The 63,868-nt window shown below is 39.8% G+C and overlaps 5 protein-coding genes across 8 annotated transcripts; 2 read left to right on the top strand and 3 right to left on the bottom strand.

Annotated features, from left to right (window-relative positions):
- On the bottom strand, positions 13,828–18,277 carry LOC8082268 (glucan endo-1,3-beta-glucosidase 14). 4 transcript variants are annotated; one of them, XM_021449651.1, is made up of 4 exons: positions 17,287–18,274; positions 15,981–17,020; positions 14,875–14,987; positions 13,828–14,507 (listed from the first exon to the last, which is right to left on the bottom strand). In XM_021449651.1, exons 1-3 carry the CDS (start codon positions 17,345–17,347, stop codon positions 14,910–14,912), a joined length of 1,179 nt encoding a protein of 392 aa, XP_021305326.1. In that variant the 5' UTR covers positions 17,348–18,274; the 3' UTR covers positions 13,828–14,507; positions 14,875–14,909. The 4 variants fall into 4 exon arrangements, with proteins under 4 accessions (XP_021305326.1, XP_021305327.1, XP_002437258.1 ...); XM_021449652.1 differs by having other exon boundaries at positions 13,828–14,310; XM_002437213.2 differs by lacking the exon at positions 13,828–14,507 and having other exon boundaries at positions 14,769–14,987; positions 17,287–18,277.
- Positions 23,245–29,455, bottom strand: LOC8065080. Its single transcript, XM_002437212.2, has 8 exons — positions 29,138–29,455; positions 28,109–28,155; positions 27,033–27,190; positions 26,187–26,364; positions 25,524–25,826; positions 25,312–25,383; positions 24,228–24,692; positions 23,245–23,861 (listed from the first exon to the last, which is right to left on the bottom strand). The coding sequence occupies exons 1-8, from the start codon at positions 29,355–29,357 to the stop codon at positions 23,439–23,441; spliced, it is 1,866 nt and encodes a 621-aa protein (XP_002437257.1). The 5' UTR covers positions 29,358–29,455; the 3' UTR covers positions 23,245–23,438.
- Positions 34,913–39,094, top strand: LOC8082267 (protein WVD2-like 5). The gene is made up of 9 exons (XM_021449434.1): positions 34,913–35,109; positions 35,189–35,331; positions 35,434–35,794; positions 35,891–36,082; positions 36,245–36,306; positions 37,096–37,252; positions 37,342–37,413; positions 37,515–37,625; positions 38,426–39,094. The coding sequence occupies exons 3-9, from the start codon at positions 35,570–35,572 to the stop codon at positions 38,765–38,767; spliced, it is 1,161 nt and encodes a 386-aa protein (XP_021305109.1). The 5' UTR covers positions 34,913–35,109; positions 35,189–35,331; positions 35,434–35,569; the 3' UTR covers positions 38,768–39,094.
- Positions 39,176–40,697, bottom strand: LOC8065079 (zinc finger protein AEBP2). Its single transcript, XM_002437211.2, has 2 exons — positions 39,787–40,697; positions 39,176–39,698 (listed from the first exon to the last, which is right to left on the bottom strand). Exons 1-2 carry the CDS (start codon positions 40,608–40,610, stop codon positions 39,560–39,562), a joined length of 963 nt encoding a protein of 320 aa, XP_002437256.1. The 5' UTR covers positions 40,611–40,697; the 3' UTR covers positions 39,176–39,559.
- LOC8082266 (CBL-interacting protein kinase 24) lies at positions 54,053–60,964 on the top strand. Its single transcript, XM_002438609.2, has 14 exons — positions 54,053–54,396; positions 55,445–55,507; positions 55,647–55,718; positions 56,376–56,483; positions 56,571–56,645; positions 56,723–56,776; positions 57,220–57,345; positions 57,468–57,557; positions 57,912–58,034; positions 58,184–58,303; positions 59,737–59,853; positions 59,937–59,993; positions 60,079–60,153; positions 60,370–60,964. Exons 1-14 carry the CDS (start codon positions 54,223–54,225, stop codon positions 60,463–60,465), a joined length of 1,350 nt encoding a protein of 449 aa, XP_002438654.1. The 5' UTR covers positions 54,053–54,222; the 3' UTR covers positions 60,466–60,964.

Below are 63,868 nucleotides of genomic sequence, written 5' to 3'. Positions count from 1 at the left end.
GTTAGCGAGATGGGGTGGCATCGTCCTTCGTGGCTCTGCATCCAAGGTATGAGAACATGATCCACGCTCCCGATTCCATGTTCAACATTCCAAATATCTATATTCCAGAAATATGAATGTTTCTGTTTTCATGTTATAGAATAATACCCTAAGTTCTCATTCTCGTTCCCTTCTGGAAACAGGATCCTAGCTGCTATGGTCGAGACATCGGGGAGGACATGAGACATGATGTTGTTGGATCTCACAGCTACTCGGTCCTCCCCGCTCTGCTCACGCGAGACAATATCCTTCCCGGCTCCACACCACCGTCCCACCGCCCAGCGGCACCCACACCTGCCTCCCATTGCTTCGCTGAAGACAAACCATGCACAGTAGTACACATCATCGAGTGGATTTCGCGGAGCGACGATGAGTTCCATTGGTTCATCGTAGAGTATGGGCGCTGCCTCTTTGGAGAACACGTACGGATGTGTCGGCATTGAGGACACCACGGAAGCATAAGGAGGTGTTCGGCGTCGACGTCACCGTGTGGGCCTGACCTGTCGAGGACGTAGATGTTGTTTGGGCCAACGCACCAGTGAAGGACCACATGCTTGAGGAATTCGAGTAGAAGGCCGTCAATGGTGACACCATAGACTCTAGAGCTCGTGCTTGGGGTGCTTGATGGAAAGGGTGTGTTGATGAGGATCTTGTAAGGGCATGGCCACGGCAACAGTGTGTAACATGCTGCAGATGAGGCTAATAGACACTTTGCATTCCAGTGAATTTATTTACGTACTTCAAATGGATTTTGATAGAGATGATGGAAAATATCTTTCTCCATATAAAGTTAGAAGTGTGTAATCCCTATACTCTTCACAAATAATAGATCCATAAGCACTCCATTTGCATATATTGTCTTCTTTTGTCACTCAAAAAACAAAAAAAAATCTTACGTAATAATAAAAACTATGTGAGAATTTACATATTTCCAATATTCATGTTGTGTTCATCTTATTTTAGATAAGCTCTATACTCCGCATATTGTTTATGTTTTCCACTTGCAAATTATAACGATGGAGTAGACACGGTGAAAGTATGGTATTTCTTAAATATTTTATGACAATAATCAGATTTTTACATAGCCAGTTAACTGCACACTTATTGTTTTTCAGGTTTTTTTCCCAACAGTGGATCTTTGTAGTAATATTTGTAGCTTCTCTTCAACGCATACGTATACTGAGTTCATAGTGGTGGAGTTCATAGAGGACACTATTATGTCTACCAAACATTCAAATATAGACTCAATACTACTCCTATTAAGACTTGTACCAAGCATTCAAATGCTTACATGCATGTCTACGTTCAAGAAACTAACAAAGAGAAAAAATTATTTGTGATTTGGACGATGAAGACAAATAATAACATCCACTCTCAGTTCCCTCTAATACATCAATTCACAGTCTCCCTCTCACATGAACATACATTGGTGGTTTTTGACGGAATGAATTTTTGTTCAAGGTGGCTGAATAGATGCAAAGTTCCATTTCGTCACATGTGCTGACACAAAAGGTATGAAACAAGAAAGAGACATGTACAAATCCCTGGAGACTCTATGGATCTATATAAGGAGCTCGAGCCCAAAAGTGAAATAGAGTTTTTACATTATGAATTGCATAACTCATGAATAATTTGGCCGATTAGGTTCACTATTAGTAAGGTGGATGCATACCATTTTCATGAAACATAGTGATGCTCTTAATTAAATATTTGCCTCATGTCATGTTCATGAAGACAAACGATTTAGTACACTGAGGACCACACAACTGCTCATGAAAAATCTGATGCTAAATTGCACTATTCATCATGAGCATTTCATGATCAATGCATCAAAATATTACCTTCAAACGATACACTCTACCTAATTTTACACCGTACCTTTTATTACGACCTGATATTTGTTGGATCTCATCTGATATCCGAGACCGGAAGTTCTAAGTTCTAAGTCCACATCTTATTGTTTGGTTGTCATTTGAAATTTATTTTCTATCTTTGTAGGAATCATACCAGTGTTCAAAAATAAAAAAATCTTTTAGTTATTAGTTCATCACATCTTGAAAGCAAAAGGAAAAAAGTGCTTTATTTACAACATCACATTCCACACGACAGCAATGGAGGCCATCCGGGACGCCTGCGAGGGATCTTGGGCAATTAACGGCGACTTCAATCTAATCTTGAATGAGGCGGACAAGAACAATGGGTGTACGTATAAACAGGGCTGAACCTCAGGAGGTTCAGGCGCACGGTGACCATGCACTCTGGAACTCCAAGACCTTCACCTGCACACGGCCGATGCTTCACTTGGAGCAACAAATGGGAACACCCTACGCTCGTCAGCTTAGACAGGGTGCTCGTCAGTTCCCCGGTCTAGGTTCTGATGCCTCGGATCACAAGATTCCACTTCGAGTTGTCTTGGCCTAGCTTCGACGACTACGATGACTCAGTCCAGCAAGGATGGGCTCGCCGGGTGTTGCAAATGGATCCCCTTATGCGGCTGGACTTCATGCTACGCCACCTTGTCCAAAGCTGGTCTGCTGCGAGAATTGGCGACATTAAAGCCCAACTCCTCGTGGCACAAGAACTGGTGCTACGCTTGGACGTCGCCCAGGAACACCGGCAACTCAGTGCAGTGGAGGCAAGGCAGCGTTCCAGAATCAGACAGCTCAGCGATCGGAGGATCCCCCAACACTCTCCATCGACCAACTACCCAGGAGGCAACTGCAGTAAAGAAAAACCTGAGCATCTTCGGTCAATCATCTGGACTGCACACAAACCTAGCTAAGTGTTCGGTGACACCTATATATCTTTGAGGCGAGGAAGCACTGCTAGATTTCATATCCATTCTCGACTGCAAGGTGCAGAACTTCTCGATCGTACCTGGGTCTCCCGCTAAGCACAAAGGCAATTTCTAAGATCAGGCTTTGGTTGAGTCAGTCGCAAATAGGGATGAAAATGGATTGAATACGAACGGAAATCACTGGTATCATATTTGTTTTCATATTTCTGGTCGGATTCGGATTCGAATACGGTAATGTTAATTATGTCGAATAAGATACGATTGGATGTCGATATCATAAATATACGATCTAAGTATTCAGATATGTATCAGATGTTGAATATTCGAACTCAGATACGGACAGATATGAACCCCTCTAAGGCCTCGTTCGGTTGTGGATCAATCCTGGCCTAGATTTATTCCGAATACGTGTTTAGTTAGCCTACGAAATCTGTACAATGGTTCTGTTTCACTGTACGGCCGCACCCTTGCATAGAAAATACAGTTGCACCATGTCAGGAATCAAACCACTACTCTAGAGTCGTGGAACGGATCCCTGCGGAGGCGAGTGCGACCGCTGCGACGCTACGTCCTCACGACACCATCAGCACGAGATCTTGCATGCCTGCGGATAGGAGGACTCGCGATGGCCATACATGGTCGGTCTTGCTGCACACTAACCCTTGGCTCAATCCCTTTGGATTGGTTCCACTGCAACCAAAACATGGTCAATGCATATTCGGTCTCGAATACAGTCGAAAAATATCCGTACCGTTTTCATCGCAAACAAGATGCCACCCAGCCATGGCACGCAGAAGCAAATTTTAAGCTCTTTTTTGGTCTGGAGTTTTTTTTTGTCTGGCTACTTAGGATGGAGAGATGGACGCGAGACAAAAAAGAAGAAAAAAATCCTCTCTCAAATTAGACTTCTTCAAATCAAACTCTATCAAAAATCAAAGACAAAATCTATACCTTAAAATTTTTACCGTTTCTTTTAGTTTCGTCCAGCCTAATCTATATTCCTTTATCATGTGTCCATGTCAAATTAGTTTCGGCTGTTTCTTATTCTACTAGCAAATATGTCGTGCGTTGCAACGGGAGAAAAACATCAAATGATCATAGAAAGTGATAACATAATGTTACATATCTATTTATATTTATCCTTTTTATAAAATTTAAAGTCCATAATTTATTTTATTGATATCCATGACATCTAGAAAATTTAAAGTCTATAATTTATTTTATTGATAACCATGACATCTATGGTATTAGATAGTTAATATTTACAATAATATATAGCTTGGAGACATATTTATTTAATAATAAAAATAGAAATTAGGCAAACTTTATCTTATTCTCATATTACCTCTTAATATACCTTAGACGAGCACCGGCGAGCGAAGCGCTTTGGGGATGGAGCACTGGCGGCCGCGTGCGGGAACGGGTCGGGGCCTAGGGAAGAGCAGCGCCGGCTCGATTCACGATGGATGGGGCAGAGTTTGCCGAAGGGAGCGTTCACACGGGCGAGGGAGGAGGGGAGGGGAGGCCGCGAGGTCACAGGGGCAGGCAGACGGGCGATCCGACGATTGTCGCACCAAAAATTATACACTCTTTACTCTTTAGTTGTGATGAAATAAATGTTATTATCCTATCATATAAATTTAGTCAAACTTAAAATGATTTAGCTCTTCAAAGTTCTTGGATGACTTATAATTTGGGATGGAGACGGTACATCACATAACCGTGTGATAGGTTTTGTGGGACATGTGGCTTCTGTCCAAGGTATATGGAGACATGATGAAGAGGGTCTGCATTCAATTTTAGCTATTTGGTTCAACTGTTTGGACGCCCTGACTCGCGTTAGCGAGATGGGGTGGCATTGTCCTTCGTGGCTCTGCATCCAAGGTATGAGAACATGATCCACGCTCCCGTTTCCATGTTCCACATTCCAAATATCTATATTCTAGAAATATGAATGTTTCTATTTTCATGTTATAGAATAATACCCTAAGTTCCCATTCTTGTTCCCTTCTGGAAACAGGAACCTAGCTGCTATGGTCGGGACATCGGGAGGACACGAGACATGATGTTGTTGGATCTCACAGCTACCCGGTCCTCCCCGCTCTGCTCACGCGAGACAATATCCTTCCCGGCTCCACACCACCGTCCCAACGCCCAGCGGCACCCACACCTGCCGCCCATTGCTTCGCTGAAGACAAACCATGCACAGTAGTACACATCAGCGAGTGGATTTCGCGGAGCGACGATGAGTTCCATTGGTTCATCATAGAGTATGGGTGCTGCCTCTTTGGAGAACACGTACGGATGTGTCGGCATTGAGGACACCACGGAAGCATAAGGAGGTGTTCGGCGTCGACGTCACCGTGTGGGCCTGACCTGTCGAGGACGTAGACGTTGTTTGGGCTAACGCACCAGTGAAGGACCGCATGCTTGAGGAATTCGAGTAGAAGGCCGTCAACGGTGACACCAAAGACTCTAGAGCTCGTGCTTGGGGTGCTTGATGGGAAGGGTGTGTTGATAAGCATCTTGTAAGGGCATGGCCACGGCAACAGTGTGTAACATGCTGCAGATGAGGCTAATAGACACTTTGCATTCTAATGGATTTATTTAAGTACTTCAAATGGATTTTGATAGAGATGATGGAAAATATCTTTCTCCATATACAGTTAGAAGTGTGTAACCCCTATACTCTTCACAAATAATAGATCCATAAGCACTCCATTTGCATATATTGTTTTCTTTTGTCACTCAAAAAACAAAAAAAAAATCTTACGTAATAATAAAAACTATGCGAGAATTTACATATTTCCAATATTCATGTTGTGTTCATCTTATTTTAGATAAGCTCTATACTCCGCATATTGTTTATGTTTTCCATTGTTTATGTTTTCCACTTGCAAATTATAACGATGGAGTAGACACGGTGAAAGTATGGTATTTCTTAAATATTTTATGACAATAATCAGATTTTTACATAGCCAGTTAACTGCACACTTATTGTTTTTCAGGTTTTTTTCCCAACAGTGGATCTTTGTAGTAATATTTGTAGCTTCTCTTCAACGCATATGTATACTGAGTTCATAGTGGTGGAGTTCATAGAGGACACTATTATGTCTACCAAACGTTCAAATATAGACTCAATACTACTCCTATTAAGACTTATACCAAGCATTCAAATGCTTACATGCATGTCTACGTTCAAGAAACTAACAAAGAGAAAAAAAATTATTTGTGATTTGGACGATGAGGACAAATAATAACATCCACTCTCAGTTCCCTCTAATACATCAATTCACAGTCTCCCTCTCACATGGACATACATTGGTGGTTTTTGACGGAATGAATTTTTGTTCAAGGTGGCTGAATAGATGCAAAGTTCCATTTCATCACATGTGCTGACACAAAAGGTATGAAACAAGAAAGAGACATGTACAAATCCCTCAAGACTCTATGGATCTATATAAGGAGCTCGAGCTCAAAAGTGAAAGAGTTTTTATATTATGAATTGCATAACTCATGAATAATTTGGCCGATTATGTTCACTATTAGTAAGATGGATGCATACCATTTTCATGAAACATAGTGACGCTCTTAATTAAATATTTGCCTCATGTCATGTTCATGAAGACAAACGATTTAGTACACTGAGGACCACACAACTGCTCATAAAAATCTGATGCTAAATTGCACTATTCATCATGAGCATTCCATGATCAATGCATCAAAATATTACCTTCAAACGATACACTACCTAATTTTCAACCGTACCTTTTATTACGACCTGATATTTATTGGATCTCATCTGATATCCGAGACTGGAAGTTCTAAGTTCTAACTCCACATCTTATTGTTTGGTTGTCATTTGAAATTTATTTTCTATCTTTGTAGGAATCATTCCAGTGTTCGAAAATAAAAAAAATCTTTTAGTATTAGTTCATCACATCTTGAAAGCAAAAGGAAAAAAAAAGTGCTTTATTTACAACATCACATTCCACACGACAGCAATGGAGGCCATCCGGGACGCCTGCGAGGGATCTTGAGCAATTAACAGCGACTTCAATCTAATCTTGAATGAGGCGGACAAGAACAATGGGCGTATAAACATGGCTGAACCTCGGGAGGTTCAGGCGCACGGTGACCATGCACTCTGGAACTCCTAGACCTTCACCTGCACATGGCCGATGCTTCACTTGGAGCAACAAACGGGAACACCCTACGCTCGTCAGGTTAGACAGGGTGCTCGTCAGTTCCCCGGTCTAGGTTCTGATGCCTCGGATCGCAAGATTCCACTTCGAGTTGTCTTGGCCCAGCTTCGACGACTACGATGACTCAGTCCAGCAAGGATGGGCATGGGCTCGCCGGGTGTTGCAAATGGATCCCCTTGTGAGGCTGGACTTGATGCTACGCCACCTTGTCCAAAGCTGGTCTGCGGCGAGAATTGGCGACATTAAAGCCCAACTCCTCGTGGCACAAGAACTGGTGCTACGCTTGGACGTCGCCTAGGAACACCGGCAACTCAGTGCAGTGGAGGCAAGGCAGCGTTCCAGAATCAGACAGCTCAGCGATCGGAGGAATAGTACATCCCCCAACACTCTCCATCGACCAACGGCCCAGGAGGCAACTGCAGTTAAGGAAAACCTGAGCATCTTCGGTCAATCATCTGGACTGCACACAAACCTAGCTAAGTGTTCGGTGACACCTACATATCTTTGAGGCGAGGAAGCACTGCTAGATTTCATATCCATTCTCGACTGTGCAGAACTTCTCGATCAAATACCTGGGTCTCCCGCTAAGCACAAAGGCAATTTCTAAGAGTATCGGGCTTTGGTTGAGTCAGTTGAGAAAATGGATAGATACGGACGGAAATCACCGGTATCACATTTGTTTTCATATTTCTGGTCAGATTCGGATTCAAATACGGATAATGTTAATTATGTCAAATAAGATACAATTGGATGTCGACATCATAAATATACTATCTAAGTATTCAGATAAAGATACGGTATCGGATGTTGAATATTTGAACTCAGATACGGACAGATCTGAACCCCTCTAAGGCCTCGTTCGGTTGTGGATCAATCCTGGGCTAGATTTATTCCGGTTCCTTCATAAAATACGTGTTTAGTTACCCTACGAAATCCGTACAATAGTTCTATTTCACTGTACGGCCACACCCTTATATAGAAAATACAGCTGCACCACGTCAGGAATCAAACCACTACTCACGACTCGTGGAACGGATCTCTGTGGAGGCGAGTGCGACCGCTGCGACGCTACGTCCTCACGACAGCATCAGCACGAGATCTTGCATGCCAACGGATAGGAGGACTCGCGATGGCCATACATGGCCGGTCTCGCTGCACACTAGCCCTTGGCTCAATCCCTTTGGATTGGTTCCACTGCAACCAAAACATGGTCAAAACAAATTCGGTTTCCGAAAAATAGCCGTACCGTTTTCATGGCAAACAAGATGCCACCTAGCCATGGCACGCAGAGGCAAAATTTTAGCCGTTTTTTGTTAGAGTTTTTTGGTCTAGCTACTTATAAGGATGGAGAGATGGATGCGAGACAAAAAAAAAAAGAAAAGAATCCTCTCAATTAGACTTCTCCAAATCAAACTCTATCAAAAATCAAAGAAAAAAATCTATACCTTAAAATTTTTACTGTTTCTTTTAGTTTCGTCCAGCCTAATCTATATTCCTTTATCATGTGTCCATGTCAAATTAGTTTCGGTTGTTTCTTATTCTATTCAATTTCTTTCATCTTCCTCCCTCCGTGTTGCTGCAATAGTAAGTGGAGGCAAGTCCAGATACAACTCATACACCGAATCAGATGTAATCGAATAGCCAATAAACTAATAAATACAAATATGAATCATGCAATTTTCAAATTATTGGAGTCCTTATCAAAGACTAGACCGAGGCGCAAAAGTATATAGAACCAAATAGATCCAGGCACGAAAGGACTAGAGGAGTAGATCAATGAACAAAAGCACTGGATCGAGGCCATCTTAGGAAATAAAAAAATGATTTTTCCACAGCCGATGTCGCTGTCGCTGCCAGTGTTGACGGCCTCCGGTGGGCAGGGCTGAGGGCTCCGAGCTGCTTGCAGGGCATCGGCGACGACCACCGGGAGCGCAGGGAAGACGCGCTTGCGAGATCCAAGAAGAGTCTTCTACCATGCTCACCAAGAGCGCAAGGACGACGGTGGAAGCAGATGGGGAGGCTGTGGTGAGGACTGAGGAGCTCGAGCTACAACTTCAGAGGGAAGAGCGGTGATGGGAGTGGAGGGCGACAACTTCAGAGATAGAAAAGCGATTACAGCCGGTGCTGGATTATTTTTGTATTTTGGAGGTAGAACCCACACTACAGCGCCGGCTTGGAACCACCAGACGAGGCCATGAAGGCTCTGGATCGTTCTTCCTTGCAAGAATTCAAGGCTTAAAAGATAATACCTGGGTGGACTGATCTGATCTTGTTTCTTGTTTGGTTTTTGATATTTTTTTGTTTTGAGTTTTTGTGCTTGTGAATTTTGTTTTCTGGCTCGTTGTTTGCTTCGCTGGGTTTTTATCTATCTTCTTCCACCTGTTATAACTCACTCTAGCGGTTTCAAAAAAATAAATAAACGTGAAGAACTAATAGTAGATACAACATTATGGGCCTTTAAACCTATTGACTAAAACAAAGATTTACACCATGTAGTTTTTTTTCTAAAAAAATATGATGTAGTTTTGATTAGAAACAAAACTTATTTTTATTAAAATATGGATTAGTCAATGGTCGAACTAATTATTCTGTGAACTGGAATCTTAGACAGATTAGTGTCTAATTAAGTCTAAACAAATGTATTTATGTAATTCAGCTGTCGAAAATCGAAAAAGGTCCTTGACACATCAATAAAAAGTTACGGAGGTTGTATGATACATCAAAAAAGCTACAAAGGTCGATATTGACTCGTACAAACACGTGGATAGTATGAAAAAAATAAAGTTATGATATATTTATATCTAAATATTTATATGCTTTGTAACGGACGAAAAAAATAGAAAATTTTATATCTTTTTTACTTAAAGATGAGTAATCTATTTATATTATGATTAGGATTAGGATTCCTAGCTATCAAGGTTACCCTATATAGTGTCAATATAAATCTAGAATCAAACTCTTAAATTAGAATTTCTATTTAGTTTACTCAAAAGATTAAAGTAATCTATTTATATTAGGATTAGAACTCTTCCTAGCTATCAATGTTACCATATATAAGGTCCTTGTCACATCAATAAAAAGTTACGGAGGTTGATATGATGCATCGAAAAAGCTACAAAGGTCGATATTGACTTGTACAAACACGTGGATAGTATGAAAAAATAAAGCTACAATATAATTATATCTAAATATTTATATGCTTTGTAACGGATGAAAAAATAGAAAATTTATTTGGATTACTTAAAGATGAGTAATCTATTTATATTAGGATTAGGATTAGGATTAGGATTCCTAGCTATCAAGGTTACCCTATATAGTGTTAATATAAATCAAGAATCAAACTCTTAAATTAGAATTCCTATTTAGTTTACTCAAAAGATTAAAGTAATCTATTAATATTAGGATTAGGACTCTTCCTAGCTATCAAAGCTACCATATATAATATAAGACCTATATAAAAATGAAATCGAACACCATATCATGAATTAGAATTTCTACTAGCAAAAATGCCCGTGCGTTGCAACGGGAGAAAAAAGTTATCAAATCTATATCTATATTTCTATTACATAATTATATATAATAACAAAGAGGCAAAATTTTAGGCTATTTTTTATCCATTTATTTTTTTGTTTGTCTCCCTCTAACTACCGGACAATGTAAAGTTTCTTTCGTCCAAAATTATATATAACCCGTGCTTACGCGAGTTAAAATAACTTTCCAGTTTTATATAGGTCCTATATATGGTAACCTTGATAGCTAGGAAAAATCCTAATCTTAATATAAATAGATTATTTTAATCTTTTGAGTAAGCTAAATATAAATTCTAATTCAAGAGTTTGATTTCATATTTATATTGATACTATATAGGGTAATCTTGATAGCTAGAAATCCTAATCCTAATCCTAATACAAATAGATTATTTAAGTAATCCAAATAAAAAAGATATAAATTTTTCTATTCTATTTGTTTATCTTTTTTTCTATTATTTTTTATCTGTCCTGTCTCGGACTACTACATTATCTGGTTAAATCTAGTTATAACCAAACTCAATAGCAAACCAATTCCATCTAGAACGAGTCCAAACGTAGTTCGAATCGAACCTAGCAACAAAGAGTTGGCGGACAGAATTTTCTGGTAAACTAAAAATTTTGACAATTATATATTGGAGAAAGAATAGATATAGATATAAATATAGATTAGGAACCTAGAGTTTCGGTTCAGACCTAATAAGTTTTGGAACCAAACTCTATATCACGCTAGACAAAAGCTATTCTAACTTGTCTAAGGCTGTCTCCAATAGGAGACCCATTTGAAACCAAAATCCAAAATGGGTCTCCAACACAATACCTATAGCCTCCAACAGAGTACCCACACAGAAAACCCATTTTAGGTATCATGAGAGGCATAACCCAAATTTGGGTATTCTCTCTCCTCGAGACCCATTTGCAGAGAGTGTTTTCTTTTAGGTCTCGTTGCTGGAGAAGACTAAATATAGGTATGGAACCTCTTAAATTAGAATTCCTATTTAGTTTACTCAAAATATTAGGATTAGGACTCTTCCTAGCTATCAAAGCTACCATATATAATATAAGACCTATATAAAAATGAAATCGAACACCATATCATGAATTAGAATTTCTATTTAGCTTAATCAAAAGATTGACGTAATCCATTTATATTAGGATTAGGACTCCTAACTATCAAGGTTACCATATATAGACCTATATAAAACTGGAATCAAACTCCATATCATGTTAGACAAGAGCTATTTTAACTCGTATAAGCACGAATTATATAAGTCTGGACAAAAAAAACTCTGTATTGTCTGGTAGTTAGAGGGAGCTGAACAAAAAATAGATGGACAAAAAAAGGCTGAAATTTTGCCTCTTTGTTATTATATATATATATATATATATATATATATATATATAAAATTAGGTAATAGAGATATAGATATAGATTTAATAGCTTTTTTTCCCATTGTAATGCACGGGCATTTTGCTAGTTTAGAAAAAATGGCAAATAAGTTTGCATAAATCAAACTATTTTATACTCATTATGTTTCGTGTGATTTTATTGTATAGAAGATATCAATTAAAGTATACAACATTATTTTTTTATCATATGTTTTATTATAAATATAGACTATTAAACTATACATTAAGTAAAAAATGCCTTTGTCTCAATATCTTTCATTCTTTTTTTATTTTGTCCAGTCTTCCTTCATCATTCACGACACACTAGGGGAGTGACCATAGGCTAAGACAGCGACGTGGGCTCTTGGCTTGAGGGCAACACCCCCAAGCCGAGCCAGTGGGGTGCTGCTCTCAAGCCAAACATAGAGCAAGGAGTCCCCCATCTTCTCCACCAAACATAAAGATGGAACCATTCCATCATAGGAAATTAGGATAGACCTAACCCATCCTAAAACCAAAAATACCCTTAGATAAGAAACCATATCTGCTGAAAACCGATATAAACGACATTTATTTGAATGGAGGATGTACTAGCATCTCCAACGGTTTGGCAAATGACTTCTCATCTATAATTTTTTTTTTTGTAAAATGAGAAAAAACACTCTCTAACAGTTTGGCATCTCAATTCCTCATCTTTTCTAACTTAGCATATCTCCCTGTCTAGCGCGTCAATATACGCACGGGCTCCGTACTTGGCATCTGTCTTTCTCCTCATGCTGAGCGGGGCTCTTCGTTCGTTTAGCGGGACTCTTCGTTCGCTTAGCGGGGCTCTTCGTTTCGTTTGCGGGTTTTTGGGTTATTAGAAACGGAATTTGTCAAACTGTTGGAGATGAGAATTTTTTCCTCTCCATATTGTTTTGGGAGTTGGCAAACAATAAGATTTGGAAAACTAATTTTGTCAAACGACTGGAGATGCACTTAAGAACAAAAAACCGGGTGCTTGAGGATCACTTACCTGCGTCCTTTTTGGTCTGTATTTCATTTGATCATTTTATTGCTTCTTTAGACACTTGTGGCACTTGATACTTCTGTGGCAATTGACCTTTGCCAACGCAAAGCAATGATTGTAAATTTCACCGGGCTGTAAATTTCAGTGAACACTGCACGTCTAAACTCCGAGGCATATCATTTTTTTTTTTGGAATTACGAGGCATATCATGTCGATGGCCAGTACAAGGGTAGAGAATCCCTGGCTAAAATAATCTGTTGCTAATCTTTAGTCACATGTCAGATGTCAATACAGTAGCATATATAGCATCCTATGCTCAGGTGCTCACTGACTGAGCATGTACCAAAGTATACCTCACGACTCACGAGCAATATAAAGCATTAGATATTGCATGGAACAAAGAAAATAATTGTTGTCTAAAGCAGGGGCTATAAAGACGATAGGAGGATATGCAAAAAAGTTTTACCTTTTCTCTTGATATACTCTTCTTTACACAAAAGATCAAAAGATTCGAGAAACAAAGGACGGGAGGGAATGAAAGGAGTGTGAGTGACCACTATATCACTAGACCGGGTTAAGAAAGAAATTTATGAGGATATGGTTAAGATATGATTACTTCAGTGGTAACCAATGCCCATCATGTGAACAAAGGACATGGCAATATGGCATGATGGGTGTGTTTCGTACAAGAAATAGTGATACATGGTCCTCTCGCTCCTCATTTTTTGCTTGATTTGTGAAATAAAATAGGTTGATCTCCAACCACCTTATTGCTCACAAGCTAATAATTAATACACACATGAGGAATTAAGTCATTCCATTAAAATCACGGAACAAACTCATCATGCGAGTTCCTCGGGGTTAGGATTGGGTGATTGCTCAAACCAAACACCCTTAAAACAATAACCATACATGTTTTGCATTAACTCCATTCTTTACAGAGAGAAACTCAGCCGGTGGGGGGAGACTATCCCCGCAGTTTTTACAGACTTGGTAACATAAAGTACCATATGATCATTAAAGAATAGTATCATTAAGCAATGGATGGGACCACTCAGCGAACTTTAACAATATGCTGGAGCTTTGATCAATCTATAGAACCACTCGGCAAACCAGGCAACAACATTACATATCTATCCTTCGATGCCTTTTGATATCTATATGTATATTCTCTGAGGTTCTGCACCTGTTGCTTTTTAATACCTTTGAACAGATCACAGGATAGGTGTGCATGCAAACCATCAAGGCTCCAAACCATCCACAAAACCAAATGCTATTCTTTCAGTCACCATCTGCTTTGAGTGTCTACTGGTAACTGATATGTCAAGATGCGATACTTAGTGCCTGTTTGGAACGCCGGAATTGCACAGGAATTTCATAGGAATCAGTTCGTTTTCACAAGAAAAACGCAGGGACAGGGAAATTCCAGCATTCCAAACAGAGCCAAAAACGAACAATGGTTTGTCAGGCTGTCTGCTTGATGCACATCATCCCAAATGAAAAATAATAAACATTTAAGGTATCCAAGCTCGAGCTATAACCTGATTGTTAGAAATGGAAAACAAATTGCTATGAGGCTAGAAGTTGCTATGATAGAGAACTGTCTTTCACATGGTTATTAGTTTGATATAGCATTTTGACTTGCTAAAATAAAATATGTATAGTGAATGCTGGGTGAGGGTTCATTTAGAAAAAGAAAAAACACAGAGTGAAATAGATAAACTGAGCATGGTTTTCAGCAGGTATGAATCATTTTTTAGAAAAAAAAAATATGGTTTTAAGCAGCAAAGCAGGACAGCATCTAGAGAAGAGATTATTGCAAGAAACGGAACTCATATGCATGATACTATTATTTGGATTTTCATTGTGAGCTTCCCGTTCCCAACATTCTAACTTGCTCAGTTGTACCTTTACTACGGATGTGTTATGCCGTCCTCAAGTCACTATGGCCCCAAAAGAATGAAAATACATAAAAGAACTGTAGCCCAATAGTGTAAAATCCAACCCCCAGCTCGAACCTTCTGCAAATAGAAATAACATGCTCAAGTCAGATTACCTTTGACTATTAGCATTCTGTGGCATCAGAATCAAATGTACACATGATATACATCACTGGAATTTAGGAAATATAAAATGATTACAAAACTAGGAAAATTACATCAGCTGGGATCATATTTATTAAATAATGACCCAAACTAAGCACGACTTCAATGGAGACCACACACCACAGACAATTGTTGTGTCACAATAAAGTGCATGAGACTGGTCGTTCCAAAAAAAAAAAAAAGCACAAGAGGCCAGAAATGAGATACCTACAGTTTTTTGTACTAAGTTTCAATCCCAGTGTCTTAATTATTGAGTTACTTGATGGGAAAGACTGGGGACTTGCTATACTTTTATAAAAAGAGAATAATAGGGTTAACTGCAGAGGTTATAAAAGCTATTTCTGATCATTATGTTTTATTGAGTATGAACGCTAATTGTTCACTTCATGTCATTTTTGTTTTATTAAAACAATGGAAATAAGGGTGGGTATGCACATGTCCAAATTATACAAGAACTGGGATTTCAGGAACCACACTAATGTCCAAACATGGATACCAATTAAGCTTCATGTCCCTCAGTCTTTACCAAAACCTTCTCTCTTGTACAATTTTCTAATATTCCAATACCGAACATGTTTGCACAACATCAAAAATCAAATTTATGGTCTAAAACCTAGGACATGCTGTCCTCAACATACAATTTTTCATATAACAGACCCAGCATACTAGTGGCAGCAACATGTTGCTTCCACAGTAGCAATAATATTATAGATACCGGAAACTATATGTTGTTCATTAACTACCATCTTAACACCACCATCCCAAATTCCCGGTATCAAAATATGGTTCAACAATCGGGCAGACTCATTTACATTTCAATCCAAGTCAACAGTCATCTAATGAGAATCAACAATAAATACATTACAGAATCAGTAGCATAACCTAAAAGGGCAAGAATCCATTGCTTACCTTAATGAACAGCATGGATGAGGATGCAGAAGAAGGTAGTAGACCTGAGACACCAATGTCATATGAAATCCTTCCATCAGGAAGGAACAGCCCATAATGCCTCTCAGAGCCAGCTCCAGGTTTCTGATTCTCATTAAACAAGGCAAATATATATGCTTTGACTGGTCTCTTTGGCTTCAGAGGAGTTCCCGTCCTCAGAAATAGCCGTTTACGAAGATTGAAATTATATGTCCTTGCATTCTCAGATGAAGCTCCTGCTTCATTTTGATCCCCACTAGAAGCCCAGCCAGTCTCTGCCACCCGAACCTCCATGTCATCATAACCAGCAGCATGTAGAGCAGCATAAGCTGCATCTATCTGAGCATCAAACATGTTGTCATAGTGCAGGCTAGTATTCGGGTCAACTATTCCCTTGTTGGGTTTAAAGAGAGCATAATTGATATCGATATGTTCTGGATCGCTTATGTAAGCCAAAAAGGGGTATGCGTTCACATAAAAAGGTGAGCCAATCATTGCAAAGAAGTCGAGGAGAGGTTTCATGTATGCCATGAGTTCTTCCTTGAACACACATGCGGAGGGTGGATAAGAAGTAGCAAAAACAGCTTCCGAATGAGGTGTGAAAAGCTCAATTTTACTCTCCAAGTGGAGCCTCTTGAGTCCATCATACACGTTCTTCACAGCATCAACAAGTGGCTGATACAAGCTTTGATCCTGGCCTCCCAGCACCTCATTTCCCACAGTGATCCCAACGATGCGAGTCTGAGGGAGATAAGGCTGCACATTTTGATTTAGCCAGTCCATCGAACGACTTGTGTTTGCAGCCATATCCTTGACAAGCTCATTGGGGATTGCAATGACCAGGTTGATCCCAGACCCTTTGAACGCATCGAGAACGCTGTGGTCGGCGTCATATATCTTAACATTCCTTATCTTTGCTCTCCTCAGGAGCTCCACCACTTTATCAGGGGAAGGGATGTTGTTTGCTATTCTCCCGTAGTTTATCCCATAACCCCCTACAAAAGCTTCAACGGCTAGCGGACCTAGTAACAACAAACACCACCAATCAAATTTCAGTATAACAAAAATAGGCACTTTCGTTACATAGTAACATCTATTGCAATTGCCGCCATTTGAACACAACAACGCTAAACACTGAGCTGAATATGTATCATAAAGGAAAATGTCAGTACCAGGTGGCGGGAACACCAGGAATAGTAACAACATCTATCGCAATTGCCGCCAATTGAACACTGACAACACTAAATCACTGAACTGAATATGTATTACAAAAGGAAAATGTCAGTACCAAGTGGCAAGAACGCCAGGAGGCAGCAGCAAAGGAGCAGCACCGTTCGCGGCACCATCATCGCAGTCCAGAAATCGATCAGCGAGGAGCAGGAATCAAACAGGAGACTGCCACAATGGACACCAGCAGCGTGAGAGGGGCAGGCAAGCAGCGCCTTGCTGAGCACTTCGGTTCCGGGCCGGGGCGTGGCACCGAGGCAGCAAGTTCCATAGACGGACTGGGCCCCTCCAAGGCCGGGCACGGCGGCTGCTCTCCCCACGCCGCCGCCGCTTGTGCTGTCGCACGGGAGAGAATCGGCAGCGATGGAAAAAGGAGAACAGAATCCACAAGAATCTCGGATCCCTCGCTTCACACACACCGCGACTCCAGGGCAGCCGCAATCACAAACAAAACCACTAACAACGGCAACAAGAAGGGCGAAGAAGGAATCTTGACTCCGGCGCCGCCTTCTTTAACACTCCGCACAACAGCAGCAAGCAGTCAAGCAGCAAAGCAAGGCGGTGGAAGCATGCCTGGTGGAAAAGCGGGGAACTTTCTCCTGGCTAATCTCGCACGAGGGAGAGGGGTTAAGATGGTTTGCTTAGCAAGAACGAGAGATCGATCGGGGGAAAAAGGGGTGGGCGGACGAAGTAGATTGGCGAACCAACGAAGCGGGGACGCCGGTCGGGAGTGAAGGGGACGGAGCGGAGGACCTTGCCGCCGGGCCCGCCTTGCGCTCCGGGCACGGAGCCGGCGGCGGGCGGCGAGAGCGACGGAGAGGGAAACCGCAACTGCTGCTCCGTCTCTCACACACACTCTCTCTCCTCTGGGCTATGGTGGAAGGGGTTTCGCCGTTCCGGCTGGGGTTTGATTTTTGAAAACGCAGAGGGGAGTGGGGGAGGGGGAGGGGGAGGGGGAGGGGGAGGATTGAGGAAGCAGCCGAGCCGGGTGGGCAGAGGAGTAGGACAGGGGTCACAGGGGCAGGCGCCGTGGCGGTGGTGTGGTGGTGTGGTGCTCTGTGCGTGCGTGTCGTGGACCGGCGATGGTGGGGACGAGCAGGGTGGCCTTTTTTTCCGTGGCCGTTTTGCGGATCACCCCTTCAAAGTGTATAGGTGTATCGTGTACGTTGCCAACCCTTGGATTTATTTTTATTTTATCTTTTGAAACCATGCCTCTTGGACTTCTTTATTCTTCTTTGTGGTTGCCTTTTGTTCTGTATTAGAGATGGGCGTTAATCTTCTCCATTTGCTTAAGCAAGTAGATGGAGTGGGTGAGTCTAAGTCTAATAATTGTCTAAGCTTCTCAAGGGTATACTTAGGTTTGGTTCGGTTTGAACTAAAAATCCAATTCTCGGTTAGCCCACTCCAAGACGTTTGGAGGGTGGTGGAGAAAATCACGTGGTGGCTGAACTACGGGTAGTTCATTTTATGTGGTGGGTGAATCGGCAATCCCCGACCGCGGCTACGTAAATGCGGCTCGATTATATGGACCCTATATCTAAATAGAGCATTAACAGCCTTTCACGGGAAGCATTCACGTGGAATAGGAATGTCATAGTGTAAGGATTGAAGGATAAATGTGAGTCGTGAGATGCATACAATAGAGTCAATATGAATAGCCTCTTGGTTAGGCACACGCCTTCTATGTTTGATAACTAGGTAGGGCCCATGTGTTGATGTGGAAGGAATAACAACTTGTTGGAGATGAACTGTAATGTGATCATGTTGATCTATGATTATCTTGATGTATATAAATATGATCGTCTGGATGTAGACTTAGGTTAAGGGTTTCCTTAGCCAAATAGATGTCTGGGAAAGTAGGGTTGGTTGTAAGTGGATGGTGACTTTGTTAAGCTAATGGAAAAATGGTAATGCAAGGGTAGGAATAGACAGAAGGATAATACACTCGACTTTGCTAGCTTTGGACATGTTAACGCATGAGATATGAGTGGGATGAAAAGAGGAATGCTACTTTGTATTTCATATGGAGGTCATGTTGGATATTTAATTTGTAGATCCCTATTTGTTCTTGTCATGGTCCAATGATATAGAGAAATTGGCTCTTCTGTGGTTTTAATTGCATTCCGCTTCTTTGAAAGAATCTTGTGTTATAATCTTTTATGTTTCGTAGTCCTACTAGGTGCTTGTTGGATAGGAAATGAATATATATAACATTTTTTCATGTTTTCATTTAGAGCTTCTGATTTAAGTGTTATTAGGATGAAAAAGTTCCACATAAAATGTCTGAATTTAATAAGAAACTTATGCAAATTTCAGAAATTTTATAAGCATAAAACAACAAAATTTAATGGCTAGTTTGGGTATTTAACACCGTTGGTAGATAACTATACATGTTCCTTGCGAATCTTGCCTTAAAATGAGCAATTCACACCTATAGATATCATAATGGGGGCCATGTCTCGAAATCATATGTGAAAATGAGTACCGACTTATTAGAGAATAAAATATAGTAATGTGAATCCATTGTTTTCTTGGTGTATATGAATATGATCATCCTGAAAAACAAAAGGGTGTGGTCGTGCATATATGAAGGATGTGGGTTCAAGAGTATCCTTAGCCAAAAAGGATATCCAAAAAGGTTGGATCAATTGTAAGTGGATGGGTGATTGGGCATGATAATTGCAGCGTGAGAACATATGGAAGGATGACACAACCCACTTTGCAACTTTTGGATTCTTGATCACACTAGAAATGATAGGAAAGAAAGGAGGAATGGTACTTTGTATTTCGTATGGATCTTTGTATATTCCTAGCTTGTTTGGCATGGCATCAGCATAAATTGCCTTTCTTTTGCGGTTTTGCAATCCCCCTCCTCCCCACCCTCCGAAAGCATTTGATGGTATACTCTTTTATGCATCCTATTTCTAGGTGCATGTTAGATGGGAAATGAATAACAAAACTGATATGTAGAGCTCTATCATATTTTTCCTATAGAGCTTGTAACCCCCCCCCCCCCCAAAAAAAAATAGAGCTTGTAATTTGAAATATGTTATTAGGAAAAAAATCCACATGAAATGCCTTGCTTGAATAGGAAAGCTATGTGATTTTAAGAAAATTGTTAGCTTAGATCAATACAATGAAAATGGCTAGTGTGCACATAAATAGGCTTGGAACCACATTTGCAAACCACTAGGCATGTTCCCTACAAATTTAATTAACCTCAAATTGGACAATTTGTACCTAGATATCATGACTTTCCAAGAAAGCGGTTATGTACAAAGTATTGCACAGCTTCTCTGACCACTCGTGAAAAGGTCTCCCTAAAATAAAATATAAAAGGATTTGCAGCAGAGTAATAAGAAATTCGGTGTTGGTATCCAGGACTAGAGTTGGTGGAGCGAAAGGTGAGATGATGTCGTTAGAAAACATATCAACCAACAAGGCAACAAAGTGGAATTACACACGCGTCTAGCCCTTTATGATATTTTTATTTCCTTCATAACAAGCCTTTATTGTTTGATTCCGGTGAACACCGTACCGTGTTAGTGGCCCTAAAAGCCAACTTCTGTTGTGCCTAAGCAGCATCGTCGCCATTTATATACGTTTTCCTTGGTGCTGACGGTGCAATACTAATACTAATTTAATATTCATTAGGTACCCAAAAGCTTTGCCATGCCAGGGTGATGTGGTGCTTTTAAGAGTGGTCATCACCACAGTAGGGCCTTTAGATGCATCCAAAAACCCAAAACTTTAAAAGATTTTCCATCACATCGAATCTTACGGCACATGCATGGAGCATTAAATATAGATAAAAATAAAAACTAATTACACAGTTTGTCTGTAAATCGCGAGACGAATCTTTTAAGCTTAGTTACTCTATGATTGGACAATGTTTGTCAAATAAAAACGAAAGTGCTACAGTGTCAAAATCCAAAAAAATTTTGGATCTAAACAAGCCCTGCTATGACATGACACTCACTACCACAAAGTTCTTTTTCCAAGATGCACTGCTGCTTTGCTAATGGCATCCGACTGAAGACCTCGCCATTGACTGACTGAAGAAAGTCTGGAAATGTAGAAACGAAACTACGAGAGAGTTTAGTTTTGCAAAGAAGTCCTCAAAGGATGTTTGGAGAAAAAAAACAGATGTAAACAAAATAAAAGAACTTAAAGAAAGGTGTTTGTAACGTAGCTGAGAAAAAGGCATAACCGTAGGCGTTGGAACGGAAAAGGCTGGCAAGCCATCGTGTCGTCGTCGTCCCGGCCAGGAGAGAGGCCGTGGTCGGCCAGCAGTTGCGAAACCCTAGTTGTCCGGCACTCCGGCCGGTTGCGTGACGGCGACCGTGCACCCGTATGGCATCGCGCGCGGAGCTTTTCTCCGGCCGGGCCGGCGGAGGGCCCGCGATGGCGTCACTGGATCGTGGGCCTTGTTTAGTTTTAAAAAAAAATTAGGGAAATCGACACGTAGCATTTTCGTTTGTATTTGACAAATATTGTCCAATCATAGACTAACTGGGCTCAAAAGATTCGTCTCGTCAATTTTGACCAAACTATGCAATTAGTTTCTATTTTTGTCTATGTTTAATACTTCATGCATATATTTAAAGATTCGATGTGACGAAGAATCTGAAAAAATTTACAAAATTTTTTTAGAACTAAACAAGACCCTGATATGATGATCCATGATTCCATGGCTGATGCATGGGGCACACCGGAATTTCGTGCCCGTCGTCAAGCCGGGGCCCGCCGGAGAAAGCGACGCTGGATCCTCTGAAGCTACGGGAGAGATACAGGGCATCATTAGGCGATAATGACGCGTCATTAGTGAATGACTACATTAATGACCGATCGGGTCGGGCTGGTCGGTCTTCCCGGCCAGACACCAGTCGAGTGATGCCCGTCAGGACACGCTCCTAGCTCGTACTGGCCTGCACTGCACTCGAGTGAACGTACTCTAGCTAGCTTGGCCCAGTCCTGGCCGAGTGATTATTAGTAGTACTACTACTACTAGTTGGTGAAACGTAGCTAGGCCTTGTTTAGTTCCCAAAAATTTTGCAAAATTTTTCAGATTCTCCGTCACATCGAATCTTTAGACGTATGCATGAAGTATTAAATATAAAAATAAAAACTAATTGCACAGTTTAGTCGGAATTGACGAGACGAATCTTTTGAGCCTAGTTAGTCCATGATTGAACAATATTTGTCAAATACAAACGAAATTGCTACAGTGCTCATTTTGCCAAAAAAAAATTGGAACTAAACAAGGCCCTAATCGGACGATCTGACGCTTCCTTCAGTGCTCAATTATAGTACCTTCAGTGCAGGGAAGAACAGAATAATGCACGGACTGACAGACTAGATTCTTTCCAACCTCTCTTCAGGCCGACCGACGCGTCTTGCTCGAGTCGTACCTGCTCGTCTACTTTTCCTTCCTGCATAGTGTCATCAAATTGTGTCTATTTACAATAGCAAGATTGAAATTTTGTCCAGCATCCAGTTTTGATGTGTGGAGCTTTCTTCAGGAAGCTACGAAATATAATCCCCAGATATGCACACGTACCCGGTTACGTGTATGGCACCATTATTTGGGCAAAATTTCGCCATGCTTTCGGTTCAGTGGCGACATCAATCAGTCCAGGCGACTCCAGCCTGTGTCTGTGTATGCGATGCAATCAGGCAACTGTTTCCGCATCAACACGTCGTTTTCATGACTCGGACTCCTGTCTTTAGAAACCAGGCCATCCTCGTGCCTTTTGGTTACCATCATAAACCGGCTGGTGCATTCATGCGTCAAAAATGCGCAGTTTCAAACGTGCTTTGCCAAGAAAGCAGCGCTTTTCAACGGATTATATCAGCATTCAGCAGTGACAGATCACATACCTTGGACCAAAAGGATGGTGGAACTCCATTCAGCTGTGAAAGCTTCAAAATTATAGAACAAAAGGACTAATGCCCAATGACACAGCCACGGGTGCAAATCACTGGGGAAATATCCTGCCAACGAAGAACGCCTAGAATATGTATAAAAAAAAGTTTGAATATACTGAATTACTGATAAATGAAACGAATGTCCTCATGTATAGTTCAAGTAGCGCATCCAACGGTCTTTCTAAAGACGTCTTTCAACAACACGCCAAAAATAGAAAGAGAGGTAGAATACAGATCCGCTGGCATGGCATCTATCAAAAACAAACTGCACCTTTGCCAACTATATCAAAACACAAGCTCTCGCTTATTATCAGATCCAAATTTGAAGGTTGGGTCTGTTCCCCCAGCACCAAGAGAACTGCTTGTGGAGTTGAAGGAGAAAACGAGTTTGTTGGCAGTACTGGGTGAGCCAAAAGTGAACTTGGGAATATCTTCATTAGTGATTGGCAGGGTCGGTGGTGGTGAAGCCATAGTTGGTGTAGGTGGCGGTTCAAGTAGAGAACTTGGAGCTTTAGGAATAGGAAATGTGAAGCTGAAACCTCTGCTAGTGTTTTTATTATTCAAGACCTCCGCAACTGAAGTGGGTGCTAAATTTGATTTCCGAGGCTGCTGAGAAGTGCCTGCTTCAGAAACATCTGAGTTAGCTCTGCTTCTCTGGACTTTTTCACTTGACTCTTCTGCAATAGGACTGCTTTGAGGTTGCTGAACCTACACAAGGTGAAACACAACCAACTGATTAGTGGAGTATCTATAGTTTGATGCTACCAGGGATCTGCTAAATTGATTAACTGATCCAATCTGCAGTGATCAACTGAAAATAGCAGTAGAGAACAAACTAAAGTAAATGATCAGGAGAAAATTTCTGTTTTGCATTGCAATACAACAATTAGAAGTGCATATAGCAATTTTTCAGTAATTCAGTAGTGCATGTATACAATTGATTTTATGTTCAAACAAGATTCAGAGTACCTATTGGCAAGATCACTAAAAATCTTTCATTGCCCTCATAACATGTACAATTAGTAAACAGTGGTACAGTAGATTGTGCTAGAAAATGCAAATCGGAGTATATACCTTCTTTCCATATGTAGTCTCCGAGTTAGCACTGCCACTCTCATTAATGCTGCTCTGTCTATTACCATTACCGATACTGAAATCAGGCCCATTGATCTGTCTGTTGGTGGCAACAGAAGAAGTATTTCTCTTGGCTAATGTCTGTCTCAGCCCTAGTGGCTTTGATGTAGGGGAAGGAATAGTTCTGTCAAGTTGCTTAAGTATTTTGAAAGCTGTTTCACTTGACTTGGGATGAACAGATACTGAAGCACCCCTGGAGATATTGTCTACACCTGAAACACGTCCAAAAGTTGCTCTACTTTCTGTCATGCTTTTGTCATCTGACCCTTGCAAGTTGAATGCAACATTCTTCATTGCGGCAGAACCTTCTCTTGGAATAGAATCAAAAAGATCTATCTGTCCCCTGGAAGATGAAGGCTGCACCATACCACCACTTATTGATGCATGTTTATCCTCTAGTATTGTCTATAAAGCAAATAAGAATATTATCAGACAAAAAGGTACAGATGTCCGTACAACATCTTTACATTAATTTTTTCCCCATGTGACGGCATTTTTATAAGGTCTAAACATAGCAAGCAAAGTTATAACTGATTTTCAGTTGTCGGTTGTTGTTCAAAGTTTTTGAGGATGTTGTACAATAATTGCAGTAGTCAAATACAATCAGGTTTGACAACCTTTCAAACGGAGAACAATATCACTCAATCACATACAAGGCAGAATAAAATTGATTAGTTATTACAAACATGCACAAATAGTTCCAACATATAGTACAATTATGTGGACTTAAATCTGTCCAAGTTTCTTATTTTCATGAAGCAAAAGAGACAAGTGTGTATCATGATAACAGTAAAATACATCAAATTTATCTTTACTTCTATAAAAAACAGTTGGTACAGGTGGTTGGTTTCTACACAAGGATCTACTATGCACTGATTTGTGAATACGTAGGTGTACAAATAATGCAACAGATGGTCTTCCACCTTGTATCTGTGTGGTTTCTTTATTATGGATAAACGATTAAACAAATTTCGAATACTTCATAATGAAAATCTGTTGCAATGGACGGGCAACTAGCTAGTACCTTACTTCCAGTAGAAAATGGAATGGAAAATTGTGTCTGTCCATTATTGTATGTATCACCATGCCTGCTGTTCTGTAGTTACAGAAGCATGAAACCTTTTAGCTTCCAAAGGTAATATTTGAATGCTAGTAAATAGTGATAGACACAGTTGATGACAAATAAGAGACATTGCATAGCTTAGAATACAAATAAATTGCAAAGTCAATAGCCACCTTAATATATCTTCGAAAAACTGATCTATTGTATGGTGTGCGAGAAAGAGGCTGAGGCAGGGTCCTTCCTTTATTACTTTGTGGTGTAAGATAATTGGGACAGCCTCGAACAACTGAACCAGGCAAGCATACAGAAGAATCAGTAGTTATTGTAGGGAAAACTTTTGATGTTGAATTGTCATCCTCAACTCCATGACTCAAAGCTCTGAATTTCCGTTTTTTGTACTCATGTACAGAAGCTGAGGTCTGTGCTTCCATATAAGCTTTTGCAATTTCAATCGGTGAAGAACCAATTTCATGCACCTACAATGACAATAAAGCACAAGATAAGAGAAAACAACAAATCAAGCGAAAAAACCCGTAGGATTATTTTTGTATTGCTTAAGCACTGTGCATATATAACTCTCCAGTCTCCAGCAGACCAGCACACCCTCTCGTGCTATCAGAGGGAGGGATATTAAAATGCTTGGATCAATTTTTTAAATTACACAGAGATCAGAAAACTATCACTCAGCTACAAGCATACTTGAACTTCAAAAGCATATAGGCAGGATTCACATCACATAGAAATAACAAAGGCACCAGGATCAGCAGGTATCCACCAATATGTCCTGTACAGATAAGTAATCATGAGTTGATATTGCACAGTTAAGTCATTCTTACATTGGATGATGGAACAACATCGGTCCTCCAAGATGGCTGATCCTCAATCAGTTTGGCAGGTGTTGAAAATGATGTTGTTTCAAAATATTTTGCAGTAGATACTGGAGGTCTCTGACCTTCAACACCAATATCAACAGTCCTTGACCGTATGATCTCTATAAGACGTAGTGTCTCATCCCTGTATAAGACCAAAGAGGGTCACAGGGATCTGAAGTTCCAAACCTAAATGCACAATAAACTCAAGAATACTAGGCAACCACAAATGTTGTCCAATATAGACATAAATCTTTCTCCACGTGATGTGTGATGACTCCAGTTATGGCAGTCAATCGAAAGAAGTAAAATAATATAAAAAAGCAATGTGCATGATATGACATTTGAATGTAACATCCTTTGATAACAACACCTGTGTCAACAATTTGTCATCAAAATCCAATTCCCACTCACCCATTGTGCCCTACAATTTCCCCCAGGGGTTTTACATTTTGGGGAAAGGTAAGTTTAGGGCACTGATTCGATCTCCAACAACACTTTGACTAGTGATTCTTCAGCATTATATTATTTCAAGTAAAAGAACTATAAATTGCAGAAGCCCTCTTAATCATGCATCTAGTAGTATCAATTTTATATTTTCAATCTACATAATTATTTTATATAATTTTACCAATACATATCATAAACTGATTTATAATTTCAATCAGAGTGTGTATTTGGATAACAAATTAAGCAATCAAGGGGAAATTAGAAAGTTCATTACTCTACCTTTCAAAAGATAGAAGCAACTTCAATGAACTAAAAATATATATAACATAACAGTCAAAACTCAGGAGGTACGGAAAAACCTGCCTAGAAAAATAGCTCTGGTTGATTATGTTCTCAATGTCAGCAAGCCCATTACCATGACTTGGATTCCTGTCACCTTCCAGAAGCAGATTGAATGTATTGCTAACAGATCTTGGTGGTAGGATGGCTGCAGCATTGATGTTTGGTTGTGTGGAGTGTCTCTACAGTTTATATTACCGAGTGAGAGATTAAAGACAACATTCACACACAGATATATCTTGACTGGGAAATAAATGGAGAAAACATAGAAAAACAAGGTAGAAACTGATAAAAAAATCTTGCAGTTCATAAGTAACACAAAAGGCAAAATAGAATATGGTTAGCAATCATTATCCTTCTAGATCCACCATTTATGAACTTGAAAGCATTGCTGTGATAAAATCAAAAGTGCAGGATATGCATAGGGAATATAGGAACCATTGCAACATCTGAGGCATGCTATTAAGCAGGCAGCCAATATAGATCGGCAGTATTTTTGAGGTCAACACCAGGGGGAAGTAAGATCTCCCCACCTGAATTTTCATTCCACAGATGCCGGGCAAAGCCAGGGGGTGGAAGGGCATGGAGCCAATCTGATTACAGTGAGGTTAAAGAGAGGATGAGGGACGGATTACATATTCAAGATCGAGCTCCAACAATCTATTAGCACAGTGTCCTTCCATGGTAGGCGGCAGCTCCAGAGCCTGACCGCTTCTCTGTGGGTGGCCACGAGTCGGTTTTGGTCAGGAGCCAAGCTCCGGAACACGACGTCGTGTCGGTGTTTCCAGAGCTCCCAGCAGCATAGGAGGATCAGGGAGCTCACCACTGAAGCTGGGACATGAGGTGGGGGTGTGGAATTCCACAGTTCAGACACTGATAGATCAGCAATATGATCTAGGTTTTGAACAGTAATAGACTAAGAGAAGGGAGTTTAATAGTACTAACAAAAGTTATCTGGTGTGATTACATTTTCTTCTGACAGCTGCAGCATTTTATTTGAAGTGACATAATACATATTAAAAATAGACTCCATAGACAGAAAAAATGTACTTCAATAAATCAAAAAAAAAAGCATTTCCAAGATAAGTAACTTTGCTTACTTCCTGAATAACTTCCAGTGATTCACGATGAACCTCTTGATCATTATCTGCATACATTCAAAACACCATTAAGTAATCCACATTGAAGACTCTGCATGATTGGAGGCTATATGTAAACTCGTCAAGTATGATCGATCTACATGATAACCAACAAATACATCACATGACCATAATTTAATAGATGCGTCAAAAAATATAACAACAATATATATGGGAGTGCTGCTAAGAAACTATTCCCCTAGAGCAAAGAACTGAAATAAATAATGAGGTCATATATAAATTAAAGAGTATATAACAGTTTATCACTAATACTACTCTTGTTACTCCTATGATCCTATAATACCAGTTGGACATCAGTAGGCCCTGTTTGGGTCCATAGGACTAACAACTAGTTGACTAATTTTTAGTCCCTAACGATCCAAATAGACAGAATAATTGTTCTCCTAGTCATGGACTAGTGTTAGTCTATTAGTCCACATATAGGAGCTGATGGGACTAGTTGTTAGTTCCAAACAGACCCTTACACTAACAACAAAAGGATCGGGAAACCCAAACTTGACCTCAAAGTTCACTAGACATCAACTAGTAGGCCCATTCCAAAGAGCATAACCAATAACTAAACGATCGCAAACCACAGCAATCCGAAGTCCAAAACAATAGTAATTGTCAGGAAGTAGCTTAACTAAATCCCATCAGTTGGTAGACTTTTGCCACGCTTGATCATGAATCCACTAGTGGATTCAGAAAACCAGGCACCAGATAACTTCACATCAAACCCTAGGTTGGAGATTGATGCAATGCAAAGAGTAAAATGGCATGAGCTGCACAGGCGCTTAACCCTAAACCCTAGATAGACTGGCGCTGATCTGAAACAAAACGCGAGCTACAGTGAACTCATCCACCAATGGCGACAAACTCGCTAACAGAATAGGTAAAACGTCGCATAGTTTCCCCATTTGATCCTCTTCCGAAAACGGGCACCAGCCGTCAGCAGACAAGCAAGACAACGAGGGCAGTGAGGGGAATCACCGGAGGCGGCGCGGTCGCGTGGCATGGTGGGGAATATCCTCGAAGCCACGGGGGGCTTGAGCAGCCGGCGGCGGAGGCCACCCCCGTAGGGCGACGCGCGGTGCAACCCGTGGCGCAGCGGCCGCCTGGACGGGCCCCCGACGCCGCCGGTGTCCTCCTCCGCGGCATCGGCGGCCGCAGGAGCGCCAGCCGGAGACTGCCACCGGCCCGACCCCATCATCCTCGCCTTCGCCTCCCGCTTAGCCGGCGGCCCGGCGCTCTGCGCTGCGCTGCTTGCTCCCCCGCTTTCTAGTCACGCTCTCACTTGGTTCATGCGCTGACGGCTGTTTGTGTGCGGCGGCGCGATTTGGGTTAGGAAAGACGACAGCCCAAAAGGCCCAATGGCAAACGTACTAGTCTACCTGTTCTTCCTCTTTTTTTCAAAAAAAAAAACCAATGTTTTAGTTTAAGAAAACCCATGTTTTTCCTCTTCTTTCTTCTTCTTATTATTAAACTAGCAAATATGTCCGTACGTTGCACCGGGAAAAAAACATCAAATGGCCATACAAAGTGATAACATAATGTTGTATATCTAGTTATATTTATCCTTTTTATAAAATTTAAAGCTCATAATTTATTTTATTGATAACCATGACATCTATGGTATTATGGTATTAGATAGTTAATATTTACAATAATATATAGCTTGGAGACATATTTATTTAATAATAAAAATAGAAATTAGTCAAAACTTATCTTACTCTAATATTACCTCTTAATATACCTTAGTATTATATTAAAACATGAGAAGTTCATTGCTAACTTTTTTTATTTAGATTAGAATTCCTATGAAATATGATATATCAGTTAAATGTATTTAGATTATAAACATGGGCTTATAAAGTGTTCATATAACATAACAACACATCGTGCAAAGGTAGTGGAAGCATCCTCAAGCATAAATTTAAGTAAATTAGTAAATCAGTGAGATATGCAGGAATGGTACTAAAACTTTTATCACAAATCAAGCATCACATATCACATTAAATAGGCTATCATAAAATTTTCATAATAATTGGAGCAAGATAACTATAATTTCAATTTTACACTAAAAAGCATAGCAAGCATCTCCAGCAAAAAAATATATTAAAATTTGTGATACTTTTTGTCTACTGCATGGATGTACATATGTAGAGCTAAACAAAATTTGTTTTGTAATTTTTTGTTTTTTCTATAAATTACTGATATTGTTTGTTTACTGTATGGATGTACATATGTAGAGCTGAACAAAATTTGTTTTGTATTTTTTTTATTTTTTTCTATAAATTACTGTGTATTTATCAATTTTCACCCGATTTAAAAAATAAAAGAAAAGTAAACTAATAAGACAAACACTTTGTATATAGGCTCTTATACTTTTTTTTATTCTCGACGTGGTCTATAGGAAATTTTGCATTGAAAACCTAGAAAAACTTCTATTTTTTACACTTCCATCAGCGTGCCCGTGCTATTCCGGACGAAGGCCGAGCGGCCAGCCTGCCGGGCGATTTCGGACGGAGGGTAGGGGACAGATTTACACTTAGGACCCTGTAATTTTTTTATTTTTAATGTGCTTTGATGTGTATAGAAAATTTTGTATTAGAAACTCTAGAAAAACTTTTATTCTGGACTGGCGAGGCAGAAAAGTTTTGGACAGACTGAAATTTTCTCTCTTTATAGATATGTATAGATACAAATAACAAATAGCGCTAATAAAAACATGTTAACACTGGATATGACATTCAAAAAGGTGTCCCGTGGATCAATTACAAGACATGTAGGCAGAGGCAGAAATTTTGGAATTTTAGTTTGGAGAAAAATCATCATCTAACTAGTTATTATATAGTTCAAATGAGAGTGTTATCTCTTTTCAGACTCATATCATTTTGTCATGGGTCCTATGCTTCTCCGTGTATACTTTACCCATACCTATATCATACATATGGTAGCCTCTCATGTCTCAGCATCACATCAGAAATCAAACCAATTCCCTCATTATTGTCTCATTTATCAATGTATGGAAGATGATTTAACTAAAAATAGAACCACTTCTTATTTATCAATTTGTGGTTGTTTGTGTTGTATGGTGCTAACTTGCGTAGCTTCGGACATTCTACAGACATACAGTAAACTATACTGATATTTAATAATTCTGATTAGGTTGTGTTTTCTCAATACTATATATGGTTGATCTATAAAAGGATATAAAGTGACACAAAGTTGTTGCTTGCAAGGCATCATGAGGTGGGTTTGTAGTTATAGATGTTGTGTATTCTTTGAGCTATGTTTTTTCTTTCGAAGGGTAACCTTCTATATATACTTGGTCTATGAAAATTATGCCCTACTAGATTTATAAACCACGCCACTTAAATCCACATTCACTCCCGTGTGGGCTTTTTGTAGTGACAATTTAAAACGGGATGGGTAAATCCAATGTCGATTTGTGGAAAAAAAACTATAACTACTCATATCTAGAAATCCACATTGGAGAGAGGAAATGGTTGACCCCATAAAATTTGAATAGTATGCTTATTATTGGGTTAGCAAACTTCTAGACTTTACTACGTACTCACTCTATTTCAAATAATAAGATATTTTGGCTTTTCAGTACATTGTTTTTATTATATATCTAGATATAGTGCAGATCTAAATACATAGCAAAAGATTTTAGAATTTAGAACAAAAGGAGTAATACTTTAATATATTTATTTATAATCTAAATAAATGTCAAAGAGAGCACGTTTCTCTTCTACTTAGAGCCAAATGACGTTGCTTAACCTCTAAATTGGGGCTCGTTTTGTGGTTGTTTTTTTCCTCCGGATGAAGTCATGCTTGTTGACGATGCCTATGCTCCTTAATTCAAAATCATTTTGACATCTTAAATAACTTAAATAATACTCCCTCCATACTGGTAAAAAATGACGTTAAAGACAGCATTTAGCAAACCAAGGAGTCATTAATTAGGGTAGAGTTTTCCTTGTCTACCCCTCATTAAATATGGCTGCTGCTAAATTCCATACAAGAAAGTTACACATGTTTACTGGCTACTACGGTGGGTTCGGAGGTGAGATGGTGCAGGTGCGGGTTTGATCCCCCGTGCCGTTGCGATTATTTTAGTTTTAGTGCGTTTTGGTTGCTCGCGGTGTGGTGGGCTGTGTAAATACATGGTGCGGGGATCGAAGAGGCAAGGGTATTTGCGTCCAAAATAGTGGCTGCGGTATCAGAACGACATGCTTTTCGCAAACGAGGGAACTGGCCAGGACGACGTTTTTTCCGATACAGAGGGAGTATGGGAAAATAAGAGAAATACATGAATCGATGTGTTAGTAGGATTTCTAGAGGCATATCAAAACAAATTCTACTAGCTAGCTCACACCTCTAGCTCAATACTCATCCACTCTATGCAAGTCATATATCATTGCCTTGGTTACTTCGCTGAGCCCACTTTTATCAAGTTCCTTGGACTGAGGGTGATCGATGTTTGTGACAACATTTTCAATAGGCTTTTTACAAGTGGAGTTGGTCTGATGTGTGGCATGAGTCAACTTCTTTATTAACGAACCACTTTCAACCATTAAAACAGCCTAAGAAAAGCACATATAAAAACAAAAAAATAAGAAAAAAACAACATTTCCATGTAAGCTCCCCAATCTATGTATTATGTTAGGCAATTGAGAGAAAATCCTTCAATATAGTTTAAACTTCAAGAGAACTCTTGAAATTTTAAAGCATAGTTCGATGTTCACGACACCCACCATGTCTCTTATAGAAAAGACTAGCATAACATTTTGTTCCAAATATATGACCCTAACATCAGTGGATAACAAAAAGCAACCAGAATGAAATAAGATCAAACAATTATGCGATTTGTTTGGTTTTGTTAAATAACGACTTCCGATTGCTAAGATAAGGGTTGTAAGGCCTCGTTTGGCACGACTTCTCCATCGGCTTTAAAAGTCATTTGCCAAATGGGTAAAATAAAATGGCTCCACCGATGAAGCCCGTAACAATGGGGTGCGAATGAGCCAAAAATAATAGTTTATCTTGGCTTCACCTCATCCTATGTACCGTTCTATGAAAGCATAATTTATAGAAGGAGTTGTTTTGCCAAACGATTTAACAAAACGGCTCCAACTCTATCGATAGAGCTGTTTATAAAGCTAAAGCCTCCAAAAACAGCTTCACTGGTGAAATGAAATTGTGCCAAATAGAACCTAACTGTACATGTCTCTATACTAACCTTGCGTAGGTGCATCACGTGTGGCCAAGCTCGACGGCTCTAATTGCCCACCGCTCTTGTCATTTATGAAGGTCTAGGAGCGATAACAAGCTTTATATGTTCTACCAAATTAGTAGAGTTCTCTTGGTGTTTTTAATTAATAATAAAATACTATTTATAGCACTAGAGAATCTTTACTAGAAGATATTTACTATGAAAAGTTTATACTAAATTTTGAATACTAAAACATTAAGGCCCTGTTTAGATTGGAGATGAAAATTTTTTGGGTGTCACATCGGATGTGTCGGAAGGATGTCGGGATAGGTTTTTAGAAACTAATAAAAAAACAAATTACATAGCTCGTCAGGAAACTGCAAGACAAATCTATTAAGCATAATTAATCTATCATTAGCACATGTGGGTTATTGTAGTACTTAAGGCTAATCATGGAGTAACTAGGCTTAAAAGATTCGTCTCGCGATTTTCAACCAAACTACGTAATTAGTTTATTTTTTATGTACATTTAATGTTCCATGCATGTGTCCAAAGATTCGATGGGATGGATGAAAAAATTTTGGATGAGAAACTAAACAGGGCCTAAAAGCAGCCCACATTACTAGGAGAAGTTGAAAATTTTGGTTGTGCATATTTGAACATGTGATACAATTTTTTTAGGCAAGGTGTGATACTCGATTAGGGTACTCTCAATGTTAGAAACTACAAATAATTTCTATACATATTAATTTTTTATAGACACTATGTATAGAAACTATGACCCCAATGGATAGTTTCTATACAATAATTTTTTATCCAATCACATTCATTCTCTCTCCATTCTCAACCAATCATATCACTTCATGTCTTGAATCTCGTGTAGACATGGTTTCTAACTTGGCCTTGTTTAGATACACTCAAAAAACAAAAAAACTTTACAAGATTCTCCATCACATCGAATCTTGCGACATATGCATGGAACATTAAATATAGATAAAAAAGATAACTAATAGCATAGTTTACCTGTAAATCACGAGACAAATCTTTTAAGCCTAGTTGCTCCATAATTGGATAATGTTTGTCAAATAAAAACGAAAGTGCTACAGTGTCAAAATTCAAAAAAATTTTGCATCTAAACAAGGCCTTAGATTCGGTTTCTATGATTTTTACTCTCTCTCTTCAATAATTATCTTGCCACATCAACAAAATGTTTAGGTGACACTATAGTTAATGTCTATAGAAAGTATGATAGTTTCTGCATTGGGAGTGCCCGATCTAGCGTTGTCGTTTAGCACTGTAATATTAAGTTACATAAATATGAACCAAACAACACCTAAGATTGTATAACCAGAAAACAAACAAATAAAGAAACAATAAACAGCGCATCTAATCCAACAAAACAACCCATAAACAGCAGGAGAAGACAAAAAAACCATATAACAAGACGAAATTGGAGGTAAATAAATATAGGAGAAAAACACTGAAAGCAGAAAGTTAGCTTTGGAGGAACGCAGAAAGGTCCAAGTAGAAATTCGAAACCACCACCCGGAAACCCAGACAAAGCACGAGCCACGCACGCCCCCGCTGTCTCCCTCCCGCCGTCCCGCCCTCCCTCCGCCGCCGCCACCGCCGGAGTCTCTGGCCACCGTCACTCTCTCCCGCCTTCACCGTGCCTAACTCCCCTCTTTGCCTCCCGCTCGCGCTTCAGCCGCTCCACTCCCCATCGCTTTCGTCTGGCCAGGTAAAGCCGCCACCTTTCCTTTCCTTTCCTTTCCCTTACCATTTCCTTTCATTCGCTCAAGAGCCACGGCTCGATCCAGATCCAGGTATCCTTTGACCGAGACCGCGCCTGCCGTACCCCTCCGGTCGGATTCTTCGCCGTCTTCGTCCCCACTGGGCGCCGCTGGGGTGGAGCGGAGATCGGATCCGCCAGGGGCTGAGGAGCTGATTCCATCTCTCGCAGGTGAGGACGCCCTTGCTTTCTTGGACGGACTGCTCCTGTTATTCTGCAAATCTCAACTTTGTTGTGAGCGCTGAAACCAAATGTTTCTTTCTCTGCGTTCAGTCTAGTTTGATGCGGATTCATTTGCTGACCGGCATAGCATGATCCTGCGGTGATTTGCGGATAGCTTGTTTAAGCTGGTGGCGTGGGAGTTCTCTTTTTAACCTGGTCTAAAGAAACCCTGAGACAGTATCGCGACATGGATGCGAGTGCGGAGGTTACTGATGCTATTGGCGCAATGGGCATTGACAATGGGACCAAGGGGAAGTTGCCGCCCAGTGATAATGTAGAGGGCCACGCAGAAGAACATGACGGGCTGGCTGATGGAGCGCATTCGGGCGAGAGCGAGGTGATCAACCCATCTGAAGAAGTGGAAATGGAAGCCACCTCGCAATCCCAGGACATAAAGCCCCGAGTTCCTGAGGTAAGTTTTTTTACGTTTACAGATTGTCAGTTCTGGTGACTTCAATCAGTGGTTTACTGACAGTCACATGTTCTCTGGCATTTTCATGTGTTCTAGGGGGTTCAAGGCCATTCACCGAAGGTTGTTACTAAATCTCAGCGACAGAGCCCTCGAGGCGGGGATAAGAGTCAAGCTAGGAAAAGCTCTCCCAGTCCTTCTTCTTATCCTAAGGCGCCCATTGCACGGGTTTCTGATCCAGATCTAGTTGATAGCTCTTCCAGCAATGGCGATGCTGGTGCCAGTAAGAAAGTAAGTTAATTAATTTTTGTTATAGCTTATGAGTTACGATGTGCCCATCTATATTTTTATAGCTCAATGCATGATTGCTACTATATTACTTGTAGGAATGTTTATGCACCTTGCAATTTGAAGTTTGAAACTTATACATTTTGTTGTTGGTGATTTCATCAGAAGGCCGAAAAGAGCAGTTTCCGTCCAGTTGCCAAGGAGAGCCCATCACTTGAGGACTCAAAGTAAGTTGTTTGTTTCTTCGTTTTGCACTTTGTGATTCTGTGTTGCTACATGGTTTCTGTTTCTCATTTGGATCCTGGATTCAAATTGGTGCTCTAAGCATCCAGCCAGGCCTACTAATTACTCAGATGGTAATGAACTGATCCTAGCTCAGTTGGTTGTTGGTGTGGACGTACGCCCAAACCACCTAAGTCAAGTCCTCGTCAGGGCGAATTTCGGTGCCTATTTTCTTAATTAAAAAGGGATCTAGTTCCTTCTAGGTTGGTTGAGCTTTTGTTACCTAGATTGTTGAGCTTTTATTACCTAGATTGCCTTGAGTGTGACAATTCTATGAATTATTGGTACAACTATGTTTGCTACATTTTTTTGGTAGCATAAGTGTGTAGCATAATTCAATGAATTTTTTGAAGTGTCTTCCGTCAAATATGTGAAGGAGCCCCCCCCACACACACACACTAAAGAAAACTTATTTATTTGAACCTTATTGTTGTTTGTGCCACAAACATTTTATAGTTGCACAGTATTTTTTTTAAATGTTCTTGCTTTGGCATTTACTATTTTGGAACTACTACTGTTTGCTTTGACTTCCATCTTGTGATAATTGAAACTGTGCTGTGAAACCAAGTCTTACCATTAGTTTCTACACAATTTTCTTGCAACATGTATATATGTTTCCAACTTTCCATCCAAGTCATACCCTAAATACTTTTTCTCCATAAATTTGTTCTCTTACTAGCGCATTTAAATATAAAAGACTTTCTTGCAATATCATGTGCTTCATTCCAATCCAGAGAGAAGAAGAAAACTCAGAAGGCACCAAACCAGCATTCTGTCAAAAAGGATATTGAAGAAGAATCAAATGAAGGTGTGAAACCTCAAAGGGTTGGCAGCACTCCTTCATATGGATTTAGTTTTAAGTGTGATGAGAGAGCTGAAAAAAGAAGAGAGGTAACTCATTGTAGATAACTTAGCACTGGTTTTACTTTAAGAACATATGGGCACCATTCCTTTGCTTACACTATTCTGCAATTATATAGTTCTACACAAAGCTCGAGGAGAAGATTCATGCACAGGAACTGGAGAAAAGCAACTTGCAGGCAAAATCAAAGGTTTGTGCCCTTATTCTATTTTCATATTACTACGGAAGTGATATTGCTTGATGCGACATTGAATATAATGTTGACTTTATCCGTTTGTTACTGCTGTGCAGGAAACTGAAGAAGCTGAACTCAAAATGCTGAGAAAGAGTTTAAATTTCAAGGCAACACCAATGCCCAGCTTTTACAAGGAACCACCTCCCCCCAAGGTTGAGTTGAAGAAGGTAATTGTCCCCCGTGCTTATGGCTTAATTTCTTCTTCCTGTTTTCCCTCCGTTGAATTGCTGGCTGCAGATATATGCTATATCTAAATCACAAAATATCTCAGTTTACTGCTAAAGAGAAAATTATCGGCATTACAATTCAGCTTGAAAAAGATTATATTTATCAAATAATCATCCTTCAAGTTTTTGCCTGTTAAGGTTTAACGTGACTTATAGAAATGCAATAGTTCTTTAATTCATTTTACCATCATGTTGAACCGAAGACCTTAATCTTGGTATAACATTCTTTAACAAGGTAATAAAGGAGCTTTTCTTTCTTTGTGTAGCTACAAAATTTTACTCTATTGAGCTTTGCAGTCTTGTACTCAAATATAACATATCATATTTTGTAATAGCTAAATCCAATTACAGTCTTTTGCCTATACAATGTTTAAGATTTATCATGCACTTTGCACAACCTGTAAACGATATCCTTAATTGATAGCTTAATAGATAAAATGAACGATTACCCCCATGATCATGTTATTTTCTTTAGTTCGGCCATTTGTTGTATTGTTAGGTTTGTAACCTAATTAATAGTTATATGCTAAATTCATTGCAAGTCCATAATCCATATTTTTTCTGGAGTTAGCAGCTATTCCAATAAGAAAAGCCTAGTCTGGTCTTGTTTTCACTGGATTGTTTCTTTTGAATTTCCAATTACAGCTATGTCACACTTAAAATTTTCTTAGCTGCCTAGGTATAAAGGTTATGGCTCTATCCTAACTTCTGAAGGATGCTATATTTTCTGTTGATCTTAGATCCCTACAACAAGAGCTAGATCACCAAAGCTTGGTCGCTCCAAGAACACATCCTCAGGAGGGACAGAAGGAAATTCAAATCCTCCAGCTCATTCAGCTCGACTGAGTCTCGATGAAAGGGTCTCCCAAAATGGTGTCAAGAAAGCACCTGCTGCAAATGCAGTGAAGAAGCCCCAACGGAAATCTCTCCCTAAACTGCCTTCAGAGCAAGCAACCAAAGTTGACATTGCAGCATCTGTTTCATCTGCAGAAGAGCTAGAAAACAAGTCATCGTCGACGTGTCTTGTTCGAGAGGCGATCCGCGCTCAAGTTACACCTGATGAACCTGGACTCAGTGCGTAGGAACCTATCAAGCCGACTCCAATGGAAGGAGAGAGTTGTGCCTCAGCTTCCTTTATCACATTTTGCTATTTCTGTAGTAAACTGCTGGCTGGTATTATATGTACTAAAATCAGTCTCATCACCAGGAGTTTGAAGAATGGCAAGTGACCCAGTGTCCCAGTGTATTGTTTATCTTAGTTTCTGTTGACATATGAGGTATTTGTAGTTGGCAAAATTTCTTTTTATCATGTCCAATCTCCTGGGCTCCGAGTCAATTTCCTTGCCGCCCTAGTACAAATCTGTACACGATTTTGCAAAGCTTTGTGATTCGGTGCATTAGTTCTTGCAGTTTGATTTCTGCTCTTCTTGGAAGATGTTCTATTCTGATGAAGCAGCAGGAAAACCTTTATTTCACAAAGGGATACTACATTACTAGTACTGACGAAGCAGCAGGAAAACCTTTATTTCACAAGGGATACTGCATTACTAGTACTGATACACAAGTGACCAATAACATTCTGCATGTAGAAGCTCTGCAGGGTCTCAATCTACATGTCTACTATACATAGCCCTGCAAATTCTTCAGGTGCCAAACCTTAAGAGGCTTACGCGTTTGTGCTCTGCCAGATTCAGTTTTTACATGTGCCGTGATTCATCAGCCGTGATTCATCAGTTCACAAGCGGCGAGGAGCCGGCCAGCGATGTCGGTGACTCGTAGGGGGCCGGTCTGGTTTCTCGCATGGTGCTCTTCAGTGTTCCAGATTCAGCTTCGTTCACAAGCGGTGGTGAGATCTAGATCGAGTTCATGTTCATCTAAGATGCCGCTGTGATGGAAGGATGCTGAACCGCCCCCTGGAACAGCGAAGGCGGTGGCAAGGTCTCGGAGTTGTCATTCTCTTCGTCGTCCTCCTCGGCGTCCCACAGGAACCCGGCGTAGGAGCCCAGGACGTAGCTGCAGCAGAAGCAAGAGCACTGTTTGTCAGAGTGATCAGCGTGTACCGAGGAGAGCTGGGAGGGAGAGGCGCGGGGATGGCACTGACCAGTCGTCGGGCGCGGCCTGGACGGCGCGGCTGTAGTAGTCGTCGGCGCGGGCAGCGTCGCGGCTGGTCTCCCAAACGAGGCCCGCGTAGAGCGACAGCGCCTCGGCGTCGCCGGGGCTGGCGAGGATGGCGCGCTCGCAGTACTCCTGCGCCCTCGCGGCGTCCCCCTCCACCTCCTTGAGGAACCTGGCGTAGTTGACCAGCAGCAGCGAGTTGCCCGGGTCCGCCTCGATCATCTGCCGGTAGTGCGTGTCCGTGGCGGCGCGGTTGTCGCCACCGCCACCGCCGCCGTCCCCGACACCACCCTGGCCACCGCTGCTGCCGAGAGCCTTCCCGTTCCCGCCCCCGCTGCTGCCCCCGACGCCCTGCAGCTCCACGAGCGCCAGCGCCTCGCGCGCCGCGGCCGCGGACACGGACACGGACGCGGACACGTCCAGCCCCGTGCTCGTCAGCAGCCGACGCAGCGGCAGCGGCACGTCGGCGCCGACCGCGACCACGGTCTCCTCCTCCTCCTCCTCCTCGCCAACGCCCTCGCTGTCGTCCTCCTCGAGCGAGATGGAGGCGGACGAGGACGAGGACGCCGACAGCCTCGGCAGCGCCCTCCCGTGCAGTCCCTCGTGGTCCTTCTTGGCCGGGACGAGCGGCGCCGCGAGGTCACCCTCGGACATGGCGCGGCACAGCACCGCCCCCTGCCTCGGCGCCGCCGCCACCGCCGGTGACAGCAACGGCGAAACCACCGCGAGGTGCTCGACCGCCGCCGCCGCCGACGCAGCCGGCGCACGTACGCAGTTGAGCAGCGGCGAGGACGCGCTCCGCAGCAGCATGACGACAGACGCCACTCCCTCCTCTCTCTCTCTGCTCCCCCTCTCTCTCGCAAATATCGCGAGCGGCAGCGTGCCACTGACACGCCGGCGGGGCCGCGAATATTTATGCGCCCGCGCGGCGCGCGCACGTGACGGCGTCCTCCGTGGCACGCGCTGAGTGGCCACAGCGATACGCGCGGTGGGTTCCACGTTGGCCGCCGCGGTGGCCGTCGCCTTGGGAGGTGGGACCCCTTTGGTGGAGGAGCGGGCCCGAGAGCGGACGGACGAGACGAGCTGCGGGCTACGCGACGGAGCGCGGGGCAGCGGGGGGTGGGTGAGCGCGACGGCGGTTAGACGAGTGATGATTTGCCTTTGGCTCTTTAGTTTCGATTTTTTTTTGGTTTTTTTTATCGTAGTATTTTCGTTTTTATTTGATAATTATTGTCCAATCAAAAATTAACTAGACTCAAAAGATTCACCCCGCGATTTACAAGTAAACTGTGCAATTAATTTTTATTTTCGTCTATATTTAGTGCTTCATACATGTGCCACAAGATTTGATGCGACGGAAAATCTTGAATTTTTTTGATTTTTGAGGTGAACTAAACAAGGCCTTAGTTCAATTTTTTCTTTCGAGATTTTTTGTCGTATCGAATTTTTAGATATATGCATAAAGTATTAAATATAGATAAAATTAACAATTAATTACATATTTTGTCTATAATTTGAGACAGATATTTTGAGTTTAGTTAATCTATGATTAGACAATAATTATCAAATACAAACGAAAGTGTTACAATAGCTAGACCAAAAAAATTTCACCAACTAAATAAGGCATTTGTCTACTGCCGGTTGGCCGCCACAAGGTTTTGCATGCTTGGCTGTCATGAGCGGACAGCAACCAGGGCAGTCGACGGTGGCGGCTGAGGGACGAAGCTGTGTGGAGCTCACGCTCACGCCATGGTGTATGCGTCAAGTTGTGTGCGGAAACAGAATAGTTTTAGAGGTGGACAAATTCAAAGATATGATGAGGGCTTAAGATCTACCTTTGGAATGTAAGGCTGTCTAGTGTTGCTATTGTATCCTCTACTTTACGGTAACATCGACTTTGCCATTAGATCTGAGCATTTTGTGAGTTGAACAGATAAAAAATCAATTTTTTCATGCGTTAATTTTTTAGCTCGGTCACCTACTTTGTTCCATGTCATGCATTCTTAGCCAAAAAACCCCAAAAGAATCATTTGATATCTAGAAAAAATAATCATAATACTGCAATAAGCTCATTAGGAAGTTGATCTCTGCCTCGACACTTCATAGTTCGCACTTAGTGCTTGTCGCGGTGTCACCTCTCTCTCCGTCTCTCACCAACTGACATGTAGTGTAGGTGTCCCACGGTCTACGGACACAAAAACATCGTCACAAGGAAGTTCTACAGATGATCAATTATGTGATAATCTGGCAAGGTGCACTGTGAGTAGCGACAGTGAGGATCAAGGCTAATCTCGAGAATTGCTAGCTCTAAAATTCATAGATCCACCACTAATATATATGGACATGCTCTAGGATCGACAGACAAACAAAGTATATGTATTTGTATTGTGATCCATTGGATGCCCTTGGTTATTCGTGTCCCCTCATATTTGTAAGGTGGAAAGAGCTTGTCTCAGGTACAAAGTCAAATTTGCAAAGGTATTTATGGAGGATTCAAAATCCCTTTTTGACTCGGCTAATTTGGTCTATAACATCACCTGGCTCGGGATGTACCTATTTTGATCAGAGTCACATAGTGTTACTTTTAAGGCAACAAAACCACTAGGACAACAAATCATGTTATTTAATTGTTATCAATAGGGTTAAAAACGAATAGATAGATAAATCTTGTCCATCCCATCCAACTTTTGCATTTGATATACATTTTTTCTGTATTTCTAGATATAGAAACATGATGAGAACTAGGATAGAAGTGTTTGGGAGAATTCTCTATTGAATTTTGAGAGTTTACGCTAATCAAATAGAATCACTTCTAGCCGCAGAATCACTTCTCTCAGAGAATCAATTTTTATAGAGAATCAGAATCAAATAGAGCTCTAATAGACATGCTCAAATTTGATTAAACTTTAAATAATTTAAGTTGGTACTGAACATCTGCATCATTTCTTTGACGGAAGTAATATCGGTGCCTGTTTTCCCTGCACGCGGTCCAGTGGCAGGGCATAGAGATATTTTTCCAGCACGCGCTGCTTTGAGGAGATATTAGCAGGCACCAGAGAATAAATTGCGGCCTCAACTCTGAATTTTTTGTGACCAAGACGGCAAAAGAGTCATTCTCAACTTTTGAGAAAGGTCGTCAGAATCAGTACTGTACAGTAGGTAGGATTTGTGTCCGTTTAAAAAAATCAAGAAGGTACTACTAGACAAGAAAATAAAGTAGTAGGAGTGCACGTTAAGATTCTTTTTAGCAAAACAATTAGTACAGAAATGAATATAGACTAGTCAAATAGACTACAACTTGCCGACTAAAGGACCAAGAGTGTTTGGGTATCTAGAATTTGGGTTTACAAAACAAATTTCTCTTGTCCAAATGTCTTTAAAACTTTAGTATTCTCTTTATTTCAAATTATAAAATAACTTACACTTTTTTATCTACATTTAATGTTCTATGCATGTGTCCAAAGATTCGATGGGATGGATAAAAATTTTTTGGGTAGGAAACTAAACAGGGCCTTATGTAATAAAATTGAAATCATTCATCACCTGTTCTGTGAATGTTATCATGCTAGATTTCTGTGGTGTGCTTTACATGTTGTATCGGTGCAATGCCTCCTTTGAGTGTGAAAATTTATTCAATATGGATGGCATAAATAGGGAGGCAGTAATACAATTCACTACCAGCTTCATCTGATTCTTCTAGTGTATCTGAAAAAAATATTTGTGGAGGGTCATAGTATTTGACTCCTATAGAATGTGTAAAACAAGATAGGAACACCGTTGAGGAATAAATTCATGGATTGTTATGATCTCATTACACCTTGCATTGTTCGTCAATGAAAAGAAAAAAGGTCTCATACCTCTAACGGTCTCCCGTCACAGCAGTCACACGCATATAGCCTTGTTTAAATGTAGCTTATAAAATTTTAGGATGTCATATCGTCGCGTCACATGAAAGTGTTCTGACAGTAATAATAAAAACAAATTACAGAAATTCTCACCGTAGGATGAATTTATTAAGCCTAATTAATCTATTACTAGCACATATTTAATGTAGCACCACATTGTCAAATTATGGACTAATTATGATTAAAAGATTCGTCTCGTACAATAGTCACAATCTAAGTAATTAATTATTTTTAGTCTATATTTATTATTTAATACTCAATGCACACGCGTCTAAATATCTGATAGCACAACATGTGGATTGGGGAGTAAACTTGTAGGGCTACTTTGGAAGCCGATAACTCCGCCGAGATTCCCGTGATTTTCTGAGGTGAGAAACCCGCCGGTTAATCTGTCCCAGGGCAATCCCCTGCTATGTTTGGAAGACTAGGGAGACACGAATATCAAGGAAGAAAATTATATGAAATAGTGTCGCACAGAAATAATTGTGAGACACCACCTGATCACGTTGATGTATGTGGGAAAAAAAATCTAACTGCACCTCTTAGCTTGCTGCAAGGTGGGACCTGCGTGGCGCATGCAGAGGATGTCGCACGACGTTTGTTATGCGACACTGTCTCATGTAATTTTTTTCCGTGGGAAGAAAATTATATGAGACAGTGCCGCACAGAAATAATTGTGAGACACCATATGATCACGTTGATGTATGTGGGAAAAAATCTAACTGCACCTCTTAGCTTGCTGCAAGGTGGGACCTGCGTGGCGCATGCAGAGGATGTCGCACGACGTTTGTTATGCGACACTATCTTATGTAATTTTTTTCCGTGTGGGAAGAAAATTATATGAGACAGTGTCGTACAGAAATAATTGTGAGACACCACCTGATCATGTTGATGTATGTGAGAAAAAAAAAATCTAACTACACCTCTTAGCTTGCTGCAAGGTGGGATCTGCGTGGCGAATGAGAGGATGTCACACGACGTTTGTTATGCGATACTGTCTCATGTAATTTTTTTTTCTTTTGTGTGTGGTCCGTTATTGGGGCCATGGGCTATGGGCGCAGCGCTTCGCTTTCGCCCAGAAAAGGCAGGCCCGCAACGCGGGAGGTTTTGTGCGTCGTGGGCCCGCGATGCCGCAGCGCCCCGTACGGGGCAAGAAAAAATATCTCCCGTTGCTACACACCAAAAAAAAAAAAATCTCCTCGATACACTGACACGCGACTGGAGTCCTACATTTGTCTGGCACGCCAGCTGAGCTACCCAACCTTTTTTTTTATTTGAGAAGAGAGCTACCCAACTGCACAGCCGCGTCTGGTTCTCGATGGTCCAAGGGTTCCCTTTTTTTTCTCCGAAACATGGATCTTCAATTCTTAGCATCCGGCGATCGAACGGGCCAGGCTTTTTTTTTTTGCTTAAGAATCTTGTAGGCCTGGCCCATGAGTCCTCGATTTGGGCTGCATATCTTAGGCCTGTTTCTTTTCAGGAAAAAATCTACTTTTTCTCCCCCAATTTTCACGAAAGTCTGTTTTTACTCCTCCAACTCCAAAACCGGATAAACTACATCCCTCAACTTTTTAAAGCATGGATTTTATCTCCCTGGAGCGGTTTCGAAGATAGTTTTGCTATAGTGGATGGTGGTTTTACTGCAGTGACAATGATTTTATCTTTTTACTTTTTTATTTATTTTGGCTGAACTTTTGAAAAATTATAGTAAATCACAAAAAAATCATAAAATATAAAATCTAATTTTGTTGGACTCCACATGAGTAGATCTACATAGTAAACATATAATATGGTATATTTTAGTTCAATAAAATAATTATAGAAGCTATAACTATGAATTATTTCAATTAATTACAGAAAGCATAGATCTAAAGCTATAACAAAAAGATTATATTAAATCATACCATATTATATGTTCACTATATAGATATGCTCATGTGAAGTCTAACAATATTAGATTTTCCATTTTATGATTTTCTGTAATTTACTATGTTTTTTTAAAGATTTAGCTGAAATAAATAAATAAATAAAGACAAAACATTCATAGCAAAAACTTTATACTAAAGTGTACCATATTACATGTTCAGTGTGTATATCTACTCATGTGGAGTCCAACAAAATTAAATTTTCTATTTTATGATTTTTCTGTGATTTACTATGGTTTGATTCAGCCCAAATAAGAAAAATAAAAAGACAACCACCGTCACTATAGCAAAATCACCGTTCACTGTAGCAAACTGCCTTCAAAACTGCTTCACAGAGGTAAAATGCACGGTTTGAAAAGTTGAGGGAGGTGGTTCGTCTGGTTTTAGAGTTGGAGGAGGAAAAACGAACTTTTGTAAAAGTTGGGGGAGGAAAAAGACTTTTTCTTTCTTTTTAACTCTCGTCATATCGAATATTTGGACACATGTATGAAGTACTGAATATAGACTATTTATGAAACTAAAAACATAGTTAGAGAATAATTTGCAAGACGAATCTTTTTAGCCTAATTAGTTCATGATTGGACACTAATTATCAAATAAAACGAAAATTGTACCATACCAGACTACCCGTTAAACTTTAACGCTCCCAATCAAACACCCTGTTTGTAAAGTTGTAACTGTTTACTTCTACAAAACATATGCAAATTTATGCCACATGCGTTTAACTATTTTCATACGACAGCTTCTCAGCACATATTCTTAAAAAAATTTCACACAAACTTTTCCGAGAGAATGTTGTCATATACGAACTTCCATTTTTCAAATGTTTTGCAAAATGTCATATAGCACAGCATGTAGGGAGACTAGGAGCCCGTGGTTAGGATGTGTGCGTACGGTCGGAGATACTCCGGAAGTAGCCTTCAAAACAATAATATATAGAAAGAGAACAATAATATAATAAGAGCAACTCTAGTAGTAGTCCTCAAAATTAAACCTCTACTTTTAGTTTAGATGCTCTCTCTACTTTTTGAGGCTTAACTTTTTTACTTCAACTCTAACAGTAGCACCCAAATTTAGACCCCCAAACCTATTACAAAGAGAATGATAGAAGAGACCCACTCGTCATTGTCTTTTTCTTCTTCCTCCTCTTTCTTTTTCCTTTGGACACGGACACAATTAAAGCATCAAGCCGGTTACATGCACATGCAAGGGAAGAGAGAGAGAGAGAGAGAGAGAGCGTGCGCTGGGGCTAGAATATGCGATGGAGGATGGGGGCTGTCCTGTTGGGCTAATAGGAATGGGACTTGGGGGAGAAATATTGATGTCCAACCAAATATGGGATCTAGAGTAGGGGTCCTACTGGAGTAATGTTTTTAGTCTAGACAATCATATTTAGCTATTGGGTTTTGAGTAGAGGTCCTACTGAAGTTGCTCTGGAAGAAAAGAAAACCATCGTTATCATCACCATCATCACATTATAAAATAAAATAAAACATTATAAAACAACAAGTTTTTTTTTTCTCAATAAGACTCTTTCTCTGTAAAAACCCGTTCGATTCTTATTTGAGCCTTCCATCATCTGAAGGGTGTAAAATTTGTAAGATTTTGACATTCAATAAGTTATGATATTGCCCTTTGTTTGTTTACGGCTTTGTTTAGATCTAAAAAGTTTTTAGATTTTGACATTATAGTAATTTCGTTTTTATTTGACAAACATTGTCTAATTATGGAGTAACCAGACTTAAAAGAATCGTCTCGTGATTTACAGGCAAACTGTGCAATTAGTTTTTATTTTCATCTATATTTAATACTTCATACATGTGCCGCAAGATTTGATGTTATGGAAAATCTTGAAAAGTTTTTGGTTTTTAGGGTGAATAAGGCCTCACTTGTTTCTACATATGTCGTCGATTTTTTGAACATTATATGTAGATCCAATAAATAATTTATTATCATATTTTTGTACTTAAAGAAATGATGATGATATATGAATTAACATCTCGAGAATTCAATTAATATTTCTATTATATTTGAAATAGTTTTCATAAACACATGCGTGTGTGTAAACTAGCAAGCTAGCACAAAGAACGAAGGAGGGAACATATGAAAACTGCGATATTCTTGGCATCATGCACCACTGCCCCAGATGTATACACTATTATAAATAAAGCACAGATCTTCCTAACAAAACTACGTCACATCGTTTTTTCTTTTGTTTAATAACAAACGGCCTAATCACAAAATATAAGATCATCAAGCATCTCTAACAGTTTGGCAAATAACTTCTCATCCATAATTTTTTTTAGTAAAATGAGAAGAAAATCTTCTCCAACAGTTTAACATCTCAATTTCCCATCTTTTCTAACTTAGCACATCTCCCTGTCTAGAGCACAAATATATACGCGGGCTCCATGTTTATCATTGGTCTTTCTCCTCATACTTAGCGGAACTCTGTGTTCGTTTAGTGGGGCTCTTCGTTCGCTTAGCGGGTTTTTGTGTTTTTAAAAATAAATTTGTCAAACTATTAAAGATGAGATCTTTTTTTCTTCCTATATTTTTTTTTTAAGTTGAGGAACAATAAAATTTAGGAAACAGATGTTACGACGAAAGGCTACATCACGGCCGGGGTCGTATTAGTCATTATGTCATTACAAAAATCTAACGCAAGATCCCCGAGCCACGTGAACTGTTCTTTATGTTGCCAAATCGTACTTAATAATTGAAGTTGGAGCCCCACCGTGTAGTACCCTACAAGAGTAGAGGATGCACGCAATGCAAGTCTCCACTTTAAACAATGTGTGCACTGTTATTTAGTGACTCACTAGCAGCCATCCATCCATTTTTCAACCTCCAAAACTGTCGCGTCGCTCTCTGCTCGATCGGAAGAGATGAACACGACGACGAGTAGTCAGATGTCATTTTTTTAGCCGCCAGCAAAGATGCTACTTCCTCCATCTCAATTTATAATTTATTCTTAAAATCTTATAGAGTCAAAGCATATAAAATTTAATTAATATTATAGAAAACATTAGAATAATTTATGACATCAAATAAATATTACCATGAAAATATAGTTTTCCAGTGGCGGTCACGGTATACCCGCCTCTAGAAATCCGTTAAGAGAGAGGTAAATGTCTTTCCTTAGAGACAGCATCCATTAATAGAGGCGACATCCATTTTGTGTCTACCTTTTGTCAGAAGCTTCTAAAATTATTTTTATGGTACCATGAAAAGATAGCAAATTAGGGTGGCACATGAGCTCACACAACTAGCAAAATTCAATATGCTTCACTATGTATTGGTCACAATAATGTTTTGTTTCGCTGAAATTTGGTTTATACTAATATCTATGTTAATTTATTGTGAGAGAAAAACACTGTTAATTCGCTGAAAATTAAAAAATGTATAAAGCTCTCTCTATTCTCACAAAGATGGATCGAACCAAAGCTGCGGTGTCCTGAAATGTGGTGGCAGACAATTGGTCACCGGCAAAGGACTGTAGGGAATGAAATGTGGACTCTTTTCATCGTTAACTTGAGCCTCTCATCATATTCTCCTGTACCTGTGATCTTCCCGGCTTTAATTTGGCCAATGTATGAGCACGCAAATGGCTTCGCAACCAAAAAAAAGAGAGAGAGAGCATGGGGCAGAATGTGGTGGAAGGCACTGTTCATGAGGAAAATCGAAAAAAAAAAACACTTTTGATGCTTGCCATGTCTGTTGCGCATGATGATACACTCATCTGAAAGAAACATTTCGATGTGAAGCGACAGACCATCATAAGTACAGGTCATTAGCGACACCGACAGACATCGATCATGTGGCGCACAATATATGGACAAGGTATCCTTGTTGCCATGGGATTCCACGAAAAAGAGGACGCACGATCATGACTCATTTTTTTTTGAATGGTAAGCTATTTCTATCTATATATTAGCATATGTTCAGAAATCAGGATATACGATAAGAATGCACCACGCATCAAGACTTTCTTAAACCGTTATTAAAATTAGACAAGGCATAGGCAACGAAAGAATCTAGCTAAAAAATAGAATTAGATCAAACTGTAAGATGATGTAACTGCAAAACAAATAGCGATGTATGCATAAGTTTGCTAAAACTCACTTGACAAATCTATAGTTTTGCCAAGTCTCAAAACCAAATGCCAAGTGAAAAAAAAGGTCTTCTCCAACAGTTTGCTATTTGGGCTTGGTAAAAGAACTTGGCATCCTAGGATTTTTGCCAAAATCACAAAATTGAGCCTCCAACAAGTTGGCAAATTGGGATACACGTGATGCCAAGCGATGGAGGACTTGACATATTTGCCAAGTGAAGCGAAAATTTTGCCAAGCTTACGAAATTGCCAAGTAGTTTTTTCCAACTTGTTGAAGGTTGTTTTCTGTAGTTTTAGCAAAAATTCTAGGATGCCAAGTACTTTTAGCAAACAGTTGGAGTATATTGAAGTAGTGTGTTTAACGAAGAGGATGTGGATAGCTTGTATTAAAGGCATATTTAGGACTGCTTGGAACAGCTCTATAAAAACTTAGAGTTTGTAGAGTACCTCTTTAGTTACTCTCATAACTCTATATTTTTTTCTCGAGCAGAGTGCTGAATTTGTTTGGCTAAAAAACATAGAGTGGAGCAGTGTCAAACACCCCTAAGTGGTTGTAAGTTAGTGCGATGACATGGCTAATGTGGGAGATGATGTGGATGAGATAGAATTTATGGTGAGGTTAGTTTTACAAGAGATATATGAATATATTATTGGTTCTTATTACCCATGTATTATAAATTTTTTCTTTTGACATGGAAAAGGTTTCCATTAAAGTGAGGCTAACATAATATCAGCGTCCACCGAAAGGATCACATCGGAGTATAGAGTATTATTAGATTTTTCATTAATTATATTTTCATAATATCTCTATTTAATGTTAGAAATATTTTTAATTTCCTCTATAACTTTGGTTAAATTTGAGATGTTTTGACTCTCTAAAATTTTTGGAATGACTTATAAATTGAGATGGAGGGAGTATTAGCTAGCTATATTTAGATCAAGTAGGTGATGAGGTGGATGCATAGATGGATTTGTGTGTATATTGCTTTCATATAACATGTGGAACGTGAGAAGAAAATTGAAAAGGCCAAAAGAGACAGACAATCAATTGACTATGCGCCTGAAGTCCACCTTGTTTAATTTAGAATATACGTATTTGCAAGTTTTTCTTGTAAGCAATCTGAAAACCGCAGGCAGGTAAATCATATGACACCCACCCTCAAAAGAATTTGGACATGTACAATGGTAATGGCCAATACCCGTACGTATAGAGTAATTGAATAATAACAATATTATATTGTTTTTTATAACCGGGTCAATGCTCTTGCTTGTGAGGTTGCATCAAACCTACACGTATTAACGATAAGTACCATGGACTATCTTTTCGCGGCCACCTTTCCCACATGTCCTTGTTTATACATAATACTCCCTCGGTCAAATAAATAAATAAATAAATAAAATTCTAGTTTTTCGAGAAGTTAAACCGTTTCAATTTGATTCAATTTATATAAAAAGATTACTAACATGATATAAAATAAGTAACATTAGAATTGTAATGGAATCTATTTTTACAATAAATTTATTTCAAAACATAAATAATAATGTTATTTACTGTAAAATTGGTCAAATATAAGATACCTTCACTAATATGGTTTCTATAATTATATCTTTTTTTATGGACGGAGTGAGTATATCATGTACCTATATAGCTATATTACATAGTATGTAGGGACGTTTTATTAATTAATTATTAGTATGGACGTGGACTTATCATACTGCTTATCAATTACGTTTAGGGAGTATTTAGCTGAGGTTGTTAAAGTTTAACAGGTATTGTAGCATTTTTGTTTTATTTAACAATTAGTGTTTAATTATTGACTAACGAGGCTCAAAAAATTCGTCTCACAAATTACTATCTAGCTGTGTTTTTAGTTTTGTAAATAATTTATATTTAATACTCTATACATATGTCTAAACATTTGATGTGATAGATAGTAAACTTTAACGGACGCCAACTGCCATAGATCTAGATTAATTCTAGAGCTTTCGACAACACTCGTGGCCAGGCCACCAACGCAAACAAATTAATCCGCTACCAGGTTGATGTGGATCGCTTTATTACTAATTAATTTATTTATTTACATGCTGGCCTGGCCTTGTCGCGTTATAAACGTCGCACGCGTTAGGCATGTATTGAAGCAAGCTAAAGCATAGCCATTTTGAACACGCACGTTTGCCCTGTACGTCGTCGCACCGAACCGTTTGGCTTGCAAAAATGACTTCAACTTTGTGCAAACTGGAGGCTGGGGCTGCGATGAATTGAAGAAGAACCAGCGTTGCCTTCAATTCGACCAATCATAAATTAATTAGACTTAAAAGATTCGTCTTGTAAAATACATATAAACCATGTACTCTCTCTGTTTTAAAAAAAAAATCAATTTTTGTCTTAAGTTAAAATTTTTAAACTCTGACCAAATTTAAAAAAAGCATTACGATTTACGGTATCAGTTCCGTTAGATTTATCATAAAATATATTTTATTAAACTGTGTATTTATGTCATATATGTTGTTATTTTTTTATAAAGTTCACAGGTCCTAGAAAGATGGAGGAAATAGTTAGTTATTTTTAATCCATATTCAGGGGCGAAGCTAATGCATCTCCTAAAAATTGTAAAAATAGTGACTAAGTCTAAAATTTTATCATATACCTAGTCAGAAAATACTCAGATATATGATAAAATTTTAAACCTAGTCACTATTTAGAGGCGAAGCTAATGCACCTCTATACACCCACAAATTAAGTATATCTTTCTCTAATTTACTGGCGTCAGCTCCCCTCTCGCAATCACCAACAGCACCTTTTTTAGAATAGTGCCATTATAAATCTTGAAATGAATTCTACAAATATCAACATCTATGCACTGTTCACCTAATTTTTTGTCATATCATCCGCTATTAATTTAAGCAGTGAAACTTGGACGTGCTAAAAATGTGTTTCACACCTTGTTTAGTTCCAAAAATTTTCAAGATTTCCTGTCACATCGAATCTTGCAGCATATGCATGATGCATTAAATATACATGAAAACAAAAATTAATTGTACAGTTTATTTGTAAATCACAAGACGAATTTTTAAGCCTAATTACTCCAAGATTGGATAATATTTGTCAAATAAAAACGAAAGTGCTATGGTGCCAAAACCCCAAAGTTTTTGTGAACTGAACAAGGCCTCAATTAGTTGTTATCATATAATTGGAAAAGAGTTGATCTTTTATATTTATCATATAATTGTACCTTTTCTGGAGGTTGCAGCGCGTGCTTCCTTTGCTAGGCAAGTAGGCAAGATAAAGTAGGGTACAATGCTGAAAAGGAGAAATAAAGTAGTGCTATTTTCCCCCACCTTTTCCATATTGTAACATTCTTTTCCCTAGTTCAAATAGTGGTGGTAGACTGGTAGTTGATCCAGAGAATTAAGATGACAATTTCAATTTTAGTTCTACGTCTAAGTGCGGGGATTCAAGAGTATTCGTATCTATGTGGCAGAAATCATATCACAAATTATAACAAACGATGAGGATGCATCACGATTTTTTTCACTCAAGTACCACTCCTCCCAAGAAGGGATCGGTGAGATTCTAACCTGCCAATTCTTTTCCTACCAAAACTTTTACTCCTTTAAAAAAAATCTTATTTTTTTTTGCGATTATATAGAATAACTCAGATGCACACAACGTGCATATATTCATTCCTACGAACTCACTCATGCAACAATCCTCGAGATTAATGAAGTCACTACAGATATCTCGTCTCTACGAACTCATCCACGTAAACCCGAAGACTGGCCAGTAAATTCTTAAAATTGATGGAGTCATCACAGAAGCCTTACTATCGATAGGAACATCACCTACCATTAAAAAAACAATATAGTTAAATCCTTGAATATTCACTTCCACCTAGGACCTAAGTTGCTCTTGATACTCTTTTAGCCACTGAGCTAGAAGCCATTTCGCAGATATCTCTTGACTCCAACAAATTTTTTGATTAGATTTATAAAAGATAGTACTAACATTTATATTTTCAAGTAGATTTGTTATCAAAATGTATTTCATAATTAATCTAGAGATACCTATCACGCTTCATATAAATATTTGTATTTTATTCTGTTCGATTAGAGATGAGATAGTTTGACCTCTATTTTCAAATTTTAAAACAAAAAGAGTTACTCGAAAGGAGTCCTAATCACCACTCTCCTAGTCCACACAGCTCAAAGGTAAACGAAGGAAAGCACCCGACCCCACAGAAGCTGCTGTCACCCGGCGGCAGCGACGGCGCCACCCGTCGTCCCTGTCTTATATACAGCCAACCCCCGTCGCTCTGCCCTTCTCAGTTGTCACCGCCCACAATCCCCGTCCCCGGCATCGCCGAACGGTCACATCAGTCGGCCACGGGCGCACGGGCGCGGCGTGAGCCAAAACAAAACCCAACCCCCACCGCCGCGGGGCAAGAAGGACCAGGCGGCGGGCGAGCAGGAGGGGAGGAATGGCGGGCGCGGCGGGGCGGAAGAAGCGGGTGGGCCGCTACGAGGTGGGCCGGACCATCGGCCAGGGCACCTTCGCCAAGGTCAAGTTCGCCGTCGACGCCGACACCGGCGCGGCCGTCGCCATGAAGGTGCTCGACAAGGAGACCATCTTCACCCACCGCATGCTCCACCAGGTAGTACCTCATCCGTCCACCGTCCTCATCCGCTCCCCATTTTCCGGACGGCGCTGCAACATCACCACCATGTCAAATTGGATTCCTAGACTGCACGTTTGAGCTTGATTTTTAAAATTTTCTTTTTCGAGACAGCCATTTTAGCTTGATTTATTAAGCTGCCTTTAAAATTTCGATCTCGGACGAGCTGCCTATAGGCACATACAAGGCGGAATCGTCGAATGTTCCGTCGGAAAAAGTCGCCGAATTCCGGTGCGGGACCGAGCCGAATATACCTTGTGAGCAACGCGAGCCACACAGTAATCCCAGCAACTTGCGAGCACCAAACCGATAGGCAAAAGCTAAAATTTAGCCCAACCGTTTTTTTTCCCCCTTTCCTGAACAGAACAAAAACTACTCGTCTTTAATTCCACACTAGATTTCACCTGCGATGTTCCTTTCGGGGGGAATCTTAGGAGAGGGAACAAGTCATCTTGGAATTCCGCTCCACAACACAAGTACTTGGATCGTACCAGAGTTCAGTGCTGCGCTTGGTCCGGCAAATGGGTTGAATTCAGCGTTGTCTGACCATCGCCACCAAAAAGGGGTGGAAGTATTTGGTTTCTATGTCTTGAAGTGAATCTATCCTGGCATCTTGTGCGATTAGCGTTGGCCAGGTTGATTAAGCCATTTTGGCATTTCGCAGGTTCTGTTTATAAGAGTCTGGAGATTCGTTACAAAGTGAAAAGCATCACCATCGCTTTCTTTTTCCACAGCTTTAGACCATGTTCCAATGACAGCAACCGAGATCTGCATTTTAGGTTTAATATGTTGTGATACCAACAATTACTAACGGCCAAAGTAGATAGCAATCGAAAGAATCAAGTCTTGCATCCATCAAAATACTACAAGCCCACAAAACAGTGTCTTCCCCCTCTCTCACTGTCTCTCTCTCTGAATTGAGGATTACCACTTACCAGTTAACCAAATGTCTTTTGTCAGTTTATTTAAAAAGATGAAGTTTTTTGGTTTCCATGCTCCAATGAGCTTACTACTTGTTTGCTGCCAGATCAAAAGGGAAATATCAATCATGAAGATTGTTAGACATCCCAACATAGTAAGGCTTAATGAGGTATGTGGTGTGCCATAATGGTGCTTACAGCTCTCTGCTTTATTACCTATCTAATCGTATTATACTAAAACTGTACTCCTACAAAGCCCTGTATATCACCTGGTTTCCTTTCTTTACTAGCATTTTCATTACTTTGTAGGTGTTGGCTGGAAAGACAAAGATATACATAATCTTGGAACTTGTCACTGGAGGTGAACTGTTTGATAAAATAGTAAGAATCTCATGTTCCATGACATTTCCAATTAATTAGCTTAATTACTTATTACTGCACTCTATACATCATATATTTTTAGCAGAAATGTATGGTGATCAGAATCAGTTAGACTAGATTCAGTTTTGTGCCAATTATTTCTCACTAGGTGATTTAAGGTATTCCTTCCTTCTAAATTATAATAATACTAACTAAATGCTGCCCTACTTTAACTATGCCTATTTTTTTTTTATTTGGGCTGTGTTTCTGTATGTGAACTCTTCTTCGATGTCATGTTATCACCCTCACCCATAATAAGAGAAACTTGTTCCCATCAGATAAGGCCCACGAGCCACCAATGAATTTAATACATGATTCCTTCCTACAGCTTTTATGAGGAAAATGCTTATATGATTGAGTGAAACAAAACAAATCAAATCACAAGTGTTCAAGTAAATGACACCTGAATTCAATCCATTGGTGACCAAACATGCTTGAGGATTTCTGACCTGTGCTTTTGTGGAGCATAGAGAGCTTCTTATGTTCGTGCATACCTTTTAATATTAATACCTGAACTTGGGTGGTGAGGTGTGCACACCCATAGCTCATGTGGTTTCAGGTTCCTAAATCATTTTTAAATATAAATCGTTGGTAATGGATGGCATCAAATATTTGTAGGCCCGCCATGGGAAGCTACGTGAGAATGAAGCCAGGAAGTATTTCCAGCAGCTTATTGATGCCATTGATTATTGCCACAGCAAAGGAGTTTATCATAGGGATTTGAAGGTCTCTATTTGATAATCGATGAAAGTATTATTTTAGCTATTCATTAATTACATATCTTACACTGATAGTTTGGGCATTGTTCTGTAGCCTGAAAATCTGCTTCTTGACTCACGTGGAAACTTAAAAGTTTCTGATTTTGGACTTAGCACACTGTCTCAGAATGTAAGTTTGTTGATTTCTGTTGCTGTACTGCTGACTTATATTAATGATTTAATGTGCTAATAAGGAGCTTCCCCCAGGGAGTAGGCCTCCTTCACACGACATGTGGAACTCCAAATTATGTTGCTCCTGAGGTACGGATTGCACTTAAAATTACTAAGTGGTGTAAACATGTTTGGTGGGTGAAATGTTCTCCATTGAAACAAGATCAAACAAAAAATACAAAATTCATTTGCCCTACATATACATAAATGATCTTTTAAGATTATATTTTGAACAAAGCAGGAGCTTTCTTTCAAGAAAATCTGTGACAAAATATATGCATAATAAGTTAGAGGGTTCCTTGACGATTGATGTGAGGGTCAGATTCAGGAATTATGAAGGATGTTGTTCTTTTATAGTGAAAAACTGCATATTCCTTTTGCCATGTTCATTCTAAGCTGTTGTTAGTTGCATGTTCTTCACTAGTGCCAGTTGTGTCTGTCACTGTCGTTATCTTTGACATCATTTTCAGATAAAATCATGAGTCTCTCAGTACATATAATATTTTATACTCTTACTTGGATCACTATTTTAGGTGCTAGGTAGCAATGGATATGCCGGATCTGCAGCAGACATTTGGTCATGTGGTGTCATTCTTTATGTTTTAATGGCTGGTTACCTTCCCTTTGAGGAGAATGACCTTCCAAGTTTGTATGAAAAGGTATCAGCTTCTTTTCAAGTGTGAATCTTTTAATATATCCCTGTCTCCTAAAATTGTTGATTTGCACAATTACTTGGCTCATCTAACACTGAAACCCCTCTCCTCATCTTTTGTATTTCAAGATAACTGCAGCTCAATACTCATGCCCATATTGGTTCTCTCCAGGAGCCAAGTCATTGATCCAGAGAATACTTGATCCAAATCCAAGAACTGTAAGTAAAAGCACAAGCTTGTTTCATTTCATCTTCTAGTATTTGGATTCTAAACAATGTTTTCCGTGTAATTTTAAGCTTTCAGAAGATTTTGATCACCAGTTACTCTTTGTTACTTTCGGCCTATAGTGTGCGAAACTCTTGACAAGTATTTTTATCATATATTTGTTTATATTGATGTTCTGACATGTGTTTGGAAAACCCCATATACAAGATCAATATAAGAACTTTACATAACAAATTATGTACATTTATTGCAAAGCATCTTTTACCTAATATGTAGCATTTCAGTCATCTGTATTCACAAATAAATTGATGGTACCAGTTTCTCTTGTCTCTGTGCTTTCTTTCCAGCGTATCACTATTGAAGAAATAAGAGCAGACCCATGGTTTGGGAAGAACTATGTAGCTATTAGACGTGGTGAAGATGAAAATGTCAGCCTGGATGATGTTCAAGCTGTTTTTGACAATATTGAGGTTTGTGAGAAATTGGTCAGTCCAAGCATGTTATGTAAACTCAGTTATCTCCTTTCAGAGTCACCAGAAAGATCCCTAGGGTTCTATTGTCCGTTTGAAGTAGTTTTTCCTTCTAATATTGATTTTATACTATGTTTCTTTTTTCTCAGGACAAGTATGTATCTGAGGAAGTAACTCACAAGGATGGTGGTCCTCTTATGATGAATGCCTTTGAGATGATTACACTATCTCAAGGTTTGGATCTCTCAGCATTGTTTGATAGGCAACAGGTACTTTGCAACTCTTTTTACTCAGCATAGTGGACCATACTTTAGATGACCATGAACCCAAGAAGCACAACCATGCTAATGTCTGGCAGCTGCGTCACAAGGGAAGGGATACAGGAGATTCTAGGAATCTTGATATGTTTCTTATACTTAATAAAAAAGAGACACAATCCCATCCTTTTGTAGATGAGTTGTCTTGACCATTAAGAAACTAATATCTCGAATTAAGGGAATAACTCAATCTACACCCCTTGTCCAAGATTTGCTTACGGCCAGCTCCTCACATGGAACGAGCCCACATACGCTATCATCTCTAAATAGAGCTACCGTCAACAGCGCCACCTGGTTTCTGCTTGAACACTCATTGTCAATCCTGCCATTTCTAGCACTGTGGCTGCTACATCGGATGGACCCTAATGGGCCATACATGACAGGCATTTAATATTGTGCTGTACTTAGCACACAACGAAGATTGAAGCATTCATGTGACAATCATGTGAAGTTTTGAATTTAACCTATTGGTTCCTTTTTCCCATTAAGTAATATTTTATACCACTTCATCTGTGCTACCTGATGTTTTGCTGGTGTTTCCTACTCCCCCATTTTCCATAAAGTAGCCACAAGAAATAAAATGCACTTGTAGTATATTTCCTATTTAACAAAGACGATGCAAGAGCTATTTTCCCTTCTTTTTTCGTGTTTGTTCTTGTATGGAAAGTTGTTTAATTATCATAATTGATCGATACAGATTCAACATTAAACAATTAATTGGGAACAGAGAAGAAACCTTGGCCCTGCTTATGCCGAAAAAAAATACTACTACCTCTGGTCCATTTTATCCGGCGCACACACATATCAAGATTCAAACTTTAAAAACTTCGACCAATAATTAGGCTAATAATTTTTAACTATTATATTACAAAGCTTATATGATTATATTTATAAGGATTATACTATCCAATGATTATAATTTTATAAGCATAAATAATATAATATAAATTAAATGAATGGTCAAAGTGTAGTCTAGGAGACCATGTCATTCTAATTTGCGCCAGATAAAATGGACCGCAGGGAGTATGTGATAGACTGGGAACTCCATCTTACAATTGTTAAGTATAATAGCCAGGGGTATTAGTGTAATCTCCTAATCTAGGGATTCCCTCTTGTGTCCGTCATGTACTCTATATATTGTCCCCCTTTATTCGTAACAATATTCGAGAACCGAGCTAACACTGTCACACATTTCAGTGACACAATAATAGACTTTTCATTTTATGTGTATGTAGACATTGATCCTTTTGTGTTCTCTTCATTTGTTTCGCCATCTCCTTAATACGTGGTCAGAATTTGCTGTACACATATCTCAATGCTTATAGAACAGGCTTAATATTTGGTCTATCTAATGCCTTTTGCATCACATGGATATTTTTTTGTAGGAGTTTGTCAAGCGCCAAACACGTTTTGTCTCAAGAAAACCAGCCAAGACTATAGTAGCTACAATTGAAGTTGTTGCTGAGTCAATGGGTCTCAAGGTCCACTCCCAGAATTACAAGGTACACTTGAAACGTTGCTTCAAAAAATATCTGCTGGATAAACATTTATCTCCATGTACTGATACATATTACTAACTTTGCAGCTGCGGCTTGAAGGTGCAGCATCAAACAGAATGAGCCAATTCGCTGTTGTTCTAGAGGTGAAGTCATGGAGCGCATTAGTTTGTCACTTGTCTTTACACAATGCTATGCACATTTTCATTCTCTGAAGTGCACTTGAATCAGGTTTTTGAAGTTGCCCCTTCTCTGTTCATGGTTGATGTTCGAAAGGTTGCTGGTGATACTCTGGAATACCACAGGGTCTGTTATGTTTGCGTCTCATCCTTGTTGGGCATTAACTAAGTACTAGTTTACATGATTTTTTTTCATTCTGCTTTGTGATTTGTTTGCATGCCATCCTTGCACTAATCATGTTGCAGGGCATTAACTAAGTACTAGTCTAAGTGTTTTTTCTCCATTATGCCTTGTGATTTGAGTCTTATAAGGATTGCTAACTGCATCTTAAACCAATTGCAGTTTTACAAGAACCTATGCAGCAAACTTGACAGCATAATCTGGAGGCCAACCGAAGTTTCTGCGAAATCTACGCTGCTGAGGACGACCACATGCTAGCCCAAGCACTGAGCTACTGATGGAGTGACACCAGCTGCTGAGGAAGACCACTTGCTGGGTCACTGTAGTGGCACCAACAAGAGACGTGATTCCTAGCCGTCAGAAGAGGGGGAGCTTCTGTTAAATCTAGCATTGCTCGTGGACCTGGGATTCGTGATGGTTTTTGCAGCTGCTTTCGCAGGCGATGTATGTACCATAGTTGAGTCTTTATTAGATCAGACGAGGCGGCTTACAACACTAGTTGTTTGTATATTTGTAGTAATGGTATTGGAGATAGTCTGTATAGCTCCAGTTGTGCAGCTGTATGTAGCAGGAACCTGAATGTCAGGTCGAATCGTTGTTTGCATCCAGTAAACAAGATGGCTCATGTGATCAACTGATCATGCCACCAAATGCCAGATCTTGTAAATATCTGAAGGACTGAAGGATGCAACACTCTCTATATAGTGACTACATCTGACATCTGAGGCAAATTTCTGCCCCTACACTATGACATTTTTATATTTGGACCCACGGCGAAAGGTTATGCTTAAATGGATCCTCAGGCCTTGTTTAGTTCACAAAATTTGTTGTCTTTAGATACTGTAGCATTTTCATTTTTATTTGACAAACATTGTCCAATCATAGACTAACTAAGCTTAAAAGATTCGTCTCACGATTTATAATCAAACTATGTAATTAGTTTTTATTTTCATTTATATTTAGAGAATCTTGAAAATTTTTTGATAGTTTTTGGAAACTAAACAAGGCCTCAGTACCGTGCCCAGGATAGATGTGATGGACTGATGGCGTCGTGTTTCTACAATTCTACGACGTGCATCGGACTTGCGCGTCGTGCTTCTATGTCAGGACGCTGCACCCCTTAGCGCCGTGCTTGGGGACTTTAACTGCCTGTGTGCCTGGCCTCTATGTGTGTATATATTAATATTATCTGTTGTAAACAGAGAGTGGCTTCGATGGACATAGGAGGGTTGATTGATTTTGGATCTCAAAGGCACCACTAATTAAGAGGTTAGTTTTGGTATATTAATGGCCAAGAGGAAATGAACAATTATGTGTCTATTATTGATGGTTTTTGAATCTCCCACTATAGTTTTCATTATGTGTACTTGTTGGAGTAGGGTATGGATATTTGCTCCCATGTATAATTTAGCGGCTATAGCCTGATTTTGCCAGCGATTGGCTATTTGAAGAGGTAGGCCGCTAAATGCCACATCATGCAATTTAAAATATTGGGTTGATTATGACGACAGGTCCTTACCCCAATAACTTGCTGCTAGTTGGGTCACCAACACAACACATGAAGGGGTTGAGATTCACGTTGTTCCATCGGCTTAGTGTGAGGTTCCATTAACTTAGGCATATGATGGTGACGATAGGTTTGTTTGTGGATTTGAAGACATTGGGCCAGAATATCGTGAGTATTAGTCTCTGTTACACATGTGAAGCAAATGACATTCAAATGAGATATAAATCCAGAACCAATACAACTATTAGGTAACTAACAATTTGGAAAAAATATCTCATATGAAGATCTTGTCCATCAAATAAATGACATTGATATTCAGATCAAAATTGATCAATTGATATGCAAGCAAAAGATTGGTCTAACAAGATGTGTTATAAATGGTTGCATGACAAGCATGAGTTAAAAAGAGATATGGTACATAAACATATGTATCTATATGGTCTCATTAGTTGGAAAACGTGTCTACATGATAGTGGGATAACCAACACTATATCACCTAGCAAAAATGAAAAATATAAGGTTATACATAATTATGGTCATTGATGATTAACATGAATTGGTTATTTGTTCAATTAAAGAAGTGGATTTCAAATGAATCCTTACTGTTGATATAAAAGCAAGGCTTCACTTCATGACAAAAAAACAAGGTGAAGGGGTTAAAGCAAGGTATGGTAGTGTGCACTGTAGCGCACTGCAAGACCTATCTAGATTTAGATTTAGAAAGAGTCCAGAAGTTAAGTTTGCTTGTAAGTGCTATCTATAATATAAAAGGAAGATGTATCCTTTAAATTAACCAAGAATAAATTGGGGGTAGAACCCTCTACCTCCCTCTTTTCCTAGTCGCACACGTGCCCACCCTATAGCCACACTGTCCTCCCCCGCAGCAAGCGACAGTAGTAGTTGTCGCTGCCGCCAACCAATGTTGCCTGCCTTTCCACCGACCACCCTGACGTCGTGGTTGCACCGGCCACCGTCCACCAGGCTGATTGCAGCTTGCTGTTGCCGCTCTTCCCTCCCTCTGTCTAGGCGCAGCCAGCCCTAGAGCGGTGGTTCCTCCCCTCTAATTCCCCAATTCTACCTCTAAACCTTCTCAGCAATTTAGGACCACGACACGCGCGCACGCACACCAACACCAACATCACCATGACATATGTACCATTCATTGCCACACACCAACATCAACATAACCATGACGACGTTTGGACAGGCCAGCTGTAGCTTGCTGTTGCCGGCGTTCCCTCCCTCTGTCTAAGCGCAGCTAGCCCTAGTGCAGTGGTTCCTCCCCTCTAATTCCTACCTCTAAACCTTCTCGGCGATTTAGGACCATGACATGCGCGCATGCACGCACACACACACCCCAACATCACCATGCCATATCTACCATTCATTGCCCCCCCCCTCCCCCCCACACACACCAACATCAACATGCCATATCTACCATTCAACACCTCTGGCTTTGGTTATCGAAGCATCGCGGCCTTCGATACATATTTAGAAACAAGTCGCCTTTGACTTTGTGATTTTTTATTTTAGCTCTTTTTATAAACTTATTTTTAGGACCAAAGATTTCAGATTCAAATGCTTACACATGTATACCTAATGTAGTACACAAAACCACAAATTAGATGTCAAACCCTACTGTGCCACGGCTAAAATAAATACTCTCTCTTGTGTCAAAATAAAAGTCATTCTCGCTTCCCGAGAAATCAGTTTTTCTTAACTTTGACAAACTATATATAAAAATATTAATATTTATAATAAAAATTAGTATCATTAAATAGATTGTTAAATATACTATCATAATAAGTTTATTTAGAGATGTAAATATCATCTATTTGGGATGGGGGAGTACAAATCACCCGTCGACGACGATAACCAAGGCGAGCACTAGTGGAACTCAATGGGAATCACGTTTCTTGATGCCCACTTTGTAGGGTACAATCCTACTAAACTCGGCTTGCTACAAAAAAAAAAAAATCAGTTGCTGATGCTTTTGCGATCGAGATCACCCGGTGGGGCTCACTGCGGCCATACGCCTCTGATCTTCCTTGTTCCTTGCTTCACGCAAGACGTGGCTGCTCCTCCGCTAAACACATGGCCGCCCTCAAGTCCTCAACTACTACTATGCTCAACAGGTGCCAGCCTTGTTGTCAC

Source organism: Sorghum bicolor, chromosome 10, assembly GCF_000003195.3.
Source record: "Sorghum bicolor cultivar BTx623 chromosome 10, Sorghum_bicolor_NCBIv3, whole genome shotgun sequence".
NCBI classification, from domain to species: Eukaryota; Viridiplantae; Streptophyta; class Magnoliopsida; order Poales; family Poaceae; genus Sorghum; species Sorghum bicolor.
Note: the sequence above shows the minus strand (reverse complement) of the source record. Positions and strands in the feature narration are given on the sequence as shown.

Bases quoted from the DNA above. Each gene is read 5' to 3' on its own strand.
- LOC8082268 (XM_002437213.2), bottom strand. From the start codon at position 17,347: ATGATGGTGCCGCGAACGGTGCTGCTCCTTTGCTGCTGCCTCCTGGCG. The intron at 17,021-17,286 runs GTACTGACATTT...TGTTGTTACTAG, and splicing joins CCTGGCGTTCTTGCCACTTG to GTCCGCTAGCCGTTGAAGCT. The intron at 14,988-15,980 runs GTAAGCAATGGA...TTCTATTTGCAG, and splicing joins CATCCATGCTGTTCATTAAG to AAGGTTCGAGCTGGGGGTTG.
- LOC8065080 (XM_002437212.2), bottom strand. From the start codon at position 29,357: ATGATGGGGTCGGGCCGGTGGCAGTCTCCGGCTGGCGCTCCTGCGGCC. The intron at 26,365-27,032 runs GCAGGTTTTTCC...GGTCTTATACAG, and splicing joins AACCAGAGCTATTTTTCTAG to GGATGAGACACTACGTCTTA. The intron at 24,693-25,311 runs GTACTAGCTAGT...TTTGCTTTATAG, and splicing joins CATTTTCTACTGGAAGTAAG to ACAATACTAGAGGATAAACA.
- LOC8082267 (XM_021449434.1), top strand. From the start codon at position 35,570: ATGGATGCGAGTGCGGAGGTTACTGATGCTATTGGCGCAATGGGCATT. The intron at 35,795-35,890 runs GTAAGTTTTTTT...CATGTGTTCTAG, and splicing joins TAAAGCCCCGAGTTCCTGAG to GGGGTTCAAGGCCATTCACC. The intron at 37,626-38,425 runs GTAATTGTCCCC...TGTTGATCTTAG, and splicing joins CCAAGGTTGAGTTGAAGAAG to ATCCCTACAACAAGAGCTAG.
- LOC8065079 (XM_002437211.2), bottom strand. From the start codon at position 40,610: ATGCTGCTGCGGAGCGCGTCCTCGCCGCTGCTCAACTGCGTACGTGCG. The intron at 39,699-39,786 runs GTCAGTGCCATC...CTTCTGCTGCAG, and splicing joins CAGGCCGCGCCCGACGACTG to CTACGTCCTGGGCTCCTACG.
- LOC8082266 (XM_002438609.2), top strand. From the start codon at position 54,223: ATGGCGGGCGCGGCGGGGCGGAAGAAGCGGGTGGGCCGCTACGAGGTG. The intron at 57,558-57,911 runs GTAAGTAAAAGC...CTTTCTTTCCAG, and splicing joins TTGATCCAAATCCAAGAACT to CGTATCACTATTGAAGAAAT. The intron at 58,304-59,736 runs GTACTTTGCAAC...ATTTTTTTGTAG, and splicing joins CATTGTTTGATAGGCAACAG to GAGTTTGTCAAGCGCCAAAC.